This window comes from Sceloporus occidentalis, unplaced genomic scaffold (assembly GCF_023333645.1).
Source record: "Sceloporus occidentalis isolate IW3139 unplaced genomic scaffold, rSceOcc1.0.p SCAF_1, whole genome shotgun sequence".
Classification (NCBI taxonomy): Eukaryota; Metazoa; Chordata; class Lepidosauria; order Squamata; family Phrynosomatidae; genus Sceloporus; species Sceloporus occidentalis.
The window spans coordinates 289598404-289670492 of record NW_028316981.1 but is presented as its reverse complement, the minus strand read 5'-3'; positions in this window follow the sequence as shown (position 1 = coordinate 289670492).

The window sequence follows — 72089 nt, the reverse complement described above, 5'->3', positions numbered from 1 at the left end:
TTTTAATATCTTGTCTTTTTCTCAGTCCTGGGACTCAAGACAATATACAGGAATTAAAACATTTTAGAGATAAAAACACACTTTCCCCACTGTTATCCTACTTTTCTTCCTCTGGACTTAAAACACCTGCATTAAATTAGTGGCAGGCTCCCCCCTCACACACACAAACACAAACATACACTTTAATTTGTTAGAAAGAATTGAGCAGCCATAATTCTACAATATAATTTAAGAAAAAAAGACCTCTAGTAGCCACACTGCAAAATTAAAGCAGTTTGACACCACTTTAAATGTCTATCATGTGGAATCTTGGGATCTGTTGTTTGGTGAGGCACTAAAGCTCTCTAAAAGACCGAGCTGAATACCCCACCAAACTACAAATCCTAGGATTCCATAAGATAGAGCCATGATAGTTAAAATGGTATCAAACGACTTTATATCTGCAGTGTGGACATCAGGGTTCTGTTTTTCAACATTCACAATTTTGGCATCTATTTGGCACAGATTTTACTTGTTCATCTGTGTTTATATTGGTCTTTAAAAACATCAGACATTCCTAATCCCGGTGTTATTACTGGGTCTCAAAGTGTTCTTCTTGAGATAAATTTACAATTTGAATTTGTCTGCATCAAAACTGAAAACACATATGAGTGATAACTTGCACTATACCTCATCCTCTGATGTGAGAGTTGAAGTGAAAATGAAGTGGACAAGAAGATTTAGTAATGGACATGAGATGAGAGTACAGTAATAGTACAGTAACATTTCTGCCACAATAAAATATTCTGCATCTTCACAATGCCAATTAAATCCATTCTACTCCAAGTTTTAACACAAAGAAGTGTGGAAAAATGGAGAGGGGTTTGAATATGTCTGCAAAGAACTATAGATCGATAGATGATAGATAGATTAGATAGAAAGACTTTTTTCACATGGATTGACTTTTATATCCTATTATATATATTTGTATGTAAGCCTCTCAGAGAGGATTTTTACAGTAATATTAAGTCCCATATTCTCAAGCATGCAAAACAACAACAACAACAACAACAACAACAACAACACAGTTTGAGTCATAACCTTGAAAAAATATTACTACTGAATATTATTGCACAAATTGTTTATATACTTCAACTCTGGAAAAGGGAAAAGTTGCAATATATCCAGGGCAGAACAGTAAAGGCTTCTTATCATTAAAGACAGTATTTTTATTTAAGAATATCAAATTAATAATGTATCATCTTGCTGTTTGACTCACTGAGCTCTTTAAAAATTGAACTGAATGAAACCAATATATTTGAAGAGACTTCTTTCTGATCACACCATTAAGGATTTTACTTTAAAATTAGACCTCGGGTTTGGTAAAAAGGTTGGGTGATGCAGGAAGGAAACAATAGGCAACTATTCAGTGAAGCTGATGTTTGAACCTTTTAGTAAATAAAACAGCTGATTAATGCTACTGAAAAATGATGATAAGAAAAACCAATATATTCCATGTCATTCAAGACCTAGTCCTTTCACTGTAAAATGATCAGATTTCACACTGTGAATGCACCCCAAACTGCATGTTCATAGATACATTAGAGATACTGTAATAGTTGCAGATCATTCCCGTGAGAAAGACGTGCAAGGTTTTGTGACTCCAGTGTCAAAGAGCTATCTGTCACAGATGTCTATTTAGTTCCCTGATTCCCCTTTGATGGTGCTATACTTTCCCCATTTTCTTGGCCAAGATCTTTTGCATCTACAGGGTAGTAGTAGGGGGGGAAACAAGGGAAGAGGGGAGGGAGGAAATCCTTGTTTTTCTGTCAAGATGGAATAAAGATCTTGGCGGCCTTTTATCTGAAGAGGTAAAATGGGAACCATAACTGCCTGACAGCTGACTTCAAATTAATTTGAATCCTTATGGGACGATTTGAAATTTGACTGTATAATCCATCCAAGATTTTGCACATTTCATGTGTCATTAGCCCTGTATCCTGTCAGCCTGTCTAAGCAATCTATAGATGTGCTGTCGGATAGGAGAGAAAATAGCTGTACATTTGCACTGTTCAGAGTCAGTGCTTTGGTGACCCTTTTGATTAGAAAACAATACGGAGTGATTTTGCCTTGGTTGGGAGATCGAGCATGAGAGACAAAGGGTGTTAATGCCAGGTTTATGATGAAAAAAGAATCCAATGTGAAATTTTGACAGATCTATTTGTACTTTGTTGTTCTTGTCACCTAAAAGTCTCTTAAAACTAAGGAGATAGAGTAAGTCTTTTCTCTGGATTAGGAAAGCTGACACATGGAGCCTATATACATTTTTCTTTTCAACACCCAAAGATTTCAAGAAATAGGACAAATATATTGATTAAAGACATAGCATATGTTTCTATCATTTGTCATATGGTTCTCTTATCATATGTTATCATATGATGTCCTATTTTTTTCTGTTCCAACCTTTATCCTCTGTTTTCTTTATATTAAAAAAGGAAAGCATTTTTCAACTTCATCAAGATTTAGCAAGCTATGTGCATATCCATTTCCTATATAGAATTCTCAACCAGAGTGCTCAAATCCCTCACTAAACTACAAACCACATTATCCCATAGGATGTTTTAAACCTTTGGGAAATTCATTCTCCCTCTCCAACCTTTAGTAAGATACTTACAGATTGTCCAAAAGGTATTTTGGTATCCTCAGATATCATGCCTTTTAAAAGACTCCAATATCTGTTACTCAGAATTTGTGGCAATTCTGCTACATGATACAAGAAAGAGGGAGTCCGAGCAAGGCTTTTAAATCCTCTATTGATTATGTCTGTATATATACAATTTATGAGTTTGCCATATTGTAATGTATATCCTCAGGGAAGTTCTATTCATATAAATCTTCTGTTTTCTAACTCTGATTCTGTCACTTGCACCTTATTTTCTAGCTAAGTTCAGAAAGGCAAAGAACAAATTACTCTTCCAATGTTAAACTTATGAGTCATTGAAGGCACCAATGTACCTGGGCACTGGGTTGATCCTGGGGGAGGGAGGGGAAATTCAAGTCTTTTGTTTTTTGAGATGATTTGAAACCTTCACTTCCATCTGTATTTTGCTGCTATTCAAATATATGATTCTAAGAGTGCCTTAAGACAATAGCATAAACTGATGTTGTCTTGATTTAATATTTATGTATATATTCCAAGCTTCCTTCATAGGAGGCTAACTTGTATCCTGTCTGTTTTCCTTCAGCAAGTAAAAACATTCTTAGGAGCTTATTGCTTGGCTTATTAAACCAGCTTACCTCTATCCAGTTTAAGGCTTAATTTGGGGGGCATTCTGATCTTATCACAAGCTTTTTACCACTGAATTTGCCACCAGAATGCAGCCCTGGTCCATCTTCCACTTGCAGAGCCACTCTTCCCAGCTTTTATGGATCCAGGAGTTTTCCGATTTAAGAAAATGGCTGCCAAAGCAGCTCTGCAAGTGGAGATGGACCCAGGCTGTATTCGGATGGCAAATTGAGCAGTAAAAAGCTTGTGATAAGATCAGGATGACACCCAAATTAAGCCTTCATCCAGATAGAGGTAAACCGGTTTAATAAACCAAGCAATTAGACATCCTTTTCACCCTCATTGATGCACATTGGATTTTGTAATGAAGGGTACTGTTTTGTTTTCAGTGCTTTTAAGATAATTTAACTTAATGCTATTTTTATTATTGTTGCTTAATTGTTTGTTAGTATTATGATTCATTTTAACTGTATTCTGTTTTAATCTGTTCTTCAAGTTGCCTTGGGTCCCATATTGGAAGAAAAGAGGATGTGAATAAAGTAAAAAAAATGGCAACTAGATTTAGGCCAATATCATTAACCACAGGATGAGATAATAGAGGTCATCCATAGTAATAGTGAATATGTATATAAAATATCCTTTCACAGTTTGAACATCAAAAAGAGAAAAGAAATAGTGTGCTACTGTTTGAGAATAGCAGCAAATAACAACCATTTCCTTCTCTTTTTTGTGTTTTTCTTAAAGAAAGGTTTTTCATGACTGATAAACAAATTGACTGGCGGAAATCATTAGCTGAGGCTGTCTTAACCTGATATACTGTTCAAGGTCTCCATTGACCTACCTAATGATGCTAAACCTTTGTGTCAGATTCCCCCCCCCCCCTAATACTTAATTATGTGTTTCCAATATCTCCACAGGGTTAATAAGTGGGCTTTATTTTCCTTACTGATGCAAGTATGGTTTTTATTTATTCCAAATTGTTCACTAGGAACATCTTTTCTTTAAAAAAATTCCTACTCCTGAATGCTTGTTTACGAAAACCAAGGCATGGTCTATTCAGGAAATTTCTTGGCATTCTCTCATGTATAGAAACTGAGTACAGATGTTATTTTTTATTTTGCTTATAATCATGGAATACTAGAGTTGGTAGAGTTGGGACACCTAGTCCAACCTTATACCATGCAGGAATATACAAATAAAGCACTCCTGAAATATGTTCACCTAACCACAGTTTAAAGACCTTCAAAGAAGGATAGCCCACCACTCTCTGCGAGTCTATTCCACTATCAAAAAGCTGTTACAGTACTCCCTAGTGTTTAAGTGAAATCTTTTTCATAGTAATTTGAATCCATTGATTGCTGTTCTAGTCTCTTGGAGCAATCAAGTTTACTCCATACTCTACACAACACCCTTTCGGATATTTAAAAACAGTTATCATGTCACCTCTCATCCTTGTCTTCTACAAGCAAACATACTCAGCTTCTTCAGTCATTTCTCTGAAGGCTTTGATCATCTTGATAGCCCTTCTCTGGAAACATTCCAGTTTATCAATATCCTTATTGAACTGTGGTGACCAGAACTGGACACAGTATTCCAGATGGGGTCTGACCCAAGCAAAATAAAGTACTATTGTTTTCCTCAGTCTGGACACTATTCTGTTGATGCAACCTAAAACTGAACTGGCTTTTTTGGCCACTAAATCACACTTTTGACTCATTTAAACTGTGCACCAGTAAAACCACTAGATCTTTTGCTGATGAGATGCTTTCAAACTTGGTGTCATCCATTTTATATCTGTCCACTTCATTTTTTTCCTGCCTAGATGTAGCATCTGAAATGTATTCCTCTTGAAATTAAATTTGTTGAAACTGATTTAGTTTTAGCCCAGCTCTCCAATCTGTTAAATTTATTTCAAATCCTAATCCTGTCCTCTGGGGAATCAGATACCTCTCCTAGTTTGGTGTGATCTGCAAATTTGATAAGCATGCCCTTCATTCCATCATCGAAATCATTTATCAATATGTTGAATTACACCAGGCCCATGACAGCACACTGAGTCATCCCACCAATCACCCCAAAGAAGTGCATCATTTGAAGAGCGTTCTTAAGTGTACAAGATTTTTTTGTAAGTGTGGAAGTAGGCAATTTATGCAGACTTTTTTCCATCTATTGGCTTCTACATAAACCAGGGAGTAGTGAATATGTAAAAAACCCTCAAAAATCCCATCTTCCCTTGCCACTGCCTTTATTGCTTAGGTTGCAGGCCAGCATCACTTCTAGGGTGACACATTCCTGATACCATATTTATTACATTAACATCCTACTTTTCTACTTTAAAAAAAACCAATTAAAAATAGATTAAAACTTTTAAAAAGTAGCCAGTTTAAAATTGTGAATTAAAAAAATAGTTGAAACGTAGAGAAGTTGTGAAAAACAAATTAGCTCTACCACACTAGATTCTGCCATTCCACCAGAAGATTTCCAGCACTGAATACAGCCCTGTATTTTCAACTTTGAAATATTTCCCTATCAAAAAATGATAAGCAATGGTTCACTTTATGAACATTTGTTCTCCTACTATAAATTCAATTTCCATATGTATACTTCACATATACCTGTAAGATCATACCACCTTGCTCAGTATACTACTAATTGCACCTATCAATTATGTTTCACATATTGTTTTTTCTATTTTCTTATGAGTTGCCTTGAGTATGGAGTTTGTTACAGTGAAAAAGTGTGTGATGGTGGTGGTGGTGGTGATGATGATGAGGATTTTGCAGCAGTAAAATATTTTGCACTTTATCTGGCCTGAAAAGGTTAATGTGTTGACTGGAGGAACATTCCTCTCAATTCATGATACAAATCATTGAGTAGCATTTTTTTTTCTTTCTAATTTCAGACTGGAGGCTTCAGCTCATGCTATGTTTTTAGTTAGCGATGGTCTATTAAGCTGCTAATTTATCTACTGGAAATGCTGCTCCATAAATAATAGAGCAGTGATCCATAACCACCTTCTCCGTAACAGCCCAGAATCCACTGCAGCTAATAGGACAGAAAGGTTGGTTGCTAGGTGCCAAAATGCTTCTTGCCTATTTAGGAACTGCGATAGTTGTTTCTCCCTGCTAAGATGACAAAAGTGTAATTAGAGATTAATCAAGAGCTACATTAGTGGCACAGCTTCCTGCAGGCTGACTTCTGTCGCTCACCAGCAGTTAAGAGCATCTGCTTGTATTTACCAGTTCTTGGGAGGTTTCTAAATTTATTGTCTTATTTATGTGGAATGGTTAGGAAAAGAGTTGTCAAGTTTGACTATGACTGCCTAACAAACTGAGGTAAGATTTGGAATGGCAACCTGCCATTTCATAATTCACACTTTTGTAACTCCTCATAACACATACTTTTGCCTGAAGTGTAACATCTCATTCCACCCTTAACTTCTAAGATCAGATATTTACCAGTGTGTAATGTAATATGTAATGTAAAATGAGATAACCGATGAAAGTCATCTGAGAACTGGCCAGGATCAACCACACAACTAAGCACATTCAGTCTTTTCTTGTGTTTTGTTGTTGTTGTTATTGCTGTTGTTGTTGTTGTTGTTGTTGTTGTTGTGTGCCTTTAAGTCCTTTCCAGCTTATAGTGACCCTAAGGTGAACCTACCATGGAATTTTCTAGGGTGAGAGTGTGTGACTTGCCGAGGTCACCTATGGCTGAGTGGGCAATCAAACCCTGGATGTCTGACACTCAAACCACTACAAACTCTCTCTATATGTGTGTGTGTGCGTGCATGCGGACGCGTGCACATTTCTCCCATATGGGAGATGCATAAGGTGCAGAGAACAGGATATGCTTTCCTTTTTTTTCTGCAATACCAAGTCAACTATAGACAAAACCCACTAGAGTGACTAGAGAGACAATGGCAGAAGACTCAGATTGAATCCGACCGAACATGGGCTAGAGCTCACTGGAAAGCCTATGCCGTGGAAGTGGTGGCAGCAAAGAAACTGTACTTCTCTGCCACTATTATGTCTGCACAGTATCATCCAACGCTGTTTTGAGTTGTCAGGGGCTTTTTACGTTCTGGCTCCAAAGAAGGAAACAAAGACCACTCGACAGGACATTCCTATAAAGTTATCCTCCCAGTAGATTGAGATCGCTGCCAGAGACGGGTGAAAAGGACAAATCAATGTTGGTGTTTACCAGAGGATTTTTTGAGGAGGAAGCCAACAGTCCTGTTTCAGTGATTACTAAAGACTTCGCAATATGGACACCGAGGGAACTACTGCAGTCACATGCAACACTTGTGGGATATTTGTCTTCTTGCCTACAGAAGTGGACAACTTCACATGCACCAAGTGCAAGTTGGTAGCACTCTTGGAGGAGAAAGTACAGCAGTTGGAGTCTAGAGTAGCTACACTTCAGCATATTAGGGAGCAGGAGGATTTCCTGGACACAACAGAACTAACGATCTTGGATGAGTATCACACAGAAGAAGTTGCTGGAGCGGAGGAGGTCACTTCACATACACAGAAGGCAGACAGCTGGAGGAATGTCACACAGAGAAGTAGGCCAAGAAGGGATTGTTCTGGGAGCTTGAAGCTAGAGAACTGATTCGAAGCTCTTTCCCTTATCAAGGAGGATGAGGAAGAGCAGCATGGACAGACTTCAGGGACAGAGCAGGGGAGCTTGATAGTACTGCCAGAGGGAACAGTCACTGCTAAGCCTTGGAGGAGGTGTGTGGTCGTAGTGGGGGACTCCTTGCTGAGGGGTACAGAAGCAGTGATTTGTAGGCCTGACAAGATGTCTCGAGAGGTGTGTTGTCTCCCCGGGGCAAAGATTCGTGATGTGACAAGACTGGTCAAGCCTACTGACCAATACCCCTTCCTTTTGGTCCATGTGGGAACCAATGATACTGCAAGACACAGCCTTCAGAACATCAAAAGGGATTATGAGGCGCTTGGTAGGAAGCTGAAAGGAATGGATGCACAGGTTGTCATCTCGTCTCTTCTGCCAGTCGAAGGGCACGGTCCAGGAAGGGAGAGGAAAATAGATGATGTGAACAACTGGCTCCACAGATGGTGCCACCGAGAACGATTTGGATTCTTCGATCATGGGCTGAAGTTCCATGAGGAGGGACTTCTTGCAACGGACGAGTTGATCTCATGCCAGTTGGAAGAAATGTTTTTGCCAACAGTCTCAAGAATTTGATCAGGAGGGCATTAAACTGTGTTTCGTGGGAGAGGGAGACAATATTAAGGAAGGCAAAAGGGCTGGAGAAAATAGTCAAACTGACATAGAGGAAACAAGACAAATAGTGCAAGGACCCAACAGTGGGAGGCAAAAAAACTTGCACAGGCAGCAAGTGAAAGGGACCCATGGTCTGCAATTTCTCTACACTAATGCACAGAGCGTGGGAAGTAACCAAGATGAATTCGAACTCCTAGTACAACAAAGCAAATATGATATAATAGGCATCATTGAAACCTGGTGGGATGAGTCTCATGATTGGAATGTAGAAATAGAGGGATATAACCTTTTCAAGAGAAGCAGGCCAAACAAGAAAGGAGGAGGAATAGCACTATATGTCAGGGATATTTACACCAGTGAAGAGATACAGGACATCAATACTGGCAGCCAGGTGGAGAGCATCTGGATAAAAATTAAAGGGGGGGGGGGACAACAAGGATGTTATGGTGGGAGTCTACTACAGACCCCTCAGTCAGATGGAGGAATTGGATGATGCCTTTCTAGAACAGATGGCCACACACTCAGAAAGGAGAGATATAGTAGTGATGGGCATCTTCAACTATCCTGATATTTGCTGGAAATCAAACTCAGCCAAATCCTCAAGGTCTAGCAAATTCCTCACTTTCCTCGAAGATAATTTCATTGTCCAAAAGGTGGAAGAGACAACAAGGGGGTCAGCTATTTTAGATCTGCTCCTAACCAACAAGGATGACTTGGTTAATGGGGTGCAAGTGGTGGGATCTTTAGGTGGAAGTGACCATGTTCTCCTGGAGTTTGTTATACAGTGGAAAGGAGAAGCCAGACATAGGAGTTTATCGCATGCATGTTTGTAAACGTTCCGAGGTCTCAATGGTAACAGAACAGAATGGAACAGATTTTGTCGCATAGCCTCGTTACTGAGACGTTTGCAATGGGTTCCCGTTCCGTTCCATTCGCATAAAATGTCCCCGACGATTCTCTTCCATCTTCCCTCAACAATAAACGTTATGAGAACGGAAAATCCTCTGTGTGGGATATCCTAGACGTTCCAATTGCATCCCTGTCCGATCCCTACAGTTATGACGGGCCATCATGATATCTTTCCTTTAACAAGTCCCCTTGCAAGATGTTTTAACGACTTTCATTCCTCAAAATTATAGAACATCTAGACATGTCTCTATATGAAAAATAAAGCAGGAAACAGTGTTTGATACCAGAAAAAGATTTCAGGTAAGTATGGTAGGTTTGGAATAATTGTCCTCTTTTACCATTGAGAAAATGTAGGACAAATTTTAGACCAAACTGTAGGACAAATGTAGGACAAAAGTAAGCCAAAAATGTTGGACTTTTTTCTGAAACCTTTTTGCTGGTCAATCTTCTACAGAGATTGGCTTCCTTATACGACTGGTGCTTCTCTGTAGGTCAGGCTGGAGTACTTCTACCAGATTAAAAAAAAATTGAACGTTTCATGCGGAAATGTGTATCCCACATGTCGTCATCCCACAAAGTCATCAACTCTTCACGCCACCAATTCTTCCTAAGAATTGGACGTAACCACCATCTCTGAGGTGATGGAAATGTGGATAGCCATTCAAGGAGATCTGTGGGGGGTGCGTCCTCTACATCCCTGAGCTCAGCAAGGGCATATCTGAGAGCAACTTTTTTAAAAAAACAAGCGGTACATAAGTGTCTTCCTTCTTCTCCGTTCCTGCTCCATTATCAGGTAATGGGAGATAGTATGAAGAAGGACCAAAACATGAGAATCCATCTTAGGATAGAACACACAGGGAACGAGAATGCCCCAAGCTCCCTTTGAAAACCACGCACAATTTTCTTTGTAAACTGCTCATGCTCAAAGACAGGGGATGGTCGGGGCATCATCGGGATGGGACCTGGCTGTGTGGTGATATCCGTTCACAGCGAGGTCCAAAAACGAGAACAGGTCGTTTTCTCCATTATCGCTGTGCGATAGCGATAGTTCTTTTCACGTTCACATAACGCTAAGAAGACTTAATGCGATAGCGTTCGTCGTCAGCCCATTTCCTGATCTGTCCACCTTATCAACAGGAACGGAATAGGAAAACTGTGAGTGCGATAAGGTTCATAGTCAGACATACATTCTAGACTTTAGGACAGTGATGGTGAACCTTTTACAGACCAAGTGCCCAAATTGCAACCAGACCCCACTTATTTATTGCAAAGTGCCATGTCCCTCTGACTTTCTAGTAAGAAACGCTGGCAAACTCTGTGCTAGGGCAACATCATGTGTGCCCACAGAGAGGGCTCTAGTGCCACCTCTGGCACACGTGCCATAGGTTCGCCATCACTGCTTTAGGAGAACGGATTTCAGTAAATACTAAAAGAGAAGGGAGTTCAGGATGGATGGGAGTTTCTCAAAAGGGAAATACTGAAGGCACAATTTCAAACAGTTCCACTGAGAAAGAAAAATGGGAGATGTCTCAAGAAACCAGGATGGATGACTAAGGAACTTTCAACTGAGCTAGGTTTTAAACAGAGCATGTATAAGAAATGGAAAAGAGGGGAAATCACAAAAAAGGAATTCAAAGAAATATCAGGCATGTGTAGGGGTAAAGTCAGAAAAGCTAAAGCGCAGAATGAACTCAGGCTTGCTAGAGAGGTTACAAACAATAAAAAGGGTTTTTTTGGATATGTCCGCAGCAAAAGGAAGAAGAAAGAAATGGTAGGGCCACTGTGTGGAGAAGATGACAAAATGCTAACAGGGAACTGAGAAAAAGCAGAATTACTCAACACCTTCTTTGCCTCAGTCTTCTCAGAAAAGGCAAAGGGTACTCAACCTGAGGATAATGGAGCAGAGGACAAAATAGGGGAATTTCAGCACAGAATAAGTAAAGAGATAGTACAGGAATACCTTGTTAAGCTAAATGAATTTAAGTCTCCACGACCAGATGAACTATATCCAAGGGTATTAAAAGAACTGGAAATGTAATATCGGAGCCATTGGCAATAATCTTTGAAAATTCCTGGAGAATAGAAGTGCCAGCAGACTGGCGGAGGGCAAATGTTGTCCCCATCTTCAAAAAGGGGAAAAAACAGGATCCCAACAATTATCGTCCAGTTAGTCTGACATCTATACGAGGAAAGATTCTAGAGCAGATCATTAAACAGTGAGTCTATGAACATTTAGAAGGCAATTCCATAATCACAAAAAGTCAACATGGGTTTCAGAGAAACAAGTCATTCCAGAAAAATCTGATCTCTTTCTTTGATAAAATTACCAGCTTGGTAGATGAAGGGAATGCTGTGGATAGAGTATATCTTGATTTCAGTAAGGCCTTTGACAAGGTTTCCCATGACATTCTTGCAAACAAGCTTGTAAAATGTGGGCTAGACAAGGTAACTGTTACATGGATTTGTAATTGGTTGACTGGCTGAACCCAAAGAGTGCTCAACAGTGGCACCTTTTCATCCTGGAGAGAAGAGACCAGTGGGTTCCCACAAGGCTCTGACCTGGGGCCAGTGTTATTCAACATCTTTATCATTGACTTGGATGACAGAATTGAGGGCATACTTATCAAATTTGCAGATGACACCAAATTAGGAGGAATAGCTAATACTCCAGAGGACAGGATCAAAATTCAAAATGTCCTGAATAGACTAGAAAGCAGGGCTAAAGCTAACAAAATGAAATTCAACACTGAGAAATGTAAGGTACTGCACTTAGGGTGAAAAAATAAAATGCACAGATATAGGATTGGGGATACCTTGTTGAATGAAACTACGTGTGAAAGGGATCTAGGAGTCCAAGTAGACCACAAGTTGAACATGAGTCAACAGTGTGATGTGGCAGCTAAAAGGGCCAATGCAATTTTAGGCTGCATCAATAAAAGTATAGTGTCTAGAATAGATCAAGAAAAGTAATGGTGCCACTGTACTTTGCTTTGGTCAGGCCCCACCTGGAATATTGTGTCCAGTTCTGGGCACCACAATTCAAAAAGTACATTGAGAAACTGGAGCATGTCCAAAGGAGGGTGACTCAAATGGTGAAGGGTCTGGAAACCATGTCCTATGAGGAACGACTTAGGGAGCTGGGAATGTTTAGCCTGGAGAAGAGAAGGTTAAGGAGTGATATGATAGCCCTATTTAAATATTAAAAGGGATGTCATATTCAGAAGGGAGCAAGCTTGTTTTCTGCTGCTCCAGAGAACCGGACCTGGAACAATGGATGCAAGCTGCAGGAAAAGAGATTCCACCTCAACATTAGGAGGAACTTCCTGACAGTAAGGGCTGTTCGGCAGTGGAACACATTCCCTCGGAGTGTGGTTGACTCTCCATCTTTGGAGGTCTTTAAGCAGAGGCTGGATGGCCATCTGTCGGGTATGCTTTGATTGAGATTTCCTGCATGGCAGGGGGTTGGACTGGATGGCCCTTGTGGTCTCTTCCAACTCTATGATTCTATGATTACTCACTGTGAGGAATTTGCAAGACACTTCGCAGACAAAATCACTCAGATTTGCTCTGACTTGGATGCTGTAGTTGATACAGGTCCACTGGATGTAATCTTAGCACCTGCTTGTCCCATATTATTGAATAAGTTTCAAGTTGTGCAGCCTGAGGATGTGGATAGGATCCTTGGAGAAGCGAGGGCCACCACAAGCACATTGGATCCTTCCCCTTCCTGGCTTCTGAAATAAGCTAGAGGGGAACTGGCTGAGTGGATAAAGGGAGTGGTGAATGCTTCACTGCAGCAAGACAAATTTCCATCCTGCCTAAAGGAGGCTGTGCTGAAGCCATTATGAAAAAGACCTCCCTGTATCCCACCATTCTAGGTAACTATTGGCCAATCTCTAACATTCCATTCTTGGGCAAGGTTCTGGAGTGAGTGGTGGCCTCCCAGCTCCTGGGGTTTCCGGATGAAATGATTATCTAGATCCATTTCAGTCTGCCTTCAAACCTGGCTATGGCACAGAGACAGCTTTGGTTGCCTTGATGGATATCCTACTCAGGAAACTGGACAGGGGGAGTGTGTCCCTGTTGGTCCTGCTAGATCTCTCAGTGGCTTTTGATATCATCAACCATGGTATCCTTCTGAGCCCCCTTTCTGTGATGGGACTTGGGGGCACTGGTATGCAGTGGTTTTGGTCTTTCTTGGAGGGGTGGACTCAAAAGGTATTGTTGGGGGACTCCTGTTCAACTTCTTGGCTGCTAGCCTGTGAAGTCCCACAGGGGTTCTGTGTTGTCCCCCATGCTATTTAACATTTACATGATACCTCTGGGAGAGATCATGCAGAGTTTGGGGGTGCAGTGTCATCAGTATGCAGATGATATCCAACTCTATCTCTCCTTTCCATCTGTCTCCAAGGAGGCTGTCTCTGTGTTGAACCAGTTTCTGCTGTCAGTAATGGACTGGATGAGGGCAAACAAATTGAAGCTTAATCCAGACAATGAAGAGATGTCCTGGTCAGTCGTAAGGCAGATCAGAGAATTGGGGCTTTGCCTGAACTGGATAGGATTGCACTTCCCCTGAAATCTCAGGCTCGTAGCTTGGGTGTGCTCCTGGGCTCCACTCTGACCCTGGATGCCCAGGTTTTAGCAGTCTCCAGAGTGCATTTGCACAGGTAAAACTAGTGTGCCAGTTGTGCCCATTCCTTGAGATGTCAGATCTGGATATGGTGACACATGCCTTGGTTACATCCTGTTTGGACTACTGTAACACACACACTGTAACACAATGTGGGGCTGCCTTTGGAAACTGTTCAGAAATTTCAGCGGATCCAAAATGCCACAGCTAGAATGCTGACTGGAACCAGTTAAAGGGAGCATATAATTCCTGTATTGAAACAGCTTCACTGGCTACCAGTTCATTTCTCAGCACAATTCAAAGTGCTGGTCATAACCTATAAATCCCTACATGGCTTAGGTCTATTTGAGAGACCGTATCTTCCCATATGAATCACCTAGAGACCTAAGATCCTCTAGAGAAGATTTTCTCTCAGACCCACCACCATCCCAGGCTCATTTAGTGAGGACACGAGAGAGAGCCTTCTCAGTGGCTGCTCCCACCCTGTGGAACCCTTCCACAGAAGGCTAGGCTGATCCCCTCCCTACTAGCCTTTCGCCGGCAAGCAAAAACATATTTATTCTAGCAAGCTTTTAAAGAACTTGCAGGCCTGGTTTTAGGGGGGAGGGTAGATTATTTTTAACTTTTGTATGTTCTAAATTTTGTATGGTTAAAATTTTTAACTTTTTACTGTTTAATTAGGCTAATTTAACTGCTTTTTAACATGTTGTTTTAATGGGTTTTTGTATTGTGAGATGCCTCAGGTCCCTTTTTGGAAAAAAGGCAGGATAAAAATTAAATAAATAAATACAAATAAAAACATGTCATCAACAAACAGGTTGAAAATAACGTATCAGCCCCTTGTTTATCCTTTTTCCAAGGACAGTGCACCCTCCCCATCCATGGGCTTCACTTCCATCCCCCACCCTCCCCCCTGACCCCGTGGATGAGAAAAGTTGTGTATGCTGAAGACCCATTATAGCCAATAGGGGTGATGTGTGTGTGGCTACACTGGTGCAACTACATGCACACACCACCATGGGCAAGAATGGCGTAGGGCAATCCATGGATGGCTAGCCTGCTGATATGATATGATTATATATTGAAATATACTGTTTGATACATAATTAAGATTTATAAGGAAGGATGGCATATAAGCCAAATCAATAAAGTTGTGGAGGTACATGACATGATGGCATGTGGTGATCACACCCACACAGCTATTCAACAACTTTTTCTTTTCATGAAGTGAAAACATTAGAATGTGATGTTTGGGATATCAATGCGAAATGAAGAATTGGGAACTAAAGGTACTATGTGCTCTGGAAACACACATAGGCTAACATTTTACATTATCTCTGTGTAGCGTATACTACATTATGCAGCCCCCATACAGAATACTAACATTGTACAAGATATGCAAAGAAATGGGAGATGCACAATGTATAAATGTTCTTTATGCGCAACTCTTTTTCTTTCACTGTCAAATGAATATGGCCTTTGTATAATGTCTAAATAACCACTCTGCATGTTTAGTACAACACATGAGAAAGGAATCCTATAGAGGACATCTTTGGGTTCCCAGGAAAAAGGGAAACTCTTCTCTGCCTGCAAAGAAGGTGATCTTTGGATAAAGAAGGAGGTTTTTACTTTGAAATCATATACAGTTTGTAACTAGAGTGGGGGACACCCCCAAAGTCTGGCGTGGTGCAACAAATTTTCTTGGACCACAGATCATCACAGCTTGCAAGTTGCCTCTGTGCTGAGTAAGTCCCTTATCATTATTTCAGTGCCAGAGGGGATAAAAAGGGAAGCATTCCAGGAAGATGCTGTTATAGAATTCTATGGGCCTTTCAGCCTATAGGATTCAAAGCTTTCCCATTCCCCTGGCAAGCTCCTGCAGGAGGGAAGACTACAATTTTCTCTTCCAATGAGAACAAAATAATAATAAGAAACTGAAAGTGGCTGAGTAAAAAGGAAAACATAACCCCTTTCACACCTTCCTCCTGCCAATGTAAACCTAGCAGATCATATGAAGTGATGGGTCCATCACTACTACTTTTCTATCTCAGTTACCACTGGAATAACTAAGAGTAGTTAGTATCTTATCCTATTATATTCTTGAGACATCTCAAGGACTGCATTTAAAGAACCATTTTTCAATACTGAGCAATCACTTGGTGTTTTTGTCACTTTTGCAACTTGTGCTAAACATAAATGCTTAGCCTCATCTTGCCCTAGTTTGCAGTGAGGATGCCACAAAGTGCCCGTCTGTACCATGCCATAGTTAGAATTCTTTCTCTCCCTCACCAAAAATCCCAAGATTTTATAGGAATTGAGCCATGGCAATTAAAAGGTTTCATATTGCTTTCACTGCATAGTGAAGATATCCTCTAGTTTCCTTAATTTTATATTACAGGTGCTCTTTTCTGGCATTTCTTTTTTAGTTTAGGTTTTTGGCTACAGGTTCCTTACTTATTATCTATGGAAAAATACATCTGTAAGCTTCATTTAAATGTTTGCTTCTCTCCTTAACATTTAAGTAATCTGCTAAGTAGCATTTAACAGAGAAAACTGAAAAACCCAGAAATTTTTATCTCATGTTCACCTCTCATTTTTACTATTATAATTTCAGGAACAGAAAACAGACAGAGTACTCTTGCAATGTTTAACAGTGTTGCCATTAACAGGTAATATTTTCAAGGATGTTTGTTGCTAGCCTGGAAAAAGCAGAGTAGTTTTATGTAGTATGATAATAATAATAATAAAAATTATCTAGGATCAGGCAAGAACCTTAGTATAAACTCTAGCAGTCACTTGGGATCAAACGCTAGATCCAAATGGCAGCTGCGTACCAGAGATGAACAATTTTCTTCTACACAATTACCTTGATTGAAGCTAATCTGATTTGGACTATACATGTATCTAATCTTACATAAGGACTGATGCCTTTGGTGGTTGAATTAGGTCAAAATACAAAAGATAAAATAGCTAATAAGGAAGGAACATTATAAAAAAAAAATTAAAGCCACAATTGTACTCTGTCTTTGCAAACCCAGTGCTTTGATGAAAATTGTTTATTGCATGACTAAGTTTCTATGTGGAAGGTGTCTTGTGGGCTTTGAAGATTTTGTCATATAGCCTTAGAAATAAAATAAAAAAAATGAGCAAATTGCTGTGCTTTTCTGTAATTTTGTAAAACAAGATGTTTTCAAGATAAATTATACTAGCGGATGGTATCTGTCTTGAACCACAAAACACATTTAAAATACCTGTAATTTAGTCATTTTGAAGCATGCATGAAAAAGGTAATAAACACAGCCATCCTAGTTTGCCGACACACTGACTTCACAAGTTGGCAAGATCTCAGGCTTGCTGAATATCAAAGATAGGATTGGTACTGTACAAACGAAACTACCTGAAATTGCTTTCAAATTTAAGGTGCAATTTATTTCAAATGGCATAAAGTTGAAGATAGAGGTTCTAACTCACATAGACAACAAACATGCAGTTTTTGAAGAACTGTGGTCACAAGACACAATCCTATTACTCTCGAGTAATCTCACTGAGTTTAGTGAAGACATGCTAGTCAAAGTGCCATCTTCTTAGTTACTTTGGGTGCAATATTATTTCCAGCTATTTCAGTTGTATCTAGGCTTTGACATAGATAATCTAATTTATTTTGATGTCAGAGGGGACAAAGAAATAATATTGCTCAGTCCCAGGGCTGGGCCGGACATTAGGTCAGCAATATTATTTCTTTGTCCCCTCCAAATTATATGAATAGCCAGTATATTTACTTGGCCAGCTCTAAAGCAGGTCAAGAATACTATACAGTCAGCCCTCCATATCCATGGATATTTTTTATTCACAGATTCAAGCATCCACATCTTGAAAATCTTTTAAAATATATAAATTCCAAAAAGCAAATCTTGATTTTGCTGTTTTATATATGGGACACCATTTTACTATGCCATTATATTCAATGGAACTTGATCATCCACAGATTTTGGTATCCACACAGAGTCCTGGAACCAAACTCCAGCTGATACCAAGGGCTGTCAATAATGTGGGAAGCTCAGAACCAATTTCTATATTATATTAAATTATCTATATTCAAACCAGTAAAATTACTACAAGTTGAGTCTCCTGTATCCAGAATTCCAACATATTCCAAAACCCAAAACTTTTTCATGGGTTGCTATGATTGTGACACCTTTCTTTTTATATGCTTCAGTGTACACAAACTTTGTTTCATGCACACAGTTAACAAAAATGTTGTATAAAATTACCTTCAGGCTATATGTCTAAAGTTTATTTTATATGAATAGATTTTGCATTTAAACTTGGGTTCCATCTCCAAGAAATCTCAATATGTCAATATATGTAAATACAGATATTCTAAAATCCCCCCAAAATATGAAATCCAAACAATTCTGGTGCCAAACATTTCAGATAAGGGTTATTCAAATTGTGTTGTTCCTGTGGTTGTTTTTTATTGTTGTTGTTATTCCTTGTCACTTTGGGGGTTTTCTGCCTCAAGTGCCAAAAGCACCTACATTTTAAAGAGACTTTTTTCAGATGAGGCAGTGTTCTTCCCGTTCTTTCCCATTCCCAGGTAACAGAGGCTTTAAAGCTGAAATTTTGAACATACTAACCAGAAAGAAAATTCCATTAAGGTGACTGGGACCTAACTTCAATTATGTCTCAAAGAAAAGACCACTAGTAGGTAATGGCTTCTCTGTTAGTGGGGCAGTGAATTCACTATAAGTTTTAGGGTCAACATTAAAGGAGCTATCCAAAGAGCTGTAACCTATCCCTCAAATACATTCAGAATCTGTTGTTGAACAGGCACTTGGAAGATCTAAGTTCTAGTTCTCATTCAGCCATAAAACTCACAGGGTCATCTTAAGCCAATCATTCTCTCTCAGTCTTATTGGAGATAATCTTGTTATGAACTTATAAAGAGCTCACGGGATGAAAGACAAGCTATAAACGTAGCTAATAAGGAAATACATTTTGAAATCTAAACGGCATTCACTGCTCTACAGTGCTTCCAGTTCCTTGGAGGAGTTTACTCAGAAGATGGTGATGAGGGATTCCTGTTGAACATTCTGACCATTATCCCATGGGGTCCCTCAGGGCTTGGTTCTGTCCCCCATACAGTTTTAATACTTACATGAAATTGCTGGGGGAGAGGTCATGCAGAGTTTTGGGGTTCAGTGTCACCAGTATAGAGATGATGCTCAACTCTGTCTCTCCTTTCCACCCCAAGGAAGCTGCTTTTGTACTAAACCAATGTCTACAATCAGTACTGAACTGGGTAAGGGTGAACAAACTCAAACTTAAACTAGATAATACAATTGATCCTGGTTAGTCATAAAGTGTATCAGGAAACAGGGATTAAGACTAAATGAGGTTATACTCCTAAAAAACTCAGGTTCATAGTTTGGGCATACTCACAGATTCAGCTTTGAATCTGGATAATCTAGAAATGTTTACTGCCCACAAATGATACAAAAACTCTGCTAGGAGGTGTGGGATGACATTTTTGCCATGTTTTGCAGGCCCCTGAGCTATTTTAGGCCCATGAGTAATTAAGATCTTTATTACAGTCATAGGCCAGAGTAAAAAGGGAAGAAAACAATCAATTTTTTTAAAAAAAATAGAAAGGGGTAGACGTTAAATAGATATAAATAAATATCATTATGTTATATAAAATATGATATCAAACACATTATCAGTCATTATCCGTTATAACACCCAGCTAGATATTCATTATTCTAGACCAGTGGTTCCCAACCTGTGGGTCAGGACCCCTTTGGGGGTCAAATGACCCTTTTATGGGGGTCGCCTAAGACCATTGGAGAACACCTATTTAATTACAGTTATGAAGTAGCAACGAAAATAATTTCATGGGTTTGGGTCACCACAACATGAGGAACTGTATTAAAGGGTCGCGGCATTAGGAAGGTTGGGAACCACTGTTCTAGACCATGCTACAAGATATCACCTGATGAATTTTAATCACTGCTGCACAGAATTTGGCCACTTTATTTGTTATAACAGGTATTGTACCTGAAAGCAACAGCGAAACAAAGAACTGGTCTGTAAATCCTAGGTATTTGTCCAAGGTGGGTGAGGTCCTACACATTTAGTCCTGTGATTTCCCTGATTGAGTCTATCAATCTGACACATGGTCTTCCTCTCTTTCTACTTACCTTTACCTTTCCTAGCAGTATTATCTTTTCTAACGAGTTATGCTTTTTCATGATGTGTCCAAAGTATGACAAATTCAATTTGTTTATCTCGGTTTCCAGGGAGATTTCAGGCTTGATCTGTTCAAAGGCTTATTTGTTTGCTCTTTAGGCTTCTGACTTCTAAAAATGGCCATGGAAGTGGCTTAGAAAACCCGGGCTGCATGCGGGTGGCAATTTGGTGGCAACTTCTGTGTGATAGGACCGGCTGCCTCCTGAATTAACACTGAATTCAAGAAAGGTAAGCTGCTGTTTTAACCCCATGGGATAGGATCCTAAGTCTAGCTATCTGACTTGCTGTCTTCCTCTCTTTCTGCTGCCTTCCACTTTTACCATCATCATTGCTTTTTCTAATGAATCTTTTGTTCTCATGGTGTGTCCAAAGTACAACAGCCTCAATTTAGTCATCCTGGTTTCCAGGGAGAGTTTGGGCTTTGTCTGCTCTGGGACCCATTTATTTATCCTTTTGGTCATCTATGTTGACCTCAGCATTCTTCTTCAGCACTACATCTCAAATTAGTTGATTCTTTTTCTGTATGTTTTCTTCACAGTCCAATTCTCACATCTATACATGGTGATGAGGAATACAAAAGAGAGAGGGGGGAAGGGAGAGGGAGAGAGAGATGTTGCTGCCAAATGCTATGATTTATTTGTTATTTTTATTTTCTCATTTGAATAGTATTCCTGCATTTACATTTTTAAAGTTCATTTAAAAAATTCACTCATAATACATCAGCTACTTAGTTACATATGAGTAAGTAAATAACATCTCCTTGGCCATCCTCACAAGCACTAACAGCCAACAGCCAAATCAGGATAAGAAATTCTGTTCCATTGGGCGGGGGGGAGGGTGCAACCCCCACTGGTGACACCCCAGAAGAGGGGGTGACAACTGGTCAAACCCTCCTCCTGCTTTCCCTCTTACCTTCCCCACATATGCTATCCTCATACTGTCCCCACACTCTGCCCGTGCTCATTTCCACCGCCTGAATCATCCTGGCATTCCCTCCCATGATCTCCCCCACATACACTACCATGCCATCCTCACATGCATTCCCCCCCACACACCCCATCCTGTCATTTTTCTCACTAGGATGGGGAGGAAGCGTGCGCCACCCAGAAGCCCCCCCAGATGACCCACCCCCTGAAAGCCACACCTCCAAACCAAGTGACACCTGGTGCAGGGACATCACAGCCACAGGTAGCATGAGGAGGAGGATATTTCCAGCCCCCTTCCTCCAGCAAGTAAGGCGGAATCAAAATCTTGTGACTGATTGTCAGTCTTATTCATGGGTGGGAGGGGAGCAGAAATATCTTCTTTGTGCTCAGATGACCAGCTGAATAGACCTCATATGCTTGATTCAGCTGCTGCTTGTTAAGGCAGGGGTGATGGTGCATAATCTTACTAAGCAGAGCAGTTACAGAACCATAATTCTAGGTTGTGAATCCATAATTCCAAAACAGAATTGCAGATATTTAAATGAACTGTACACAAAGCAAAGAGATTTAGCAGTTCAGATTACTATCCAAATGTCCATTTAATTAAAACATTCCAGAACAATTTCATCACACCTTATAGCCAATTATAATTCACATAAGTGGTTAACATTCTATTTCTCTACCCATTTTTGTATGGAACAAAGGAGCTATCTTGAACATGTACTTTTCTCTTTATTCCTTACACAAGGTCAGAAAATGACTGTTGTGTTTCAGCCATAGGATGCATATCCTTGAATAACTGGTACCATTGATTGAAGCTCAGTGAGAATTTTACACCCAATTTATAGATTTCTTGAACTAAATGCTCACAATGGAAAGACTAGCAGCTGATTAATTTTAGTGCCACAAATGGCACTGCAATTAATTCAGGCAAATTCATAGAAGTAAACAACACCAGAAGAACAGGTGTTTAGTATTAGCCTGTTCAGGTTCTCCTTTTCAGATCTGTGAAGAAGCACTAATATGTATAAAACCATAAAAGATGTGATTTGCAAGTATGGAAAGAGACCAGAAATTATATATTTGAATTGCAACATATTTTGTTTATCTGCCTCATTGTAAATCAGTGTTGGGGTCATTGTTCCCTTGGATATATTCTATTGGAACGTTCAATCTGGTAGTGGACCAGGGCAAAACAGTTGGTGGGGACAGAGCCACCAAAAAGCAAAACTATCTCCCTCTCTTTCTTCCCTCCTTTCATCTGCCCCCACATAATCTATCACTTTCTATCTCCTCTTCTTTCTCAGTTGGCTGCTGGAAGAGGGACAGATAATCTTCCCAGTTTTCTCAAGACAGAACTTGCTGAAGATTTTTGATGTTAAATTGAACAAGTACCTATGACCTGAAGACCCCATACCGACCATTCTTTGCTATTTCAATAGAAATGATACATGGATTTTCACTGATTAAGAACAATGAGGTGTGCTAGTCTTCAAGGTACCTTCAATTTTTAATGATTTTTCCCCGCAATGGATTAACACAACTAGTCTATCAATTGTCTTTGGAAGATCAGGCTGTATCTACTACCCATCTGTCTTTATCCAAAGGTGACCAAGATGGGAGGAGAAGATGCTGCCATTATAGGAGCATATAACTTAAGAATACAAGCTGAAGGCAAGATGTGAAGACTCGCTAATACCAGAACAAAGTGATTACATACTCATTAATATGCTCATTAAAGACCTAAAAAGCCTAGAATTAGAGTGAAAAGGGATTGGCATCCAAACCCATCCATATCTAGCCAGCATGAATCAGTTTAACAAACATCAAGGACAGGTTCTTTGTAATAATAGCACTATAGTTCTGGAATTTGCTCCCTGGCAAAACTTTCAGAGTCATATCTCTCTTCTCCTCTCTCTGTTTTGGTGCTGCAAGGAATATCACTATTTTTGTGCTACCCTTTCATATTCATGTTTCAGTCATCTGATATTTCTTGCTTGAATTGTGGTTGGAGATTATTATTTCACAGCTTTTCCTTTCTGTAATATGCTATTCCCACTTTCAGCTATAGCCTCAAACTTACTGGTTCTAACAGGGGAGAGGCTTGCAAGTCAACAGTATGATGCGGCAGCTAAAAAGCCAATGCTATTCTAGACTGCATCAATAGAAGTATAATGTCTAGAACGAGGGAAATAATAGTACCACCCTAGTCTTCTTTGGTCAGTCGTCATATGGAATACTGCATCCAGTTCTGGGCACCATAATTCAAAAAGGATGTTGACAAGCTGGAGTGTGTCCAGAGGAGGGCAAGGAAAATGGTGAAAGGTCTGAAAACCATGCCCTATGAGAAGAGACTTGGGAAGCTAGATATGTTTAGCCTGGAGAAGAGATTATTAAGAGGTGATATGATAGCCCTGTTTAAGTATTTGAAGGGGTGCCATATTGATGATAGAGCAAGCTTTTTTCTTGCTGCTCCAGAGACTAAGACATGGGAAAATGTATGCAAACTGTAGGAAAAGAAGTTCCACAAGGAGTTCATTGTTTTGAAAATGGGTGCAGCAAAATTTTTGTTGGCAAAGTAATGTTGCCATGACTTCACTTCAGCCCTAAAGTTCTCACCTGCCACTGTCAGTGTCCAAAATCTCTACATTCCATTACTCTGCTGCCCTGAGTCCTCACAGCTATCATTGCAGGGGTGATCCCACAAAATACCATTGAAAGCATGTGCTGGATTTTGAAGGGCATTCTCTGCAGATGAGATTGCATTGTTACAGTACTGCTATTCATTAATAAATGAAAGGAGAAAGGTAGAAGCCAGCTATTATCTGTGATGATAATGGTCATTAGAAAACCAGCACTATTATTTCCAGCTACCAACATGAAATGATGGCCTTCAAGACTGCTGGAGGATGAATGGGTGCACATGGAACCAACTATGGACACAAATTGGAAAGCAATCTAAAAGAGATTGGGACCAGAAAATAAGTTAATAGAAACAGCAACCGGACTGTACAAAATGGCAGCACATGAGATGGAAGACATATCCACAATAGCACAAAGCTGACATGCTTACCATGGTGCCATATGCCAGTACAGTTTCATCGGTAGCTTGCAATTGCATAGTAATGCTAAAAACAAAAACAAAATTACCTGCAGAATGGCAGAAAGGATAATTGCTCCTTTGTACCATTTTGCACAGCCGTCCTATTTGGAAACTGGAAGCAGAATGAGTTCTGCCACGGTGCCTTGGGAGAAGGGAAATGGTGGAAACCCACTCCTGTCGGTATTGCACAATTCTTGTCTCGCAGTGACACTGGGTAAGATTTTCACATGCTTTAAAAAGATCTGATGGGAAGTGGAATTGTGGTCATTCATGATTTCTTTCCATAAACAGAAAGGGGCATTTTACTAACACAATTACAGTGATAGGGAAATGTGATGAACATGTCATTGTGTGATAGAAAAGCAGCAGTAATAGAATTGTGGCAGTTTGTTCTTGTTATATATTGTTGTGTGATAACACCCTTAGTCTCAAAGGTGCTGCAAGATCCCTTTGCATACCTATTTTCCAGACTAACAAAGACTATGTCTTTGTCTTTTTGTAAGCCATCTTGAGTCCCAAGAAAGGTGGGATATAAATAAAGGAATGCATCGTTGGATGGATGCATGGATGCATAGTTGAATGCACAGACTGATGCATGGATGGATGGATTTACAGGAAGAATCTGGCTTGGCTTGCCTGACATGCCTCAGTACTTTAGAATCCTGATTTTTCCGGGTTCTAAGTAACATGGTATGAGCAGACTCCCCCTTCCCATGGGTCATCTCGGCCATTGGATCAAGTGAAGCCATCATCACAGCCATCTCATGCTGGGAGCTAGCAACAAACAGTGGAGAAGAGAGCTGTCTGCCATGTTGCCTGCCCTGCAGCCTCTAAAATTCAGGGACAGTGAAGGACACTGTCTCATTGTCAATACTGAAGAAAGATTCAATTGTCTGTCCAGTCAGTTTTTTAAAATGGAAATGGAAAGAGTTGTCATCTTATTCTGTGGCCCCAGCAGCATAATATTATGTAGAGGGTAATGAGAATGTGATGAATCCAACCTGTTTCTATTTACATGAGGCAGGCAATGAAAATGACCAAATAGGCCTTAGATTCTAATTGCATGTTAGGATTTCTTTCAAAAATATATATATAGTTAGAGAGATGTTTTGTTGAGCTGTAATCAGCATACCTTCTATCACTATTTACCATTTATACACTTCAGCAGAATGTTAGATTTTATAAAGCTCCAAGAACTTTCTAACCAGAAGTCTTGCAATCACTACATCTGACAGGACAAAGGTGAAGCAATGAGATACGTACTTTTAAGTCTATCTATAGAATGGCTTGAAAGAGGCTATATTTACACCTTGTACGTGCATCCCTCTGGTCCATCAATTATTGATCCACCCACTATGTACTATTTGGGTATGGTGGGGTCATTTCGCAAACTGCATTTTCCACCACAGAGATATTTCCCTGTGGGGACATAGGTCAGGAAGCCAAAATACAAGGTGTCTTGAGCTATGTACGCAGCTCAAACACATTTGTGCCACCATTCACATGTTACAAAGTGCATCCTTTCGATTATATGGAAACAAATCTCAACACTGGAAAGAGTCAGGTGTGCAGTGGCCCTTTGACAATGTGGTAAGTATCTGAACCTCCAAATCCCAAATCCCCATGACTAACTTACAGGCTAATTCAAGGAGTCATCAAATATGTATGTGTTTGCTTGCTCAGGGTTTGGTTTTGGTTGGGATTAAACATGACCAGAAGACTTCTACATTAGAGAAGGGATGTAAATCCTTGACTATATCATTCTCACAAGTGAGGAAATATGATTATAGCCATTTTATCCTTCCTGTGGGTGAAAATATTCTTCCACAATATTCTCCCTGTAATCTACTGTCTCATACTGCTACAGCAGAATTATTCTGTGGAGAAAAAAATCAAGAGGGGGGTATTAAAAATCTGAGTGGAAAACAGGTTTCTTGTGCAGGAGGGGAAAGACCACATGTATTTCCCCACATAATAACTTTTCCACAACACTTCAGGATCTTTGACTACTATAAAAATGTGATTTTCAGTGAGAAAGTTCCAATTGGGTGGCTGCTATATTTTTCATGGGTTTCTTAAATTATATTTTACATTTCTATTGTTTTATTTATTTTATATTTCGAATGTCTTTGCTCTTTTTAATTGTAAGACACCATTGTGGACAGAACACAGGCAGATTAGCACATTGGCTGCTCCCAGGAATTAGTATAAATAGAAGGACAGAGCTTGGAGGTTTTGTTAAGCAAGTCTTATTTTACTCTGAGGGGTCAGCAGCCAAGGAGGATGGGGAAGACTGCTGTGAAGTGTAGCTTGAAGGGGTTTAGGTACCCAAGTTAGGGATAAGAATGGTCCAGAGTTAAAGTGTTGGTAATATCCTGCAGGATAGATATTGCTAGGTGGTGGTGGAGATGGTTTAGTCACCTGGGGAACAGTTGAAGAAATATTGGAGAACTAAGGAAGTTCAGTTGGTGGCTGGTGTGGTAACAGATAACCAGAAGGGTTAAATGATGCAAAGGCTAGATAAAAGTTCTATGGGAACATAAGCCTATAAGGAAACATTTATTAGGTCAAGTAAAAGGAAACTGTTAAAGCTTGTAGTTACTAAAGCACGTATACACCATATCAGTCTTGAATATCATCCATTACTAAGAAAGATACTGTCATCAACCTGATTTGTATATAAAGTTGTTTTGTTTGTCCAACAAGCAGTTGTCTGAAGCACTTAAAGAAACATACGCAAAATGCTACCAACAGAGAGAAAAGTCTTTTAGGTTTGGGACACATCAGATAGTGGGTGTGTGGTTGTCAATGAGTAATTGGTGCCAAGCTTCTTGAAGACCCAGAGGGCTGGTATCTAGAAAGAATTCTAGTGCAGGTGGCACTAGAGGTGAGAACTGTGTCAAAACATCTACAATGATCCAGTTTGGTGAATACTCAGTTAGTGAAACATATGCCTGCTTTTCTTGATTACTGTGAGGCCTTAGAATATACAGTCGGCCCTTCTTATACACTGATTTTTTTATACACGGGTTCAAGCATACACGGTTTGAAAATGTTCCAAAAAAGTATAAATTTACCTTGATGTTCCATTTTTTATTAGGGACACCATTTTGCTATGTCATTATATTTAATGGGACTTGAGTATACACGGATTTTGTTATACACGGGGGATCTTGGAACCAAACCCCAGCGTATAACAAGGGTCCACTGTAATGCCCAAGCTATTCTTTCCCAGAGCTTTTTCCTTACTCTAGTGATGGAAGTCTGGTGTACTGCCCTCATATGTAGAATCATATGGGGAGGGGAGCAGAATGGATCCCCTGCATAAGGCGAGGGTGCACTGTACTTAATTGCTATCAAGTTGGATTTGACTTGTGACAACCTGGTGAATGAGAGATCTCCAAGTGGTGTGTCATCAGTAGGCCTGCTCAGGTCTTGCAACCTCAGGGTTGTGACTTCCTTGATTGAATCTACCCAACTGCAGTACAGTCTTCCCTCTTTCCTACTGACTTCTACTTCATTAAGCATTATTGTCTTTTCTAATAAGTCATGTTTTCTCATTATATAACCAAAGTACAACAGTCTCAGTTCAGCCATCTTAGGGCTAGCCATACACAAGTACATTTTTTGTTATAGGCACAGAAAAATGAGTCCTGCATCCAATAGACTTCGTAGAACCATAGAAATGGAAGAGACCTCAAGGGCCATCAAGTTCAAAGCACCCCCGATAGATGGCCATCCAGCCTCTGTTTAAAAACCTCAGAAGAAGAAGACTCTATCGTACTCCGAGTATGTTCCACTGTTGAACAGCTCTTACTGTCAAGATGCTTTTCCTAACATTGAGCTGGAATCACTTTTCCCGTAGTTTGCATCCATTGCTCCATGTCCTAGTCTCTGGAGCAGCAGAAAACAAGTTTGCTCAATCCTCAATATGACATCCCCTCAAATAGTTAAACAAGGTCATCATATCACCCCCTTCTCCAGACAAATCATAGCCAGCTGCCAAAGTCTTTGCTCATAAAGCATGGTTTCCAGACCATTCACCATTTTGATCACCCTCCTGTGGACATGCTTCAGCGTCTCAACATTTTTTCTTGAATTGTGGTGTCCCGAACTGGACACAATATTACAGTTGTGAGGCTTGACCAAAGTGAATACAGTGGTACTATTAGCCTCCCTTGATCTAGACACTATATTTTAATTGATGCAGCCTAAAATTGCATTGGCTTTTTTAGCTGCTGCATCACAGTGTTTATTCATGTTCAGTTTGTGGTCTATTGGGCCTCCTAAATCCCTTTCACATGTACTGTTCTCAAGCCAGATGTCCCACATCCTTTATCTGTGCATTTCATTTTTTTTCCTACCAAAGTGCAGTACCTTACATTTCTCCGTGTTGAATTTCATTTTGTTAGCTTTGGCCCAGCTTTCTAGTCTATTCAGGACATTTTGAATTTTGATCCTGTTCTCTGGGGTACTGGCTACCCCTCCTAATTTGGTGTCATCTGCAAATTTGATAAGCATGTCCTCTATTCCTTCATCCAAGTCATTGATAAAGGTGTCGAATAGCACTGGACCTAGGACAGAACCCTCCTTCCCCCTTTTCCAGCTCTTCCTTGAGTCTGTTTTGAATTTCACCCAAATACTAGATTTCATTTGAACTGGTAAACTTGGTTTTTTACTTTGGCCTAATTCAGAGCTGGAATGAAGGTTTCCAAAGAACATCAAAATGATTCAAATTTCCCTTTGATAATCCTGAGGATCTTAACATCATTGTTTAAAAAACACAAACTAGAGAGAAGTACTCTACTGTTGACCAAGCGTGCCAGATTAAGATACCAAGAACATATTATTTCTATAACTGACACAGAAAGTCTCTGTGCAAAGCAAGCGTATCTTCTCTTTTTGAAGCTGGACATATGCATGTACACAGAGAGAGACACACACAGAAAAGCAAACACAGACGAGCAGGCTGGTTTAACAAAGGTACACAAATAACTAATCCAATGTTATTACTTTTAAATAGTCCACATAATGAAGAAATATTTGTCACAGCTTTGAATTTTGTTCACTGACAAAAATTCATAAAATTCAGTGGTAAATGAAACATTGCTAACTCTCTTTGGTGCAAGATGGCATTTTTGGTCAATATTGGAGATACTTTGTACATTTCCAAAACAGTCCAATTCAAAGTGAAATGAATGGAATTTAGTGAAATATTTAAATCCATAAATTGAGCTTGAGAAATGCCTTCTTTAGGTTATGGCAAATAAATGCATATACATAGAGAGTGAAATATTCCACCATGCCTTTTTTCAGAAGTTCAGTTTTGTCCAATGAAACTTTCTAGTAAGAGGTTTTTGAATTGCAACCAAAATTAGCTGTTTTAATTTTTGGTCCTTTCCCAATAGATAAATATATCTATTTACATGTGTATGTTTTATGCTGTTTTTTTTTTTTTTTTAACAAAGGTACAATCAAGTCTTTGAAATTAAAGCAGAATGTCTACAGTAAATAAAACTATTTGAGGTTTTTCTCATTAATTACATATTTTTAATGGAACAAAACATTCTTGGGATTTTCAAAATGACAATTATTTTCTCTCAGACTGCTGTATTATTCTCTTTATTACATTAAAAAATCATATTTGTTCTTTCTAAAACTTAAAATGTTTTTCTACTAGCTGATGTAACACCACCCCCTGCTGTTCATCACCAACAGTAAAGTTTCATTCAGTCTATCAAGTACCATTATCTGGACAAATATATGACAAACCAAATGGGAAGAGTGGATGCCATTGTTGTTGTTCCAATTAGATATTCTCTAATTGTTCTTAATTAAATCAAATAATATATGTAAATTGAAGATTTCTGCACTATTATTTCCAGTATTGAAACTAGATTAAGAAACTATTATGTAACTTTTGTGTACATATTTAGAGTGATTAACTAGGAAATATATGTGTTATTTGAATTTCAGGATGACCTTCTCAAAATTACTGATATGATGTTGCGTCATAAAATGTACATATTCTGCTACCTACTTCCCAGCCAATCACATTCAAAAGTAAAGTACATTTAAAATTTATTGAAATGATAGATGGCACAGATAAGATAGTCAAGCAATACATGACTATAAAACGGTGAGTAATATAAAGCATGAGGTTGTTATGATGATTTTGTTTATAGAATAACAACTTATAATATGACTAATAAAATACTACAAGGTATTGACATAGGACTTTATTAAACCAGGTTTTTAAGGCACCACAAATGCATTAATTTAGGAAATACAAACATACAGATTTGGAGACATTCATTATCACACAGTACTTCAAAATTGTCATGATGCTGCGTCTGTCCTGGCTTCTGGCTTCCTCACACCAGCCTTCATAGCCCTTTATCCATGGCCCAACCCATTCCTAGCATGCCTTTCCATCTGTATTTTTATTTATTTTAATTTTCAGCACAATTGCACAGTCATGGCAATCCATTAAGTAAAAAGAAAGAAAAGAAATGGGGGAAATAGATAGAAAAATAGGCCTTAGGCCATGTGAACATCTGCATATTGGAATTGCTTCAAGAGGAACTTATCACAAATAGAATCATAGAATCGTAGACTTGGAAGACACCACAAGGGCCATCCAGTCCAACCCCCTGCCATGCAGGAAATCTAAAGCAAAGCATCCCCAGCAGATGCCCATCTAGCCTCTGCTTAAAGACCTCCAAAGAAGGAGACGCCACTACACTCCAAGGGAGTGTGTTCCACTGTCGAACAGCCCTTACTGTCAGGAAGTTCCTCCTAATGTTGATGTGGAATCTCTTTTTCTGGAGCTTGCATCCATTGTTTCAGGTCCTGTTCTCTAGAGCAGCAGAAAACAAGCTTGTTCCCTCCTCAATATGACATCCCTTCAAGTATTTAAACAGAGCTGTCATATCATCCCTTAACCTTCTCTTCTCTAGGCTAAACATCCTCAGCTCCCTAAGTCGTTCCTCATAAGATCCTTCACCATTTTAGTCGCCCTCCTTTGGACATGCTCCAGTTTCTCAACATTCTTTTTGAACTGTGGTGCCCAGAATTGGACACAATATTCCAGGTGGGGCTGACCAAAGCAGAATACAGTGGCACTTCTCTTGATCTAGACACTATACTTTTATCAATGCAGACTAAAATTCCATTGGCCTTTTTAGCTGCTGCATCACACATGACTCATATTCAACTTGTGGTTTACTTGGACTCCTAGATCCCTTTCACACGTAGTTTCATTCAGCCTGGTGTCCCCCATCATATATCTCTGCATTTCATTTTTCTGCCCTAAGTGCAGTACCTTACATTTCTCCGTGTTGAATTTCATTTTGTTAGCTTTGGCCCAGCTTTCTAGTCTATTCAGGTTGTTTTGAATTTTGATCCTGTCCTCTGGGGTATTAGCTACTCCTTCTAGTTTGGCATCATCTGCAAATTTGATAAGTATGCCCTCAATTCTGTCATCCAAGTCATTGATAAAGATGTTGAATAGCACTGGGCCCAGGACAGAACCCTGTGGGACTCCACTGGTCACTTCCTTCCAGGATGAAAAGGAGCCTTTGTTGAGCATCCTTTGGGTTCGGCTGGTCAACCAATTACAAATCCATGTAACAGTTGCCTTGTCTAGCCCACATTTTACAAGCTTGTTTGGAAGAAAGTCATGGGAAACCTTGTCAAAGGCCTTACTGAAATCACGATATACTATATCCACAGCATTCGCTTCATCTACCAAGCTGGTAATTTTATCAAAGAAAGAGATTAGATTTGTCTGGCATGACTTCTTTCTCTGAAACCCAGGTTGACTTTTTGTGATTATGGAATTGCTTTCTAGATGTTCACAGACTCTTTGTTTAATGATCTGCTCTAGAATCTTTCCTGGTATAGATGTCAGACTAACTGGATGATAATTGTTGGGATCCTCTTTTCCCCCCTTTTTGAAGATGGGGACAATGTTTGCCCTCCTCCAGTGTGCTGGCACTTCTCCTGTTCTCCAGGAGTTTTCAAAGATTATTGCCAATGGCTCCGATATTACATTTGCCAGTACTTTTAATACTCTTGGATGTAGTTCATCTGGTCCTGAAGACTTATATTCATTTAGATTAACAAGGATCAACAGGATTCACATGCTTCAACAGTGAAAAGGCAGCACATTTAGGAGGCATTGATGAGTTTTGCCCACCAATGCAAAGGAGTGCCCCAGCAACAGATGGACCACAGACCAGCTATTGAACAGTCAAAGCATTATGTGATAAGGTATGGCCACAGACACTACTATCCTGCTCTAATTTCACTTTTCAAGCCCCGTTTGATAACATCCTACAACACAGCTACTAAAATGATGACTGCACAGATAATAAAGAAATTACAATTTAACAAATGCAAAAAAAAAAAAAAAAAAAAAAAAACCTAAATGAAAATTACACCCTCTTTCTGTTTCAAGACTCCAAGCTGAATATATAAATGTTATTAAATTGTTAAAGATTAAATGCAATGTGTCCAGGGGTATAGTCTTGATCAAAAGTGTAATATATGGGCCAAAGTAAAACTCACACACAGACACATACATATAAAATTTAAACAATTTCTAGAAAGAAGCAGAGACGATTGAATTAATGTATGAATGAATGAATGAAATATTTATTTATATCCTGCCTCTTCCATTTTGGGATAGAGGCAGGTAACAACATTATATAGTACTTAAAGATCAAACATTAAAACCCACAAAAACCCTGCCTAACCCTCCCACCAAAATTTAAAATTACATAGTAGGACACAGTTAAAATATATAACAACACATCACAATTATTTCACAATCCGCGATGAAAGAGATGGTGGAAAAGGTTCAATTGGTTCTGGGCAGTTTTCAGTCTGGGTAGGCCTGCCGGAAGAGAAGGGTTTTAATCACCTTTTTGAAAGCCTCCAGCAAGGATAATTGGTGAATTTCTTCCGGCAGGTCATTCCAAATTTTTGGGGCGGCAGCCAAGAAAAATCTCCAGGAGGTCACTGCCAATCTGGTCTTTCTTATTTGTAGGAGGTTTTTCCCAGAGGACCAGAGTGTATGGGGAGAACTATATGGGAGGAGGCGTTTCTTCAAGTAGACTGGTCCCAGGCCATGTAGGGCTTTATAGGTAGTAACCAACACCTTGTACTGTGACAATGCCTAATTGATAAAGCATATATTCTAGGGTTTTTTTTTTTTTGGGGGGGGGTCAATTCTGCATAAACTTAACCAAAGTAAGCATATATAGTTTGAAAACCAAGAAGAAACTTAAATAAAAATGCAAATTATATTTCTTGCAGTGTAGTGTCTCTTGATGAAATTCAGCCATAAAAATGGGAAAATTAAGAAAGAAGAATTCACGCAAGTATGGGAGGAATGATATGAATGAAAGAAAATCCCAAATTCTTATCTCCCAGGTATCTGAAAATGCGTCTTTATTTTAAAGATAATTTTCAGAAGTTAGCTTCAGCCCCTAATCCAACCAAAGGGTTGTTTTTTTTTTCATTTTTAAGAGAAGCCTGTAAATCCCAAATCCAAATGGGGATAGAGGAGAGAGGGAAGGAGCAAACAAAGAAAAAAGAGGATAAGGTACAAAAAGAAGTGATCCGCCTCTCCAGAAATTGCCTGACCTTTGTAGCCGCAACTTCTCATGAACTTTTCCCCTGCAAACCCATTTATTCTTTCCCTATTTCATTAAAACTTGTTCTGCCTGAACTTATCATTGGATCACACATTCAATCATTTTTCTAGACTCCCAGATGCATCTCTTAAATGTTCCCTTAAGATGTTCAAAAAGTCATAGGCAGCCATATCCTAAATTCAGCCCTGGTACTATGCAGATAAGCAGCTGATATGGGATCTGAAATTTGTCCTCATCTCAGGAGTTTGGTCATCAAATGTTTGTGAACAGTCTGTATCAGTACTAACTTACTACAAAGCCAGAATATTTGACATTGACTAATCATACCAAATAATAAACTTAAACCAACTATTTCAACTCTGTTAAATTTCTAACAATTTTGTAACAAAAGAAAAAAATTCTAATGATTTACCATGAAACACTGAAGAAAAATGTATCCCAGGTCAAACACCAGCATATAAACAAATAATGTAAGAGTAAATAAAGAAATATATATATTTCTAAAGCATTAAAACAAACACTATGTTACACTTAATTTACTTGATTTCCTATCTTCTATTAGAGTAACAACTCTACTCTTGTTAAAGAAAATGAACTTACAGAGTAATAGCAACAAAACATTTTAAAGTCATATTAGGCTTTTGAGTTTATACTCTGTATTATTTTGGAGCCAAGATGGCAGTTTAAGAAATGAGTTTTTAGTTTTATAATTTCAATTGGGAATCTTCAAAACCACAGAACCCCAGGTGCCTTATCTTCAAAAGTTCTTCCTTAGACCTTCTGTAAATGGGCAGCTGGCTCTTCAATGGCTGCCTTGCAGTCTTATGTCCCATATTTCAACTTGGGCTCAAAGAGCTGCAAAATTCCATTCTGGAGTTCGTGAACTAAAGTAATCCTGAACCAGTCTTTGCTCACAGGAGATGGCAGCCTTGCCTCAAATAGCTTTTCTTTGCTTTCTGCACACAAATATATGAACTTATGTCACATGTGTCCTTCTGATATGCTTTCCATAGGCAACGGACTAAGAGGCCTTTACTTAGATCCAACACTTCTCATTATTTGTTGTTGTTCCTCATTTACAGTCCCAAGTAGAGTAAACCCAATGGATCAATGGGATTTATATAAGGACTCACCAGTGGTGATTCAATGATTCTACTCTAGTTGGGACTAGCAATAGGAGTAAGAGCATATAAACCATGTGGAATTAAAGAAAAAACACATTCTACTTAAAAGAGCCAACTGTTTAGATTCTCTGTGTGTTTCTTCAAGAGTAGTTCACATATTGAGCATAAGGTAATTGTCAGTAGCTCTTCTACAGTATCAATAACTCATGTTGCTTCATGAAATGTTGTTTTGAACCTAACAAAGAATTAATTTTACATATCCAAATTTTATTATTTTTAAGTTGGACCACTACAGATGGGATATAAATATGAAGATTTTATTACTTCAAATTGTCAACAATAAATGGAAGTACTGAAATATCTCAAGTGTGTAATCCTTCCTCCTTCCTTGCTTTGAGGATCTACCATGAAAACAAAATTAGTGTACGATGTAACTGATGCTAATGTTAATATTTTTGTTCTACATTTTTCTTGTATTTTTTCTTTTAAAAAATAATAAAAAAGAACAAAGACCCAAAAGCTTTTTCTTATCTGAAAGCAGCTGGTAAATAGGATAAAGCCAAGGTAGCAATTATCCAACTTGTGTTTTGAAATTCTGCATAGAAGTGGATAGAGGACCTGACTGCAAAAACAACCTAGGGTTTGGTGTCTTTGATGTAGATTAACTGATGTGCTTCGAGTGCTGGTCCTAGTATGGCTTAGAGAGCTGAGTACAAGGAGGAGAGCATTTTCATCAGAGAAACCATGGCTCTGAAGTAGTTTCCCACCATTGGTTTGAGAGAGTATGAAGGTTTTTACCTCCAGGGCTCTGTGTAACTCTTGTCTCTTTCCATCCTTCTTTTGCCTAAGGGCTTTCTTCAGGATGATATGTCTAAGATATCCTGGGAGATTCTGCAAAGAGCTAACATTGGTCATCAACATGAGTTTTTGTGTGTGCTTAAATTATGTACATATTCTCAGACAATATGGTCTTGGATCTATCGATCTTACTAAAACTCTGGAGTTAAATTTAGACCTACAGCAATATAATCCATTGTGGCCCATCCATATTTAGCATGTGGCTCCGGGGTTCAAAGTGATGTGTATAAGCCCATATTTATTATTATTCAGTCGTCAGATATTTATGGCTATCAACCATATTTAGAACAAGAGCAGGGGAATCCTCCAACCATGGGGTAAAATCCAGCCCTCGTAGAGTCCTAATCCTACCCATTGGGTTTTCCAAGATAATCATGTCCCCTTCCCCTTGGTTGAAAGAAAAATACAAACCCACCCACCCATATCTCCCAAATATTTAAGTCTGTGTATAATATGTGGTTCAAGTCAGCCAACAAAACACCTCTGAACTAATTCACTGCCATTATATACTTCCTTCAACAGAGTTGGTGTGACACTTAATCCAATTTTAGTTTTCTTAGGGGAAAAAATAGTTCCCAAACAGTGCAACACATGTTTTCTAAAGTTTTAAAGACAGATAGATGGCTGCTCATGTACAGCAAATCCTTTGCTCCAATATTACAATGGAGCAAATTACATTTCCCATAGTTTAGCATATGCAACGTTGCAGTGCCAATATTAAATGAAATTAAAAAGAAATAACATTCAATAAATTTGAAGGCAGCAGGAAAAGAAAATCACTATGTTAAAGATGGATAGATTTTGTAGAAGAAGACACAACCTTGATTTTGCAAGACCTGAGTGCGGCTGTTAATAGTTGAGACTCTTGAAGAGCTCTCATTGACGAGGTTACCATGAGTCAAAGTTTGCTTGATGGCAAACAACAAATGAGGATGCAGTCAAGGATTTCTGTTCTGTTCTTTATCTCCATCACAAAAAAAGTCTTATTGAAATGATAAGCAGCAAAAGTATCGTGCTGTTTTCTTTGTCACATTTTAGCATGAATTTTTCCTAGGAATTCAGGAGAACGTGGATGAAGCTAGTTCTTCTGTCCTCACAAAAATCCTGGGTGTTAGATCAGTCTGAGTAATGTTTTATTGATGGGCAAACCTACATCCAAACATCTCTCTTTTAACAGTTCTGTTGTTGTTGTGTGTCTTTAAGTCATTTCTGCCACAATGGTGAACCTATCATAGAGTTTTCTTGCAGAATTTGTTCACAGAAGGTTTGCCTTCCTCTGACACTGAGAGAGAATGACTTGCCCAAGGTAATCCAGTGGGTTTTCCATGACCAAGTGGGGATACAAACCCTGGTTTCCCAGTGTCCTAGACCGAGACTCAAACCATTATACCATACAGGCTCTCATGGACAAATTAGGTTGTGTCTATTTAAGTAAAAATCCAAGATTTATTCATGTTTAATGTGAATTTTATCTTTCCATCCACCATCATTCTTAATGTATTCTATAACCACTTTTTGCTGATACCCTGATCTCCAGAGCTGGAGTCCAGTTCTCAAATCAGTACACCATCCTGATTCTCTTTCACAGCTACATTCTGCCAAATATGTTTATCAGTATTGTTTGAATAGAGCTCAGAAGAGTTTGGATCAAAGTTCCAAATGTCCCTGAGCCATTATGGCCACTGTCCATGTTAAATAGGGATTCTGGGAGTTATTGTCCCCTGAAACAGCTTTTCTAAACTCCGGTCACTATCAACAAGTAATCAGAATAATCACATCCACTGTCCTGTGACAGCTTAGTGAAAGAAAAGGACCCTTTGAACATAGGCACCCACCAGAGAACCAGTCTTGCTGTGTAATATCATCAACTGCATTGGCTTCACCAGTCCCTGTGTCTGAGGTCAATTCCATACTCATTCTTTTTTTCCCCATATTCAGCAATAGTGGGAGGTGAAAGATACCTTCTCAAGCCTTTAACTAAACTTAACCAAACCAAACGGAATGCCAACTGGAATTCTGAGAAGAGTGAAATGTACTGATGAGTTTCAGTGACTTTTCAATGTGTTTGTTTGAACAAGCACAATATTAAACATAGTGCATTTGTAGCAGAGCAGTTTCTTCCAGTTTTGCAACACTTTGAAAATGCGATTGATGCACCTGCTAACTGCAGAGCAGTCCAAAAATATTCTGTAAGTGGTAGACATTTCTGAAACTTGCAGTTCTTTTATGTACACAGTTGGTTTACTAATATTAAACTGTAAAGCCTGCAACAAAATGTGGCCCAGTGTTTTCAATTCATACTAGGAACATCATCTTCAGATTTCAAGGAGACAGACAGCTGTGCCCTCTTCTAGAATACTATAAGCTATTAGAGCAGGAGTCAGTAATTACAGAGGATCCAGAAACCAGGTGTCAGCTTTCAGAACCTTCTACATTAGTGTCAAAAAGAAGCACTGATAAGGGGGAAAAACAGAAAATGAGAAGTGACTGGATGTCAACTTGCCATTTTGTTTGGGGATTTCAAGCTGCTTCCATGCATTTCTAGTTTCTCTCTCTCTTTCTTTTTTTGGCCGTGGGACATTTGTGGGTAGAGAATCCACAGAGCTGCAAAATACCCTTGGGGAGCTAAGTGCAACCTGCTCAGTGCATTCTTCCCATCCCTTTGCAGCACAGTCTACTTTTTCACCTCTAATTTTCTGTTCCAATGGACCTTCAATATTTCACAGCTGTGACACACCCCATTTGTCTATTTGGGAAACTTCTTTGCCCTCTTAGTGCTTTTACAAAGGTTTTCCCCCTCTGATTCTTCAAGCCTTTGGAGAGCTTCTTCAACCATGCTTCCTTTTTGTGTCTCAGGATAATTGGAGGGGGGGGGGGGTCATTATATCAGGTTGATAGAGAACTATGACAAAAAATACATACATGCATACATACATACATACACAAGTGTAGGTTTGATTTATTCTTGCATATGTGAATAACTGGACAGCAGCCACTGTTGCAATATGTTTCTATGTAATTTTTTTAAAAATAAATTTTATTTCTTACCCAAAAAAGACAGAAAACAATAACAAAAACAAACAAAAACAAGCTAAAATACATATCCTTAAAAACCAACTTCAAAGATTCGGGGTCAAACAAACAAACAACAAACAGCTTCATTTATATACTGCTTCATACTGAACTAACAGTATCTAAGCGGTTTACAACTGTAAGCTAATTACTCCCAACAACCTGGGTACTCATTTTAACGACTTTGGAAGGATGCAAGCCTGAGTCAAGCTTCAGCCCTTTTGCTGGTCTTGAACTCACAACCTTATGGCTTTGAGTGAGTGGCTGCAGTACAGGCATTTAACCACTGCGTCACCAGGAGTCACATGCGATATAAAAGGGCAACATTACATAAAAACAGGGATGGACTCAGAACACAGAGATACCTTCTTTGCCCCAGTTCAATCATTGAAAGGGAATCATATTACAAAGGAAGACCCACTTCTGCTCCAATGTTATTGACATAAGATATCAGTGGGGACCAACGTTCTTCAAAAAGCAGAGGAAGATTCCATCTTCGCTTTTCCATAAACCAAAAATTCCAAAACCGAGACCACCAATCAGTCACATTGACCTTTCCAGTTTTCCAGGCCCTGGCAATTTCAATCCTGGCCAATGCCAACAAAAATGCAATAATATCTTTATTGTGTAATGCCTTGTTTTCATTAGTAAACACTGAAAGCAATAAAAGTTCTGGAGAAGGGACAATTCTTTGATCAGTGAATTCTGAAACTAAGGCCCGTTACAGACCGCCCAAAAGGGGCAGTCTTGGGCTGCTGCCGGTTGCAGTGCAGGGAAGCCGCTGCAGCCAAACCGCGCGACTCCCCCGCGCTGTAAAAAAGGAGTGCGAAAATCGCGCTCCTTCCAGCAACCTGGAAGAGACGTCGCAAGTGCCAAAGCGCGCACTCGCAACGTCTCTTCCGGGTTTGGACGTCCGGACGCACAGCGTCTGTTACGTCAAGATGGCCGCGCCCATCTGTATAGGGCGCCGCCATCTTGACGTACGGAATATGGGCGAGGGACAAGGCGCATCCGGAAGCGCCGCCCCTCGCGCGTATTCATGGCGCGACGACGGTGCCGCTTAGGCCTGTCTATAACGCGCCTAAGTTTACTACTGAATGCCAAAATGCAAATACACATGGACAATTGTACCACATGTGCAGGAAGGTACTTCTGTTACTACACCGTCTCCAACAGCACGAGTAGGGCTCTTAGTAATGTGTGCATGTTGTAGTGGTGTGAGGTACCATCTATGCACAACTTTAAGAGTGGTATCTTTCAGGACTATAGAATTAGATTTATATGGGGGGGTGTTCCAAATTTTAAGCCAGTCTGAATTTGTTATTTGAATGTTTAAACCCCCCACTCCACTTTATGAATCAGCCGACAACCGAAAGTCTTGTGTAGCATACACTTATATATTTTTATGACTCTGCATTTAATGCAAGTATCTTCATTTATACATAACATGTTTCTATATAATATGTATAACTTTGCAATATGTTCCTATGTACTGAAGTAAAAGGGTTTTCCAACTCTGGAGAAAGACTTTTATGTTAGTGACAGAAGAGTTTTACTTCCTCATTTGTGTCTCTGGTAAAATGCAAAACAGTCCAAGTGAAACTATGGTAAAATGTAAATATCTCATCCAGTGATCATAAATTACAAAAGAAAGTTGCTTGTAACTTATCCTCTTCTGCCTTTTGAGAAACTTAGCCCATTTTTTATGGCCAAAACTTCAAAGAACAAAAGCAGCTTCATAAAAAGGTCTAATGTTCATTCTAAACTGCTAAGGATAACTCTGATCATTTAAAAGTTTTATAGTTCTTAAATGATTACAAGAAACCCAGCAAGTAGAATAATGGCTAAGATTGCTTTTTTAACCAAAACCAGATCAGAAACTACTGTATACAATATGGATTATGAACATAGAGTCCAGTGGGTTTTTTGTTTTGTTTGTTTTGTTTTTAAACCTGCCCAACTAATTTTACATTTTACAAATTAATGCAGATTTTGAAGCATTTATTCTGGAATGGAGCTTCATTATTTTTTCAAATATCAGGGTTTGTGTAAACATTCTGCTTCCATATCTGGTGGTATAGAGGGCATGATAACATGCAAGGGTTCAAGTTTAGTAAGATATGGATGCAAAGAATACATTTTTATTATCTTTCTGGAGCATGTTGATATCAAAAAACTCTTCTGAGAGTCAACCACCACATTTGTCTGCCTTTCTGGTGGTGGTTGTTGTTGTCTTGTGTGCTTTTTTGGTTTGTTGGTTGGTTGGTTTTGTTTTTTGTTTTTTCCATTTTGGAATTTTTTAACCAAAAAAATTGCATAAAAACTTGATTTTTCCACATGTAAGTCCTGATACATGGGGAGGGAGGGGGTTGATAGATGCACAAATCTCACTTATGTAATTTTTCCCCGTGGGGATAATATGTGAACTTTTTCACTCTTATTTGTTGTGTGCCTTCAAGTGATTTCCAGTTTATGGAAATTTATGAAGCTATCATGGGGTTTTCCTGGTAAGATTTGTTCAAAAGGGAATTTGATATCCAAGAAGATATGAGGTCCTTGCCCTGGTGAGAGTAAGCCAGTTTTCCACATAGGGAAGAAGAGAATCAAGAGATTTATTTAACTTCAGTAAACAGGTGCCAGCAGAAACAAGCATTCATATACACACACACACACACACACACACACACACACACACACACACATCATATCTCTATGTAGAGACAGTGTCACAAATTAACAGCTCACATTTCTAGACCACGCACACTAAACAGGTCATATGCTACAGTCCCATAATGAACCTGCATTGCCTAGCAACCCAAAAAAATGAGGAGGATACCTTTGACAGAGAGATGTGTTTTAGGCCAATTGTACAAGTTGTATAATGGACATTGGTCATTACTAGGCATATCTAGGTGCTACTCTGTCAGCCATGTTTGCATTAGGCCTCAGAGTTTGAGCTCCATCACCATTTTTTTTACATTCCAGTTCTCTATTTTTCTGTCAAGATGACACTAACAAGGTCATTGGCTTCTTCTTACTAAACTATAGAAAATGGCAGACAGAGTTTTGTATCTATTTTCCATTATTTTCTCCTAATATCTCATACTGGTTTCTCTTACTGGTTTACTATTTTCTCCCAGTATGGCATGTCAAATTGTCACTGGCTTCTTCTGAGGGTGACAAAGAGTGACTTGTCCAGGGTCATCTACTGAGTTTCCATAGTGGAGAGGGATTTGAATCCTGGTCTCCTAGAATCCTAGGAGTCCCTTTTGGAGTCTATGCTGGATGGGAATGGGTGGAAGAAGAGCACACCTACTTGTCCTGCCTCCAAAAGCTCTTCCTGTCCAGGAAAAAGGTATGCTGTCCAAACAGGCCCTACACATATGAGCAACAATTTGCACAACTCATGGCCCCTTTCACACTTCATAAATATAATATTCTGATTCTCCTTTAGTGGCCAGAGCTGCATTCTATGAAATACTAGAGTTTACATTTTGCAAATCAGACAATTCCACAACTATGGCAGTTGAACTAGAATCATAGCACTATAAGCACTATAAGACACCCATGACTTCTTAATTAATATGGCAAGTGAAGTCTGCAAATTCATATTGTCCTGACCTATGTACATTGGATTTTGTGCAATTAGGTTCTATTAAAACATTTCACACACATCACATGAGCATCCAGGGATGACCAGTAGATGTGGGACAGATGTAGTGGGTGTGAAAGGAATGAAGATGATCTTACTATAGTGATATGAATAAAAGGAATGAGGAACACATCACCTTGTAACATTCATTTTCTGTAGCAACATAGCCAATGATGAGAGGTTGTTGGAAGTGCAGCACATCAGCAATTAAGAGGATCAAACACACTTCTCATGTTCAGTGAAATGCCTAGATTGTGGAGGCAATAGCAATAGCATTTACATTTCTGTACCACTTAATAGTGTACTCTGTAAACCAGTTGTACCCAACAAGCTGGGTACTCATTTTACTGAACTACGAAAGTATGGAAGGCTGAGTCAACCTTGGAGCCATGGGATCAAACTCACAACATTGTGGCTGCAGTGTGTTTCCACAATAACAATAGTATTGAAACCCATGGTTTTATGTTAGACTCATATAGTGTGTGAAACTGGTGTTCTGAATTGGTGTATGAATGGAGTGCTTCTAAGGGTGCATCTACACTGCTGAAATATTTCAGTTCAACACCACTTTAACTGCTCACTGGTGCCACAACTAACTATAGTCCCCAGAATTACATAGCATTGAACCATGGCAGTTAAAGTGGTCTTTTTTAAAAAAAAATTAATTCAAAATTTTATTAATTTAAAACATCATAACAACATAACAATATAACATAAAATAAAAAACATACAGAAACATTATACATAAAATTGAGACTAGAAAATGTGTTCATCCAAATCTGGACTTTTCTTTGATCTTCTAAGTTCTTTAAATATGCTTGTTTACCTACACACATAACATTATATATAATAGCAAGTGCATTATTATGTTTAAGTCCAATCACTTCTATTCTATATTGGTCTTCTTACATTTTTCCAGTTCCCAGTCCAGATTAATAATTTTCTTACCTCTCTATAACATACATACAAACCTAATACAAAAATTGATCTTGAACCAGATTAGTTTGGCAGTGCAGATGCAGCCTTAGTCATAAATATACTGGGACTGAAGTAGCTTGGAGAAACTATGCCTGTCAGTCACAAAGAAAATCAAAACAGGAGCAAAGTTTCCAATGTCTAATCACCAATAAGAAGGAAGAGGGGAGGGGAGGGGAGGGGAAAGTGGTGCAGCATGTCAAAATCTGGTATGTCTTGAGATAAGACAAGTCAGAGCAGAACAAAATTAATTAATTAATTTGCCAGGAAAGAAATCTATTTTTCTAAGCATCCATATTGAAGGAATTTTTCAAAAATATGTTGAAGAATATGATAACTTAAGGAACTTTGAGCATACAGATTGTCTCCTGCCATTTGTTTCTAGTCTTCTCACCATGGCAGATCTTTTCTATTATAAAAAGAAAGGAAGAGAGAAATCGCAATAGCAACAGCAATAGCAAGTACCGCTTATCAGTGCACTTAAGCACTCCCTAAGCGGTTTACAAAATGTAAGCTAATTGCCAGCAACAATCTGGATACTCATTTTAGCAACCTCGGAAGGATGCAAACCTGTGTTAAGCTTGAGCCCCGGGGCTGGTATTGAATTCTCAACCTTATGGTTTCTGAGTGAGTGGCTTCACCAGAAAGAGAGAGAGATGTGAAGTACAGTGGGCCCTCGGTATGCATGGGGGATCCATTCCGGACCCCTGCGCCATGGATACCAAAATCCACAGATGCTCAAGTCTTCATTATCCCCAAGGAAGGGAGAGAGGGAGGGAGGGAGGGAGGAGAAGAAAAAGGGGGAGGAACTGTCTCACATGCTCTCTTTCTCCCTCCCTCCCATCTCTGAACTGCTGCTGGCTGGTTCAGGAGACAGGGAGGGAGGAAGAGGAAGAGAGGGAGGGAGCAGTTGCTCCAGCTCCAAGATGGTGGACGAGGATGCGCCACTCCTCCAGTCACAGAGTGGCGGGTGTGGCAGCAGCACCCCCGGTGTTCCATCCATGGGCTCTTCCGCAGAGAGCCTAAGCCTGCCCATAAGCACCAGTGGTGGGGCTCAGCTAACAGTGCCAAACTGGACTGCATGGTTGCCAAGGGAACCAGTGGAGAAATGCTTCTTCTTCTCCAGAGGAGCACTGCCAAAGAGGAGGAGGCGGTGGAGGAGTCCCTGAAGATGGAGGAAGAGCCTGCAGTGGGGGAGATGGCAGAGGAAGGGGGAGGGGGGTGGAGCTGCCCTGAAGGTGGCCTGATGCGACAGGGCCTGGCCCAGAAAGAGACAACACAGACAACAATGCACCACCAAGGGCAGCCACTTCCTCCTCCCCATAGTTCTGCATGGACCCTGCTTCTATTTTAAGTAATTGCCTTGTAATATGAACAGAATTATAATAAATTGTTCTCTTCATCAACACTTTTCTCATGTCAGCTGCATTAAGGAACTGATACTCAAAGGCATGATCATCACACAGAAACTCATTATGATATCCTGAGATCAGTCCCTATGATACTAGACAATCATATACAACAGGAATTTATTCTGTGAATCTGAATACAAAGGACAATATGGCATGTAATATTTTGCCGTGACCATAACTGCCCCCTCAATCCCACTTGCCTAGGCATCATCCATCTAGATAAAGAAGGGGACCAGAGCATGTATGGATGAGGTTTCTACCTTCATCCTGCAAGTCAGCAAGTCCAAGACAGCCAGAAGCAGGACGTCTATCATATTTCTTCATTGCAGCTTCACTGACTGGCAAGAGGAAGTGCAAATATCTGTCCACTTCCAAATCACAGGCAGAATGGACCACATCTCACCACATGGTTTATGTGCAGTAAAGTAGATTTGGGGAGGTCGGGCCAGGAGACAATACTTAGCTATACAACTAAGGCACATACATGCAGCAAAATAGAACGGCAGCTGACAGCCTGAATAATATATTTATTTACTGAAAGCAGTTTTAAATTGTCCCTCACAGATCATTAGCTTCATGGTATTCAGTCTGAGCCATTCACAGATTTTGCAAGGATTTTTTTTTTCTTTTCAGGATATTGTAGCAGGTATGAAACACCATTCAAGCCATATGGTCGCAAAGGGCAGCATTCCATCCCAAGGGCCTTGTCAGACTTACCCACAATCTATTGTCAGGCGCTGTTGGTGAAAATTGATACTCACTTAGTTTAGCTCAACAGAAGTCCCCCTGAAGATACTATCAAGAGTACAAAGATCATACCAACTGCCTTGCATTTATGTCAATCTGTCACATGTTTCTTATCATACCTGTGCTAATCATACCATAAATTAGATGCCTTATTTGTTTCATTTTAAATTGCACCCTGCTTTTACAAACTACTCAAGGACTGGCTGTTCTTCAACAGGAAAATGTGCTTTCACTAAGTATAGACATATCTCAAATATTTACAGCCCAAGATAAGCTTAGGGCATCCAGAAATAACATGGATTTGAAATGAAAAGGTGCATGATTACACTCTATTCCTGTCTATTCAATAAAAATAAATGGTCTTTACAGTTTCTGTTGTTACCAGTGCTATTTCTTGTTTCCTCTTGGTCATACTAGTTGCTGGCTGATGCTTCTGATTGTTTGGATGATGTCCAGCAAAGTACATTTGGGTGGAGTTATGATCATGACAAAAATATCACAATTGTGACTAAGGACTTTGGGGTTGAACAGACCACCCCTACTGGGCTTCCTGCAGCTGCCTTTTTCTTTGCCAGAGCAGGGCCACGGCAACCTGATCTGGTCTTTCCGTGGTGCAATAGCTGCCAGTGCTGCGGCTTTTTGGCGCTCCTTTGGTACTGCATGATCATTTGTATCCCGCTTTCCCCCCAGAATTGGGGCTCAGAGTGGCTTCACAATATTAAAAGAACAATACAATTAAAAACATAGAAAAGAGGTGCTTTAAAAAGGAATTAAATTATTAAAATGTTAAAATAGATAGCTATTAAAAGAGTAAAATACAGGTAACTAGTATTATGCTGCTTTTAGCACCTCTACCTAGCCCCAGTGGTGTTGCTAGGGAGGTGCGGTGGTGCCAACTGCACCAGGTAACACCTCCTCAGAGGGTGGTGTCACCCAGCAGGATAATAAACCCTGGGGAAAGCAGGTGGGTGGCTTCTGGGTCCCATGCAGCAATGGGCATGTGGAACTCTGAAGGCTGGGGGAGGGTAGGTGGCTTTCTTCTGGGTCCCACACGGCAATGGCCATGTGGCAATGGCTGCCCAGGATTTGGAAGGCTGGGGGGGGGGGCTGCTGAGAGGGCCAGGTGCATACCCCCATCTCGCTGCTGTGGTGCCATTCTACATACAGCAAAGTGGGGGCATGCCTTTTTGGCCCTGCCCTGGAAACTCTGTCCCCAAAGGCCCCCCTCCCCACAACGGGTGCTACCCCAGGCAGGGATGCCACTACTTAGCCCTACTGCTATCACCCCTTCCTATACACCAACTGGTATGCTTGTGGTGGAGAATAAAAGAAAGGGATAGAGAACTATTCAAAGGCAACTTTTCTAGCACCCCTACTCACCCATACCTTGACCACCAGACCTGTGTTTGGAAAACTTTAAAAAAAAAATTTAAAGGAATGTTAAACAAGTGGATATTCTCTTGCTTGTTATAATGGATTATGATATTATGAAGGTTCTTATTATAATGAAGTTGATGCAACTGCTTAGCAGTGTTGGTTCTCTGGCCAGCAAGACAGTGCAGGTTGTTGTTTCCTTTGAAAAAGCAGCCACCAGAAAATGGCATCTATTATTTTGGTTGACACTAGTGCCAGGGTTCAAAAAAATCTACATTTTGGGACCATCACCCCTTGGATTCCCCAGGCAGCAGCATGATAATGCTTTGATGGTGCTGCCATTCACAGTGATTGACACAACGTTAATGCAAGTTTCTTTGCAATCTTCCATGCTATTGGAAGTCAAAAAACACCCAGCATCTCATTTTTATAAATATGTACACTTTAGCAAAATTAAATTAAATGAACAAAATATAAGCAACATCCTCTGTTAAAACTTTTTTGAAAACTGATTTTAAAAAGTAAAATAAATTTATTCTATCTGGATTACTGCAAATCATTAATTTGAGAGTGCTTTCAAACAAGCTACCGAGAAGAGAGTCCTGCTCTAGCATGTGGCAATGACAAAATACTGGTAAATTTTGCCCTTCCACCCTATTAGAATAATCTAACCCCACCCCAATTCAGAGGGTCTTTAGAAGATGGGAAAATTTTCAAATATAAGTTTATTCACCTAGGACCCAAAGTATTGTGTTCCTGAAAAATATGTTATCATTTGACTCTATCAAATTTATCACTTGGGTGAAAAGAGAACACATGTACTGGGCTGGCCTTCTACTGACTAGACCATATGTTTACTAAAGGGGAAAACGTGTTATTTGAATACAAGTATGCTTTTCTCATGATCTCCCTGAGAAGAAGCAACCTGGTGTTTACTAATTCATGCCTTGTTGCCATGGATATGATTGAAATATTATGCCTTGGCATCATGACTTCAGGAGCAAATAAGAGAAGATGAAATACAGAAGAAAAGACAGCTTGTGCCAATGACACAACCCTTGTTTTATGTTCTGAAATATCTTTTTTTTAATTAGTCACAGTGTCAAGGCTATTCATTTAAAAACACATAAAAGGTAAGTGGATTTCTCCTTCACTACAATACATTCCACCATTTCTTTTAATGCATGTTTATAATAATCCTCTTTAAAGTGTCTCTTTAATGAACAAGTACAAACAAGCAAACTTTCTTCTATTTGATGCTTTAAACCAAACAATACTGTAAACCATATTTCCTAAGTGCGGCAGATGGTGGCATGTAATTCTATAGTCTGAGAGTTAACCTTACAGGTCAGACCCTCACAGGATTGTAAGGTCAGACAAGGATTTAGTCCCAAACAAGCAGAACATTACAAATAAAACAAGCTCTATTTTGTGTGTATCAATATCTCGGTAATAAATGGGGTACCAGACTCCCCATTTCCCAAGTAATACTGGGCAAGCTCATTTATTCGAATGCTCTGCTGTATGCGAACAACATGGGAGGATTCAGAGGCTGACAAAAGAAAGAATGTGGTAAACTAGATCAATAAATAAAGTAACAATTTAATTACTAGCTGGTAAGCAAATCAAACTAAATACATATGAGATTCAAGTGCTATAAATCCCATTGCCAGTAAGCACTACAGAGAGGGTGAGCATTTCACAGTTGAAACACAAATATGCAAACCAGAATTTTTATAATTGATTTCAATTCCATAACTTCTCAAACTAAATCCTAAAACGGAATTTTCTACAATGAATCCATCTTTCCATTATGTGTGCATGAATGAGTCTCCACTCATGTTGTATTATTGTGACAAGTACAACCCACCTGGACAAATCACTATCTCACTATCCCCAAACAGTTTAAATTTCCTAGGGAATCATCCAGTTGGGTGATAGCATATATATCTATTAAGTTGGGGTTGGCAGTCAGTCCAGGGCCCATAGGCTGGAATTAATATATTTAATTAATCACAGATAAGCTAAGGATCTAATTCTACTGCATTTACATTGAAAAGGATTTCTTTAACAATGGACCTAATTTTAAATTAGTCTTTTAATTAACATTAAATTACTACACTAAAAGTCTTAGCAGAATAAAGTAAAAAATCCTATCCATTATTATACCTGCCCACCCCAACAATCTGTGTTTTGGAAATGGTTCACAAACATACTTCCCATCACATGCATCTTGGCCCACATGTAAGCACAAATCTCTTAGAACACATCCATTCTTCCTGTTATTGTTACTTTCTGCATAGAAATGTTATTTTCTGTGCAAGAGATTTGTTTTCTTTGCAGAAAATGCCTTTTGTGTGTGTGTGTGGGGGGGGGGGGGAATTCAAGAAAGAAGCCATGCTAATCTTGAAAAATGAAAAGAAAGACAGTGGAGGAAGGAATATATACAGTATCTACAAATGTTCATGCTAAATTTAAAACCAGTTAGGGGCTCTACATACTGCCCTGACGTAGGATTGGGCCCATGGCAACCTCATGCCGTAGCCCTGATACAGCCTTTGGCAGCATGGCTATATGGTGCCCCTTTGACACTGTGTCATCTAGACACAGCACTAGAGGCATGCCATGACGCCATTCACCGTCTGGAGCAGCACGTGGCCTCAGGGTGCCGGGGGGAGGGGGGGGCAGAGTTAGGCATGTGTCATCAGAATGCTGCACCCTGACTCTGCCCCCAGGCTGGTCTTTCAGACTGGTCTGTAAAAGGCCCTAGTCTTAAAAGTGTTGACACATTCCTTTTTTCTAGCCATCCCTTCCTCTATTTTTTGAAAGATAATTCCCAAACTGAAAAGATTCTTCCCTGTCCTGGATTCTCCTTGCCAGGCTTTCCTGGCACTTAAGAAAACTGAGTTTTGACCATTTTACAAATGTGTTCATATATTCCTTAAATATCTACTTCCCTCATTGAAAATTCACATTTTTCATGCTGCCTCCTCACCCTCAACATGTCCAGGTAGTGGCCAATAGAAAGCAGGAGATGGCTGAGAAATAACTGGCTATGTGACTGAGGCTGCATCCACACTGCAGAAATAATCCAGTTTGACACCATTGCTCAAATGCTATGGAATTCTGGGAACTGGAGTTTGTCATGCCACCAGAACTCTCTTACAGAGAAGACTAAATACCCCACAAAATTACAATTCCAGAATTCCACAGCATAGAGCCATGACATTTAAAGCAGTATCAAACTGGATTATTTCTGCAGTGCGTATGCAGCCTATAGTCAGAAGCACAATGATGGCATCATCTTCTAGGACTACCAGAGGATTCCTAGGAGGGCCTGGAGTACGTTTTCATTGGTAATAGTCACATAGCCAGACCCATCTCTGCTCTCCCTCACACTTCACTGGCCATTACTTGGGTATGTCAAGGGGAAGGCAGCATGAAATTGGTTTTAGTCAGTGTGCCAGGAAGATAAAGTATTCCAGCATCAACAATGGTGGGGGGAAGGAGTGACATGTATTTCCATGAATTGGATGTGTGCTGGCATATGTCACAAACAGGACGTCAACTGATAGTGGAAAATATGGTGGGACACGACAGAATTTGGGAAACCTTGCTTTAGCCTTATTAGCTTTATGCATCCAGGAAAGCAAATGCAACCAAAAGGGGGAGTCCTTTTGGGGAAGGAAGCTGCTGCTAAAATCCCATCTAAATGTGTGTGTGTGTGATTGTAATTCTCATTCAGTTGGATTTTTATAATTTAGGAAATCCATGTAAGAGGCTTGCAGTTACCCATCACTGTTTGACAGCCGTACTTTACTTTAAAGTGAATACTTTTTAAAAACAGGAATTGACTTAAAAGCCAAGTTCCGCCACATGCATTAAATTGCCCTGCATTAGTGCCTATCGGATGCTCTAATTTATCCACCATTTGTATCATTTCACTTTTTAGATTTGTTTTAACAGAATTTATTCTCTTTCAGATTAATGGCCTGAGTTGTAACTTCTCGGATATTTCTAGGCAATTAATGGCAAAGCAGACAGTAGATTTTATTATTTCCATACAGAGATGTAGTTCTGAAAGCTTTCTCAAATACGCCTTTTTAAAAAACCTTTAGGCTGCAATCCTATACCCACTTACAAGGGAGTAAGACCTATTGAAGTATTACTTTCTAAGTAGACATATATGGATGCTCTGCAGTGAAACATAATATCACCCACAGCATCATGCTATAATGAAATAAAAGGGGAAATGATTAATAATTCACCAGATTTGAGCAGAAAAAATATTTTATTTTCATACTCAGTCCTATGTTATAACATTTATAAGTCCTGTGTTATAACATTCATAAGCATCGTGTGGTAATCTTAATTAATTTTTCTTTTAGTTTTACCTTCCTTCAGCTTCTATTTTTTTTCCATTTTTAGTTTGTTGGTCCAAAATACTGAGAACCTTTTCCTCCTAATTTAAGTTGGTCCCCTCCCCATTCTGAACTTTGATTTTAAATAAAGTTTCTATTAGAATTAGTATGATTTTTTTTGCATTCATTTTTCTTAAACCATGCACTGTTATGTGCAGTTTGGCTTAAAACATACATTTTTGCAAGGATATTTCCTCATATACCCTATTTTGAATGTTATATTCACAACTATATACATTTCTCTGTGTACTTTTTCATAAACATATGATATATGTACTTTGAATCAATATGCAGCAACTCCAATGCAAAATTTGAAGAAGTATCATTTTATGTGTTGGTTCCAAGTATTAGGTATGTTCTCATTAAAAGGTGAATCAAAATAGTTACTTTCCAGCTGTAATAAATGATCCTTCCTACTATACTCAGTTACAACATATTTTATCCTGAATAAGTAGCTGTTACTGTCAAGGTTGCCCACAGTGGTGTTCTTGTTATGTGCCTTCAAGTCATTTCCAATTTATAGTGACCCCAGGATGAATCTATCATGAGGTTTTCTTGGCAACATTTATTCAGCTGGTGTTTGCCATTGCCTTCTTCTGATGCTTTGGAAGAGTGACTTGCCCAAATTCACCTGGTGAGATTGCATGGCTGAGCAGGGATTTGAACCCTGATCTCCTGGAGTCATAGTCCAGCACTCAAACCACTTTACCATACTAGCTTCATGCTCCACACTAGCTTCATAGAGACCTAAAATTCAACATGAAAGTCTACACAGTTCCTCACACACACAGCAGTATGTGATAACCAACATTGAACAGTAGTACTGTTTAGTACATAATACTTAAAAACTAAGGCTTTGAAAAGTTAAGCATTTGATCTACAACTCCTATAATGCCTCAGCCAACATTCCCAGTGAAATTATAGTCAAGGATAGAGAGGGGTACTGCTGATTCCAGGAGCAGAAGAATCTGAAAGAGCTAGAAAATGCACTGCTGGTAATCTAGAATGGCCTAAAACAAATAAAGCAGCATGCATTGTGATAAGCAGGGAAGCATTCTAGACCACATTTAGAAGAATTTATTCATCTACATTATCTTCATACCCACCAACATTTCACAGATGTACAGGAGAGCATGGGCTTGTCCCATCTAGTTGGGTAAGGTTTTAAAACTAGAGGTTCTCTAAGGAAAATCTTCATCATAAGGCAACACAGTCAGCCTTCCACACTGACGGCTTTGACTTGTGTAGATTTGATTATTGATGGATTTGATTAATATGTTCTCTCTAAGTATCTCTAGGTCTTCCAGCTCAACTTTGTGGGCAACATCTTCAGAAATTCCTAGACAGAACACTTTTCTAGGCATTTGTAGGCCCTCCAGCACAATTCTATGGACAACTTCTGGAAGATGGTAATCATAGAGTTGCACTGGGGGATCTATAAATGCTTACAGAAATGTTCTCTTGGGTAAAAAATAGTGTTTTTATTTCTTTTTTTCTTCTTCTTTTGTGCCCCTAACCCCAGTGAATGTGGAGGGTCCATTGTATTTTGTTTTTAGTATAGCTTGTCCCAAGGCCTTTTTGCTCATTTCACACCTGGCTGATTTACCACATGACTCAGTATTTTGGATTGGCTGTAGCCCTGAACATGCTGCAAAAGTTAAAGGGCTGTTCAGTGATCCCAACCAAGAAACAGAAAAAAATATTATCTGGTTGTCAGCTGCAAGGACCAAGGAAGGAAGGGTTAGGAAGTGTGCTCCTGCAGAGAGAGAGAGAGAGAGAGAGAGAGAGAGAGAGAGCAGAGAACACCTGAAAGACTTCTAATTTGTAGAGCTTTTGATCTTTCACTGGCAATAGCTTACATCAATTCTATGCATTGCCGACTTCATTATCAGCATTATATTCTTTGTTAATATACTTTGTTTTCAGTTATGCCTGTAAAGATGCATAAACCATTCTTTTTCATACTATTTGCCACTCTTAATTTTAGATTCATTAAAAAAGATAACAAAGAAATCATGACCACCAAATAAACAATTGTCTACAGGGTTTTATATACATACAGAGGAAAGACTAATATCATATAACTTGCAAACAACAAAGCAAAGAGGCCATTCTTTTTTCCTTTGTTTTTTTCTTGCAGTATTGGTGGGAGGTTGCTAATGTCACTGTTTGCTAATTGCGAATGAGCTTTCGGAATCGGAGCCCTATAGTCAAGGCCACCAAGGTATATTCCAATTATGTAAATTGTGGTGCCTTGACATTCACTCAGAGAAATCACTCTATATTCATTGGCAACAAAAGCAGTGTCAGAACAGCATGCCCCTTCTTGGCTACTTCTTTAATAGCCTTCTAGCTTCTGTCACATACTGACTGCCCTCTTCCTCTGCAGTTTGACTAATCTGCAGTGGTCCTACAATTATTTTGTCATTGTGATGGCTGGAGGAGGTCTGGGAAGAGCAGGCTGGATTCAGTTTGGTTTGGTTGTCCCCTTCCCCCCTTACTGGGGATTGTGTATTGGCAGATAGTACAATGCCACCCGAGGAATGATCTAAGGCCCTAACTAAACAGTGTGGAAAAACTGCTTCAGAAAGGGATAATTTGTAGTGGAGAAACAGTTGGAGGAAGCACAACAAAGAATCCTCTGACATCCTAAAAACTAGTATACAATGGGGGCATATTTATTTATTTATTTATTTATTTATTTCAAGTATTTATTTATTTACTTCAAGGGAAGACATGGATTCCCCCATATGAGCAACTGAGAAACAAAGAAGGCAGCAACAGGTCAGGATAAAATAGCATATAAACAGACAAACAAAAAAACTCCCCCCACACACACACATACATAAAAACCCAACTTGGAATTGAGTACAGCCAGCCCTCCTTATCCACGGGTTTTTTTTATCCACCGATTCAAGCATCCATAGTTTGCAAATATTTTAAAAATGCATACATTCCAAAAAGCAAACCTTGATTTGACCATTTTGTATAAGGGGCACCATTTTACTATCCCATTGTATATAATGGCACTTGAGCATCCATGGATTTTGTTATTCATGGGGGAGGGGGGGTCTGGAACCAAACCCTAGTGGATAACAAGGCCCCACTGTAAACTGTTATACCTAGTAAAGCCTGAATGGGTAATGTTTTTCAGGGATTTTCCATTCTTCCAAAATTGTTAATTTCTTTGCTGAACTATAAATTGAAGAATATTTTGCACAGCTTTGTACAGCTCTTTGCTGAACAGAAAAAATCCCATTACATAAGTCATTGTGAGTGTCTAGGGGACAATGTCACCCCAGGACATTGGTTTTGAAATAGAGTTTGCAGAATTCTGACTCCAGGGGCTAAATTTGGGCATGGCTACAGGGATCAAATGACCTGGTTTTTCCTGTTCTCACCATGACCTGCCTTCAAGATGGAATGCCAAAGCCCCAATTCGACTGTGGACTGTCTTCATGATGTGAGAACAGTTCCACATCAAATGTGAGCCATCCATCCATGTCTTAAAGCATATTTAAAAGACTTACCATTTTCTCCAGATTTTTCAGAAAAATCCAAAGCAGTCCAAAGTGACTGTTTTCACACTGTCCCACTAGGCCACCCTGAACTCACATTGAGACACCCAGCTATGTGATCAACACTGGATGCCTCATTTTCAACCTCAGAAGAAGTGCCTTGCACCAGGAGTAGTGGTGCCAGATAATGGGAGGAATTCATGGCCGCTGCAGGGTTAGAATACTCCAGAAGCATCCCAGAGTATTATGGCCAGTGTAGACTCACCATCTCTGTGAAATCACTACTTTGAGCTCCATGCTCCAAGGGACTATCTGGACTTCAACAGCAGTCCATTGAACCCTACTACCCTTGCATTGGACTCTCAATAAAGTCAAGTGGTCTGAGCAGCTTGCCTTTTCTGTGAAAATGCTGCTTGGTTGTTTACCTAACTGTGAATATGCTTCCATTTCTGCACAATCTCACCTACTGTCTTGGGAACTCAATGCATGTTTTCATGTCTATAAACTTGCCTGTGTAACATCTGATCTTCTACCATGTTAAATCTTAATTCCTTCTGCACTTTGTATTCCATTTCTGCTTCTCACCCAACTGGACTATATTACAAAATAAAAGTGTCAGGACTCTGGCAGGACATCATAGAATCATAGAATCATAGAATCGTAGAGTTGGAAGAGACCACTAAGGCCATCCAGTCCAACCCCCTGCCATGCAGGAAATCCAAATCAAAGCATCCCTGACAGATGACCATCCAGCCTCTGTTTAAAGACCTCCAAGGAAGGAGACTCTATCACCCTCCGAGGGAGTGCATTCCACTGTCGAACAGCCCTTACTGTCAGGAAGTTCCTCCTAATGTTCAGGTGGAATCTCTTTTCCTGTAGCTTGCATCCATTGTTCCAGGTCCTGTTCTCTGGAGCAGCAGAAAACAAGCTTGCTCCCTCTTCAACATGACATCCTTTCAAATATCAGTACTAGACCATTCTCTTCATGACTGGAATGATCACCTGTCACTTTGGGCCAGCTACCAAGGCAGGACCCACCACCACTGATCTCTGCTTTGGCTCTCTTGCCTACTTGGCCCCTTGCCAATAGGGGCATCTGGATATGGAAGGTTGCTCAACATTTTAAATCGCTATGAGTACCCATTCTAAAATAACTTTCATACAATCACAGTTGGAAGGGACTGTAAGAGCCATTTAAATACAAGCCCCTGCCACATAGGGTTATACAACTACAGAACTTCCAAAAGATGGCCACTCAACTTTGGGTTAAAAACCTCCAAAGGAGAGTCCATCATCCTCCGAGACATCTATTCCACTTTGAACAGTTATTATAGTAAAAAACGTTCTGGTCATTTGAATACATTGTCCTGCACCCTTTTTTGCATGGGACAAAAAGACTATCCCCCCCTCATGTTCTGGTGTCATCCTGTTCAGACAAAACATGGCCCAAACCCTAAAACATTCCTCGTAGCAACTGGTTTTCAAATCTTTCTTTAAATGACCAATATTTTTTCCTGCTGCCAATACTGGGCAGGAGAGGGACACATGGATCAAGGGAGAGGCCCTGGGAAAGGGGAATTGATACCAGGAAAAAGATTTGCACATGGAGATTTTGCCTGTTTATATGAGGCCTGGATGAAAAAAGAATTGTGCAAAAGCCGCCTGGATTTTTTTTTTCTTTTTTAACCTCTTATTCACCTTCTAAGTGTGTTCAAATCAGAAGCTCTAGTTGGTCAAAGAGATGTTATTGCAAGAGAGTTGCTTGTGTAAACAGATCCTGGGAATGATGCCAGTTCAGATTGAAGAGCTCTGGGGATTAGTGTAAATGTACTCTGGAACACCTGTGTTCATCTCCAAATGAGGACACCATGCAGGAAAACACAGACAGTTGAACTGGGTGCAGGGTCCTTGATAGTAGTAGTAGAGTAGAGTAGAGATAGAGATTATATAGTATTTGGTTTTAAATAAATGCCAATATACCCTACAGATTTGGCTGTTCATATCCTCACCACCACCACCACACTGTACATTTCAGTGGAATATATTCACTGCTAAAGTAGTATTCTGTTCTTATTTTCAGTATAGGAAATAATAAATTAAAATAGATAATTTTTTAACCTAGAAAATATGTTAATCCTCTCCCTACTCATCTTATCTAGAGATTTAAATGGAAATTTAATATTGATATTGCAAAAAGTTGAACAGCAGCCAAACTAAATCAGTAAAAGTGCTCTGTCTGCATATTAACTATTTTAACTCTCCAGAATTACAATCCTATTTACTTTTGGTTTGGTTCGGGTTTGGTTTCTGGGTATTTTGGCAATCTATGTGCGTCCTTTCCAGTGCTGTCCCCTCCTCCAGCTGTTTGTTTGTTTGTTTGTTTTTGTACATGTTAACATTTCATCCAAGATATTATCTTGGCCCTCCATTAGATACCTCAAATTCTTGGATGATCTTTAGAGGAAACGCCTCTCCATCTGCAGTCCTAAAAAAGGCTGACCTCAGAGAAATCTTCTCTGAACTGTTCAAAAGATGTGAAATAAAAACAAAATCACACCTCTGTATTGCAAAACAAAAAAAAGTTACAATCAATAAGTTATTTCCAAGCTCTGAATATTTTTTGCTAGCATACGTTGTTTGCATGTGTGCACCCATCATTTGTACCAACCTAGCATTTTTCTTTAAGAAAAAACAATTTGTATCAGCCAAGCAGAGAAACACAAATTTGGTTTGGCAAGAAAGAAGGTGTTTTATATTGGGGATTTAAAAGCTTGACTACTAGTAGTGCAATCCTTTCTTCTTTCCATCTACACATCTGTATCCTTGGATGTGATATATGTACAAAGGTAATGCGATAGTTAAAAAGAGGCATTTAGGACTAGTTATATGTAGTGCAATTGTACTGCTGGAGGAGATCCATCATATTACCAGCTTAGACAGCTTCAAAAAGGCTCTCAAGACAGATCTCTTCCAGCAGGCCTTTTCTGAATAGGAAACCCGGCCACAAATGCACGGTTTCTAATGTACACAATTTGTCAAAATTTTGCTGAATATACAAACTTTTGCAAGTAGGGTCATTTTGCAAAATATTCTATTTTTGTTATCCCCACCAATGTGCACATTTTTGTGTTAATGTTTTGATTATATATATTGTTGCATACATTTTATTTGTTTGTTTAGAGACTTACATGGCAAATTTGGGAATATTTTCTGCTGAATAACAATAATTTTCCAATTTGCATAGAAATGCAAATTTATTAAGCCTTATCAAAATGTAAATCCACAGAAATTGTCTTATATCCCAATTGTGGTACAGCAGAATTATCTATGTGAGTTACATGGGGAAATTATATCCCCTTCTGTCGTCTGAACTGGTACAGTCTGCCCTAGCCCAAGATTCTGCCATCAAGCAGGGAAGGACGTGGACAAGCTGCTTGGTAAGGTGAGGAAAACAACCTGCCCTCTCGACCCTTGCCCATCATGGCTGGCCGTCCGGGGGGGGGGGGTGCATTGAGGAGATTCCTCACAGATATCATCAATGCATCCTTTAGGGAAGGGCATGTTCCATCTTGTCTGAAGGAAGCGGCTGTTAAACCGCTTCTGAAAAAACCTTCCCTGAACCCCCGGGATATGAACAACTACAGGCCTGTTTCTTTGCTGCCATTTTTGGGCAAGGTAATCGAGAGGGCGGTTGCTCTTCAGCTCCAAGCTGTCTTGGATGAAACCGATTATCTAGACCCATTTCAAACCAGCTTCAGGACAGGCTTTGGGGTTGAGACTGCCATGGTTGCCTTGACTGACGATCTGCGTCTGAGCATCGACAGGGGTAGTGTGACCCAGTTGGTGCTCTTAGACCTCTCAGCGGCTTTCGATACGATAGATCACGGCATCCTCCTGGACCGCGTGGGGGGATTAGGTATCGGAGGCACTGCATTGCAGTGGTTCCGGTCCTTCCTCTCAGGTCCCAGAGGGTGCTGCTCGGGGACAGTAGCTCCAGAAAGAGGGAGCTCCTTTGTGGGGTCCCTCAGGGAGCTATTTTGTCCCCAATGTTGTTTAACATCTATATGAAGCCGCTGGGTGAGATCATACGGAGTTATGGTGCTGGGTGCTATCAGTACGCTGATGACACCCAAATCTATTTCTCCATGTCTCATTCATCGGCCTCGAATTCTAATGGCATCTCTTCTCTCAATGAATGTCTTCGGGCGGTAATGGGCTGGATGAGGAAAAACAGATTGAAGCTGAATCCGAACAAGATGGAAGTGGTCACGGTAGCAGCCCTGAAACCAAGAATTGGGTTGCAACCACCAGTCCTGCACGGGGTCACACTCTCCTCTAGTTACTGTGTTCGCAGTCTGGGGGCACTCCTTGACTCGTCACTCCTGATGACAGATCAGGTGAATGTGACTGTCAGGAGCACCTGTTATCAGCTTCTGCTGATACGCCAGCTGCGCCCTTTTCTGGAAGTAAGAGATCTCGAGACTGTTGTGCATGCGCTGGTAACTTCACGCCTTGACTTCTGTAATGGGCTCTACATGGGGCTACCCTTGTGCCTGGTTCGGAAACTACAGCTGGTTCAAAACATGGCAGCCAGGCTTGTGTCAGGAACATCTAGAAGGGACCATATCACTCCGGTTTTGAGGTCCCTCCACTGGCTACCTATTGGTTTCCGGGCCCAGTACAAGGTGTTGGTTATTACCTTTAAAGCCCTAAATGGCTTGGGTCCAAGCTATCTCAGAGACCGCCTATTCCCATACAATCCTCCCCACGCTCTCCAGTCCTCTGGGAGGAACTTGTTGCAGCCTCAAAAATCGAGGCTTGTGGTGACCTCCCGGAGGGCTTTCTCTGTTGTCGCCCCCAGGCTCTGGAACGACCTGCCGGACGAGATCCGTCAATTAACATCTTTGGACAGCTTCAAAAAGGCTGTCAAGACGGATCTCTTCAGGCAGGCCTTCCCAGACTGAAATATCCCGGCCTCAGGATCTCAGGATCTCCCCCCTCCTCAGTAATGTCTCCAAAGCCCCCTTTTCTTTTCTTTAGAACTGAAGTTGCAGTGGTTTGTTGGTTGGTATTATTTTGTTTGATTTATTGTTATTTTAACTAGTTATTGTGGTTTTAAATTAGATATGTTGTTTAATAACTTTTTAAGGGGGGAGGGAAATATATTGTTTTTATGCTGTATGTTATTTTAATGTTGTAAACCGCCCGGATTGGTTCACCACAGGGCGGTATATAAATAAAAATTTATTTATTATTATATATTAAGGTTCTTAATACAGATGTATGGTGTGGGTTCCCCCCCCCCCCATTTTTATCTTTTGTATGATTTTTTAAATTGCTTTAAAAACTTTTTGTAAACCTTTTTAATTTGTTGTTATAGAAGTCATCTTGTGTCCTGGCCTGGCAGAAAGGTAACATATAAATAAAGTAAGGCCCAGTGCAGATGGGTGGGAAGTGCTGTCCTCAGGCCAAAGTTAGGGCTCAGGAGCATGCAGCGGCAGTGCCATCATTGTGGCCACCTGTCCACACAGGGGCTGCCATGATGACACAAGCGTGGTGCAACATCTGCACGTTGGACCGCCACACTTGTGTCATTGATGTGCCACAGTGCACTAATGGTGCACTGATTGCAGCACCTGCATGCGCCAAAAAGAACCCACAGGGTTGTTGTTGTTTTTTGGTGCAGGGGGAGCCCACATAATTTGGTTGCTGCAGGCTCCCTCGGGAGCAAAAACGGGTGGCTCCAGCCCACCCTTTTAGGACAGTCTGTTGAGCCTCCCAAAAAAAAAATCCTTTGTAGGGCACACTTAAAAACATAAATAAAGGACATACAAAAACTAGATAGGTTGGTTTCACTGAAGTAATCTAAAAATGGTCACTGGAATCCTATGTCACCATGTACATAACAAAACTTTACATATGCAATCCCATTTTGGGAGAAAGGTGAGATATAAAAATAAACATGCTTAGCTATGTAGAAGAGGTCCTAACAAACTCTGTTAGTGAATTGCAAAGATGTATATCAGTACATCAGCAAGAGTGGTTGGTGTTCATGACTGCAGAATGGGCATCGGGCACTTTGCTAGCTCTAGGTGTTGGTTATCACCTATAAAGCCCTAAATGGCTTGGGCCCAGGATACCTTGAGGACCGCCTCTCCCCATACAATCCGCCCCGCACTCTCAGAACATCTGGGCAGCAGCTATTGAGGGTTCCAGGGGCCAGACTAGTCTCCACGTCTAGGAAGACTTTTACCATCTCGGCCCCGACCCTCTGGAATTCCCTGCCCATTGAGTTCCGCTCAGCCACCTCCCTGGCCCAGTTTAAAAAGGGGCTGAAGACTTTTCTGTTCAAACTTGCATTCCCTGATACAGGCCCCAACCAGTCTTCCCCCTCCTCTACGTCTATGCCTATGTCAGCAGTGGCAAGCTGGCTTGTATTGTTTTTAATGTATTTGTTTTTATTGAAAGTTGTAATTGTAATTTTGTATTTTATAGTGTTGTGCACCGCCCTGGTTTATAGAAGGGCGGTATATAAATAATTTTTTATTATTTATTAATAATAATAATAATAATAATAATAATAATAAACCATTTATTTATATACCACTTTTCCTGGAGATCAAAGCGGTTTACAGCAATTAAAATTATGACCGAAGCCATAATACAATGTAAAAACAGTTAAAAATACAATTACAATCACAGTTACAATATTAACAATTCAATAAAATCATCTAATAACACAGTTAGATAAAATTACCAGATAGGGGAGTACAATCTCAGAGAGAATTGGGAGGGTAGGCTTGTTGAAAGAGGTAGGTTTTTAATGCCCTTTTGAAGGCTTCCAATGACCCGCTCAAGCGGATATCTTGTGGGAAACCGTTCCAGAGAATGGGTGCCATAGCTGTATAAGCCCTCTGCTGGGTTGTCACCAGTCGCACCTTAGGGCGTTCGAGTAATAGTTTCCCCGTAGCTCTAAGGGTGCGGGGCGGATTGTGTGGGGAGAGGCGTTCCCTCAGGTAACTCGGGCCCAAGCCATTTAGGTCTTTAAAGGTAATAACCAACACTTTGTATTGGGACCGGAAGCGAATTGGCAGCCAGTGGAGAGATTTTAACACGGGTGTTATATGATCTGATCTAGATGCTCCCATGATCAATCTGGCTGCAGCATTTTGAACTAATTGAAGATTCCGAACCTGATACAAAGGTAGCCCCATGTAGAGCGCGTTACAGAAATCCAAATGAGAGGTTACCAATGCATGTACTACACTTTCTAGGTCCCTTCGATCCAGACAGGGACGCAGCTGGCGTATCAGCCGAAGCTGATACCAGCTTCTAGTATATAGTATGTATTTAGACACAACTTCAATACAGGATTCTCGTCAATAATAAGAACCAAATTATAATTTAATAAAGCCATGATTTTAGTTAATAATATGCTACCAGATGATAGATGGCGCTAGCTATAAAAACTTCTATACTCCCCCTCCCTCAGTTTTTTCTTCCTTGGACATATAAACTATAATATTACTTTTAAAACAATTGTGAAGACTCCTCAAAGACAGACTGTGCCCCCTTGTGTTGAGCAGCTTCAGTCAATTACAGTATCTTACTCTTCACAATTATATTTTTCAAAGAAGCAAAGGAATCCCATAAAGGAAAGGATTAATCATGTTGAATGGTAAGATGGTCTAATAAGAAAATATGCTTTCAAAATGATGCTTCTGGTTAGTGAACATTAGCCTTCTGTTTTAAAAAGTATCAGAAATTTCTTCAAAAGGACGTACTCCTAGAGTGAAGTGATTGCTGATATTTATTTTCCAGTGACAAAATCCTTTATTCTAAAACCTAGAGCAGACCCAAAAGGCTTATTCCTGAATCTGTGCACCCTCTTCCTCCTTGGAAAGCACTTCCTTCCTATATTGGACAGAGAAACAAGTCACTTTTAAAAACAACAGATATAATATCCGGACAGGCAGATGGTAAAATAGGTAACTAAGGCCAGGGACAGATGGGCGGAGAATCACCGCCCCTGTGTGCTGCACAGTGTTACTGCAGCAACTAAATGGTGCAGTACTGCTGTGCAGTAAAAAAAAAGCCGCCTAGAGGGGCTTCTTTTTTGTGCCATCATAAGGGCTACAACACAGCCCTATGATGGCACTTCCTCCAGAGGACATGTGGGCACTCAGATGCCCACATGTCATAGACACGCCCCCCCCGTGTGGACGGTGCCACACAATTATGGTGCCACCACACGTAGTCGGGCTTGGGAGTGTGTGGTTAGTGCATGCTCCCGAACCCTACTATAGCCACCAGGACGTTGCTTCCTGGCAGTGTGTACCGGGCCTAAGGGCCCGAACAGACAGGCCAAAATAAAGCTACTTCGGGTCACTTTGAAGGTATGCTGTTTAAATGATGCATGTGTCCTAAGAGGCTGGAAACCACACCAAAGCAATGCTACAGTCCTAAGGACTGGAGCACAGCTTTGGCGCAGCTTCTGGTCTCTTAAGATGCATGTGTCATTTAAACAGCATACTTCCTTTCTACTTACCTCTGTTCAGGCCCTAATTCTTACCACTGTTGGGCAAAAGCACAGGAGCTCACCCTTGTGTCCCCTGAAGTGACTCTCCCTGCAAGAGTCCTGCTTTTAATGATCCAGACAAGCAAGGCAACTGCTAGATGGTGGGAAGTACATGCTAAGACAGGGCATTGGTCCTGCAAAGAGCAGAGTCCAACTGGTGAAGCAGAGGCCTAAGGCAGCAGCAACAAACAACAACCTCTTCCTCTCTCACACATCCAGATGGTCTCTGTGATCCCCTCTGTCTCTGCTCAGTGCTATATTCATCTAAGACTACAACCATTTTTTATACTGTTGCATAATAATCTTTTCTGATAACCTCTAGGAACGTCAGTACACATCCTCTGGTGTTGAGGAGTTAGGTTATTACCACAGTTAGCACAGTTAGGTTGCCAACTGCTTATTAGCTGCCATAATTTTCAATATTCAGCATTCAGGTAGAATTGGGTTAGAATAAAGACTATCATAAATGTGTGATCAAATCTCACTTGCTTGATTTGATTGAGGTTTGTGTGATCAAATTTCCTGTGGTTTTTTTTATTAACAAGAACTATGTATGAAGATGTTTTTTGCACCATGTTTCTCTTGTCATTGACTTGTCTTGTTTGCCAGTGATCATTTTGTGCTGTTGCCTGGAAGGTTCAGTTATGATATTGATGAACATTTGCTTAAATGTTGAATATAGATTTTTATAAAGATTACATGTCAAGGTAATATGTGTGTATGTTGTCCCCCCCCCCCCCCCCCCCGTGGACAAGTGTGCTTGAGATGGATGAGCACTACAATACCTGTAGGTGGTGGATGTGCAAGATCTCTCAACCTTTGCACTTCTTAAGGGCATTGAACTGAATGAAGTAGCACTTGTGAAAGCCATTAGTGGACATTCAACAGCTTTCCATAGGAGTTAATTGGCAGCTGACACAGAAACTGAATATGGAATCCAATGTCAGTGACAATAACCAATTGACTACAACCAAACAACAGAAAGTGAGCGCATAATTTCCCTTATAGCATGGATCTGTGTCAGCTGTTTGCTGGGTCAGAAACCAAGCATGCTCTGCTAAAATCTTGTAAAAACAGTTTGCAGAGTTCAAATAACTATTAGTTTTTCTTTGAAAATTTCTATTCTATCTTGCTACACTGATACCCCAAAGATGACAGAAAACAAGTTAAACCCATACATAAGAAAGCCCTGTCTTATCCTACCCATGAAATTACGGGGAGCTGGTTTATTTCCCATCCATGTCAGTTTTGCATTCATATATCCACTCCCTACCATTTCTGTATTAATTGATTTTTTCAGTCTTCATGCAAATCTATATAAATATTTTGATCCTATTTCTTCCCACAAAACACACATTGTTGGGGTTTCCAAGCATTCTTCAAGGCAGCTATAGAATAAGCTATATGTCACATCAAGTCAAAGTTCCTTTATTTACTTGTCAACTCCAATTTGAAACATCTTTCACGGTCTCAGATTCCTAACTGTATCTTCTTTTTCTTCTTTTTTTAAACAGAGATGCTCGAGAACTAAAATTTCTTATTTGTACTGTTTCTGACTACATCTTTTTCACAATGTCTATTTGCTAATTCTACATACATTTATTTTAAAAAATCCCTACAGAATATCCATTCTTAGAATTCTGTTGACTTTTTTTCATATCTCTTGGAAATGAAAAAGGTTATGTATTTATTTGATAGATAGATACCAATAGCAGTCTAGAAAGTACTATAGTCCACTTTTTCAACCAAGTTGTTTTTAGAATAACAGCCAATTAGGGTCCAAATCATTCTGGAGAAATAATACAGTTTGAGACGGGTTTAACTGCTCTGGCTCAGTGCTAGGGAATCTGGGAATTGTAGTTTATTGTGGCACCAGAGCTCTCTGACAGAGAAGGTTAAATGTCTCACAGAACTACAGTTCCCAGAATTCCCTAGCATTGAGCCAGGGGAGTTAAAGTGATCTCACACTGGACTATTTCTGCAGTGTGGTTTGGACCTTAGATGAAATGTTAGCTGACTTATGAACAGATCTCCCCCAGGGTTGTTTTTGTTTTTTTAAAAAAATGTTTGGATTATGTTTTGGTTAAAGTAAAAAAGACCGTGGAGAGTGTTCATAAATACACCCATGCTATTTCAGAAGCTGCCTAGTATGGGGACATCAAACCATTGGTCCATAGAGCCAACTCTGATCCAGAGTTTCAGAGGGGATTCTTTATCATCACATGAGGCAGTGAAGGAAGATGCTTCTGCCTCTATTACACCACCCTGGTGGTCTCTTCTAACTCTTCAGTTCTATGATTCTATGCCCAACTCCCTCTGCCCTCCCTCCATATTTTACAGGTTAAACATCTGCAGGGGGTAGCCTGCTGGATGCTGCTGAACCCATTCCACTGTCAAGGTGCTAAATCAATTGGGGTGCTTACATGAGTAGGCCAGGTTCCCTGATGCAGATTCACCCTCCAACATGTGAAGGATGGCAGGGCCAGGCACAAAGCATGCAATGGGATGTTGGGGCTGGTGCCAGTTTGTGCAACCTGTATTCACTCTGTCATGCTTCTAGTCATGGGGGAGAATGGCTTGGCTAAATTAGGGCCTCAGATCTTCATAATTCAAACACGTCAAGTTGCGTAGCCCAAGTTCAGTAAAAATCTACAACAAAAAGAGACACTTTAATGAGTATCAAAAGTCCATAAAGATGGAAATCAGTTCTCAAGAAGAAAAGAATCTGTTAAACAATCATATTCCAAATATATGTGGCTACCATATCATCCAGTCGGCCCCTCAGCATTAGAGATATTAAGAGTACTTGCTTGCAGCATCCCTGTTATTTCACGATGTAAATTGTAAATAATTTCTTCTCAACCTGCTGTGAAATAAATACATTTATAAAAATGCCATCTTAAATGTATAACTGATAAATCAATGAACTGTCTATGAGAATGTATTCTCTAAGAGTCAAGGTTATGCATTTTGCCACAGCAGTTTTGCTGTGTATGTCTTTCAACACTGGTTACCTTACATAAGAGGATTTGACAAGGTTATAATTTGTGTTACTAATGGAAATTCTTTTTAAGAATTAACCTCTAGGCTATAAAGAATGACAGATATTCAGTTTGTTCTCAAATGAGCATTTGAATTGAAAATTTCTATTCTCTTGTGCTCCCCTCCTCCACCCCAGCCCAACTTACATCCAGCCTGCCAGTGTGTCACACACACAATTGAATTCTTAACAGCTGTCATTCAAAGGGGGGGGGGGCTACAGAGAGACCATTTGAAAGTAATATTTTGCGCTGTGTGACATCTCATTTTTTTTCCTTCAGAAATCATAATTTTTTTACACACCTAGTAGTCTTCCTAACAGGAAACCAGCTCTGCCTGTCATTCTGATTGGGGAGAAACCTTGTTTTCCAGGTCACTGGCCTGAATCTTGGAGACAAGATATTCATGAGGGACCCGTGCAGGGAATTTACATCTCACTGCAGAGTTTTCCTCTCCATTTGTCAGCATGCTAGGTCAGTGAGCTGCTCCCTTGTCAGAGGGAAGATAATGGCTGTTGCATTGCCTCCCACTTATTACACACTCAGTGCACCTGACCTTCTTGTGAGAGCCCCCAAAGCACTTGGATTTTGGCTACCTTCAGATACAAATGCAAGCCCCCTTTCAAGTGAACCCTGCAATTGGGATCGGAACTTTTGATGGCACTGGCTGCCCCTCACAACAGTATTTTAATATAAAATGCCATGCTCTCTCAGACACAGTCCTCCTGTTTTTATATGAAAACCATTTTGGAGATGTGTAAGTGACACGATGAATCTTGATTTACAGGGCTCAGTATTAGATGTGGGCCATTGTAAGCTGGTGTGTGACAGCCACTCAGTGACCTTTCCTACCATGTTTAGAACTTTACTTAAGACTTTATTCAGGGTACGAGAGCTCTGGGGAACAGGTTTCTTCCTTTAGTTTGTTTGAAAGTTAGTCAGAAACATTACTAGTGTTGAAAACTCCAAAGGGCTGGGACAGTTATGTGATCATTCATGTTCCTGTCCCATCCCATTTCTGTAATAATAATAATAATAATAATAATTTGTTTTATTTATATACTGCTATTCCAAAGATCATAGCGGTGAACAGCAAGTAAGCTAATTAGCAAGTAAGCTAATTTGCCCCCAACAGTCTGGGTACTCATTTTAGCGACCTCGGAAGGATGCAAGCCTGAGTCGAGCTTGGGCCCTTTGCTGGTCTTGAACTCGCAACCTTGTGGTTTTGAGTGAATGGCTGCAGTACAGGCATTTAACCACTGCGCCACCAGGGCTCCATATAAGTATAAGTATGAATTTTTTTTTCTTGAATCAAACAAAAAATCACATTAATTTTCTACTGATAGCTGTATATATGACACTGTGACTGCATAGCAGTGGCACTGACTTGTATGTTTGCAATATACTGTATAACTCTCATGATCATGCTGGTTTAATCATACTGATTTTCTAACTTCATATCTCCGCACTGCTGGCGATATTTACCTGAAAATCAAAGGCCCTATTCTCACTGGCGGTTTTGCCCTGGAAGGAACTGGGAAGATTCGGTTTCTGCCCCCCCCCCCCGAATGCCTCCAGAAGCAAGTGCCCACTATAAATACCTCAATTGTGGTATTTAGCCCCGGAAGCCATTGCAGTTCTTTAAACCAGTTTAAACGGAAGAGTCCTCTGGCGGGCAAGGTGCGTAGATGCTGTCAAATTTAAAAACCTCCGGTGTGTGTCTTGTGTGTAGCAAAAGCAAAAGCAAAAGGATTCAATTATCAAGTATCAATTTCCCAAATTGAAAGGGAAACATTTGTAACATTGGCATCGTAGCATTCGCATTTTAAACAACAAATTCCAGGAGCAAGAGGAAATGAAAGGGAAATGTCTCAGGCATTACAGCATCTGCATATAACACAAATAATAATAATAATAATAATAATAATAATAATAATAATAATGGCTCTTATAAGGTGCTGTTCCAGGAGCAAGAAAAAATGAAAGTAGCACAAGTACACACACATTGTATGTCACCCAAAAATTCATGTGCATAGACTGTCAAAAATAAAAATAAAAAATAAAAAGAGAAAGTGCTTCAAACAGAGTAGCTTTTGTGGTTTCCCTCTTGGAGGGAAGGAGGAGAGGGTCCTGGACATCCCTGGCATCCCTACTTCCTGTGCACTGACAGCACAGGAGCCCCGCTGGATACGACACCAGAAGCCCCCAGCAGAAGCAGCCAGACCCTCTTTCTCTTGCTCTCTGCCCTGGTCCCCTCCTTCCCTTCCTTCTCTCTTTTCTCTCTGTTTTGCCCTCCTCCTTCACTCTCTTTCTCGCTGCTTATCCCTCCTTCGTTCTTTCTCCCTCTTTCCATGTTCTCCTTCCCACTCTCTTTCTCTCTCTTTCCCTCCTTTCCTCTTCTCTCCCTTGTCCCACCTTTCCTCCCCTTTTCCTATCTTCCCTCCCTCCTTCTTTCCCCCTCACACACACATACACACACACACACTCCTTCCCTCACTGCAGACGCTCACCTACCTGCCTGCCTGCCTTGGCGGCCGAGGGTCCTTGGCTCCCAGGGGTCTCTCCCAGGCCACCCCGCCTCCTGTGCATTCCTCCTCCTCCTCCTCTACTCTGCTCTTCCTCTTCCTCGGCTGCAGGTGCGGAGGAAGCAGGGAGAGGAGGAAGAAGAGGAACAGGAAAAGGAAGAGAAGGAAGAAGAGTAGGAGTAAAAGGAGGTCAGGAGGAGGAAAAGGAGAAAGAGCCCGTCGGGGGGTGGCATTGGCAGAGGAGGAGGAGGAGGAGGGAGGGAGAAGGAGAATGAGGAAGAGCGAAGAAGGGGAAGAGGAGGAGGAAAAAAGGAGGGCAAGCAGCGACAGGAGGGGGAGAGGAGGAATAAGAGGAGGGGGAAGGCAGAGAAGGCAAGGGAAGAGAAGAAGGAAGAGCCGCAGGATGCACATCTGTCATTACAACAACAACAACAAAAAGAGGAAAGGCCGCTTGCAATGATCCTCCCATTGCCCACCCTCTGACCTTAATCCGCCCCTGAATTTGACCTGATCATGATCGGGGGCAAGTTCATATTTCAGGGAACCCGGGTTTTTTCAAAAAGGTTGGATTTTGCCCCGAATCTGGATGACCCGGGCTAAAGGGCATTTGCTTGTTCATGCCTCGAAATGGATTGTGACAGCATCGGGGCCAATATGAACTTCACATGTTAGAATCGATTCCTGATCCAGGGCAAAGTGTTGTCTGAATGGGCCCTAAGTGATTTACTAAGTAAAATCAGAACTGCTTTGGCCTCTTTACATTGTTGGTGAACTTGCACAGGTTCTTAACTGCTTATTATCTTAGTGTTTTATTACTGTGGCTTGATCAGCTAGAGATCCTCCTCATGCTTCTCAAGTAACTCTCTTGTAAGGTCTCTTTCCTAGACTGGTTATGACAAGAATTGAAACTGAGACTTTCTATGTGTGAAGCAACTGTTGCCGTATAACTTAGTTAGGATCTTACGCCAGTACTGATGCTGGTCTGAGGTCCTGATCATGTTAAATGATGGTGATTGTGATGATAATGATCTTGATTATGGTGGTGCTGATAATCTCTCTGGCTTTTCTTTGTGAACGATGATTCAGGAAGGACTCATCCCAGCTTTGTACAAGCACGTTGATGACTAAAAAGGCCAATCCAAGATAAACAGAAAGCACAGCAAAATGTCTCCTTGGGTGATATTTCCAAGTTGTGGTTCTTTCTGCATTATCGTTTCTCTTCAAGACTCATTCAGTGTGAGTTTTCGAAAAAGGCTGCAGCATCATGGATAGTGCCTCTCCATGCCTCCCAGTGCGAGGCCAGGGGGGACCATTGTTGGTGATCGATTTGGCCAAGCCTGAGATGTTGTTTCAGGGAGTCCTTCTGTCTCTTCTTTGAGGCGCCCCTCTTACGCTGACCTGTGGCGAGTTTACCGTAGAGTATTAATTTTGGGAAGTGGTGGTCCTCCATCCTAGAAATGTGTCCTGCCCAGCGCAGCTGCGTTCTCAATAGCATGGCCTCAATGTTGGTGACCCCTGTTTGCTCAAGGACAGCAATATTCATCACATAGTCAGTCTAGTGTATATTTAGAATTGTGCGTAAACAGCGCTGATGAAAGCATTCCAGGAGTTGTAGGTGTTGGCGATAGGTGACCCATGTTTCAGACCCATAAAGGAGAATAGACAGTACAATGGCTCTATACACACTGATTTTTGTGCTTTGCCTCAGGTGTTTGCTATCCAGACTCTTTTGTGAAGCCTTCTGAATGCACTATATGCCTTTGCTAGTCTGTGATCGATCTCTTTATCAATCTTGGCATCTGAGGAGATAATACTTCCCAGGTAGGTGAACTGCTGAACCTATTTAAGCACAGATTTGCCTACAGTGATGTGAGGATGGTAGCGTTATTCCTGTGGAACAGGCTGGGGGAGAACTTCCGTTATATATATATATATATATATATATATATATATATATACACACACACACACACACACACACACACACACACACACTACATAATTCACAAACTTCTACATTTTCTTCAGATTGACTTCCAGCCCAAACAGCTCTGCTGCTTCTGTATGGGCAACAACGGCAGCATCATCAGCGAAAAGCAGCTCACGGTCTAGATAGTTCAGAGTCTTAGTGCGAGCCCTCAGACTGCTTAAGTTAAACAAGCTACCATCAGTACGGTAGCATATATAAATACCATCGTCTTCTTCAAGATATGCCGTAGCCCTTTGAAGCATCATACTGAAGAAGATTGTAAATAGAGTTGGAGCAAGAACACAACCTTGTTTCACTCCATTAGTTATTAGAAAGGGCTCTGAAAGAGCATCGCCATATCTGACTTGACTGTGCTGGCCTTCATGTAGAAAGATAATCATTTTAAGAAATTTAGGGGGACATTCTAGTTGTTCCAAGATCTGCCACAGACCTATTCTACTCACAGTGTCGAAGGCTTTGGTGAGGTCGACAAATGTTACATAGAGTCTTTTGTTCTGCTCTCTACATTTCTCTTGCTGTTGTCTAAGGGTAAATACCATATCTGTAGTGCTCCTACAAGCTCTAAAGCCGCATCGGCTTTCAGAAGGAAGTTCTTCTGCAATAGCAGGAACTAATCTGTTTAGGAGTATCCTTACAAGGATTTTTCCAGCAACAGAGAGTAGTGTTAGACCGCTATAGTTTGAGCAATCAGATTTTGCTCCTTTTTTCTTATACAGGGTGATGATGACTGCATCTTGGAGATCTAATGGCAGTTCACCTTTTTCCCAGCAACTCACAAGGAGCTCATGGAGTTTAGCATGGAGTACATGAC